Genomic DNA, 63,670 nt, shown 5'->3' with positions numbered 1-63,670 from the left:
AAAAATATGCCAAAAAAATCTATATTTATTATAAACTATAAATTTTACAATAATTATATACATCATATAAATATTATATTTCTCTTCATCATTTACTTTATTTTAAAATTAATTATTATAAATATTTATTAATTTCGTTAAATTATGTTTTTTGAAACACTATATTATCGTTTTTAGCAAATGAATAGAAGCTGCGGACCTTTCACCTTCTTGCTGCCAAATTTATATACTAATAAAATTGCATTTAATAATAAAAAAGTAAAAAAATTAAAATCATCCTATAAATTAATGTTTTAAAATAGTATTTTATAAAAAATAATATTTAGTGTTATATTTAACATGTAAAATTAGAAATATATATTAAATTAATCATAACTGTCCGATCACCATTAAAGCATATGGTCCACCATCGACCTTGAATATTGCCACTCCCACTTCAATAATTCGTCTAATCTTTATCAATGTAGATAATAATTTAAATTAAGGATCATGGATGGAACTTAATTACCAATGAGTTCCAAAAAAAAATTGAAATTTTAGTTTAGTTTAGGAGAATTAAAGTAAAAATAATTTCAGTGAAAAAAATTAAATCATCCTTAACTTGTTATGCAGAATCATTGTTTATTAATTTTCTTACTTTACTTATTAATTTATCAATTGAGTTGTAAATTACATTTATTTGTCAACAAGCAGTAATATTATTGTTAATTAATAACTTTACTTTTGATAATTTACTAACATCAATTATAAATTATAATACCTATAGAGTTACATTTACAACTGATGCAATAATTTACAACTAATATTAGTAAATTAATAAAAAAATTAGCAATTTAACAACTAATACTGTTATTCATGATTAAACAACTGATGTCAAGTCCTGTATAATCATTGATATGAAAGTTCATATAATTTACAACTCATATTAGTAAATTAAACAAGTAAATAAAAAATTAATAATTAATAATTCTATATAACAAGTAAAAGGTAGTTTTTAGTCTTTTCACCATTAAAATATATTTTCACTTTAAATTCCCTTAAATTGAATTGAAATTTTAATTTTTTTTGAAATACATTAATAATTAAGTCCCATCCATGTCCTTATTTGAAATCCTTATAAAGAATGGACAAAGAAAGAGTCAAATAAAGAAGCTTTGTTTTGTTGTTAGAGGAAGGTGGTCACCTAGGGTTCCAAACACATCGACATAGATTGTGGTCATATATGTGTATATATCACTTCACATTCTTAATGGTGGCCATACTTATCAATTATTCTATGTTTTATAACACATAGATGAAATGATATACTCCAAACTCATTTCACACACACTTCTTTTTTGACCCCTTGTTCCATACACTTTAATTAGCTTTGAGGGGGACAAACAAGGCTTGATACTTTTGACCACCATTATCCTCATATCTTAGATTTGACAATTTTTAGGACATATGTAATATTTAAATTTCAACTAGCTAGGATGTAATAGATCATTATATCAAAATAATCCAAATTTTATAAACATTGATAGATTAGGAGCTTGATTATTGTTTCTAATTTCCAGTACTTGTAATAACAGTGGCTCCATTTTTTTGGTAAATAAAAATGAATTTTTCGTACTTTGTTCAGATTATATGCTCAATTCAATTTTTATTTGTAATTTTTCAATTTATTAATTAACTTAAAACTATAATTAAAAACTTTATTCCGTATCACGCGAAAGAATGAAAGGCTTAATATGTTGATGCCAGATTTATAATTATCTTTTTAATTTGGTGAAGGTGTTGGCATTGAGGTTTGTACTCTAACTTTTAATATTTCGTGGATATGAACATTGTTATTGGTGGAGTATATTCCTAATATTTATAAAAAAAATTACTCTTGAGATATACACACAATATAATGGATAAATTATCAAAACTGTGATAAATTATATTATTATAAGCTTAATTAGTTTTCAAACATCACAATGGGACCACCCAAGTCCCAAGCTTCTGAAAAAGGGACCATACATGTGATGAATTACCCTAATTTAATTTGTCTTTTCAATGAGATGTTTGTTGATCCACAAATGACTCTTGGGTGATGAGATGATTACCTGGACATTTGTGCTAGATATGTAATATGTGGGACTACAGTGTTATTACTTTTGTCATATGCTCAAATCAAATTTTCAATGATTGGAGTATGATTAGATGCCCATTTATTTTGGTGCTCCACTTCAAACTGTCTCCTTATTACCATCCAGTCTTTAGTTTGCTTTTATATCATTATCCCAACCTCAACCTTTTCACTTCATGAGTTTAATTATTTAATTTTATATTTTTTTTACTAAACACAATTGTTATTAAATTATTATAATGAAATGATTAAAAAGAAGGGTTAAATAAAAAATTATCCTTTAAATTATTGGTTTAAGAGCACCTAAAACTCTAAACTCATTTTTAATATAATATTTCCCTTCAACTTTTCAAAATGGTGTAATATGACCTTTATAGTTAAAACTATTAATTTTGATTATTAATTGGCAAAACCTTACAGAAAAGGATCTAAACAACTATATAGAATGACAAAAAAATTCCTCTTGATCTTTTTTTTGATAATTTTTGGCCTTTTTATATAATTTTTGAAGTTCTTTTTTATAATTTTCTGATCAAAACCGATACCATTTCAAATTTGAATTATGTATTATGGGGAAAATGTGTCAGATCGATGATTTATAAATAATTATATATGGTGCCTATTACAATTTATAACTCATGCTATAAAATATTCCCTGTTTACTCCATATTTACATAATTGTCATTCAATATATTATTATCATAGTTTTTTATATATTGACGCAAAAATTATGTCATTAAAATTAATTAGTATTGTGTATTTATGTTCGCTAAAAAAACAATGCATTACAATTTCTCATTTAGTTTAAATTATATATATATATTGATCTATTTTTAAAATATTTCAAGATGATCTCTAATGCCAGTAGAAAAAATATATTCCTTTCATTCAAAAATATAAGATATTTTTAAAAAGTTAGATGTTAGAAAATATAAGACATTTTTAATCTTTTGAGGTATTTTTCTCTTTTTTTAAAAGTGTTCCTATTAATAAAAGACTTTATATTTATTATAGGGTGTTTAATAGAAGTAAATATAAAAAAATATAATTAGTTTAAAAGTATGTAATTACTTTATTAGAGAATGAACTTAGGTTAAAAATGTTTTATAATTTTTAATGGAGGGAGTAAGTCATTTTTTATTAAGTTGATAAATGTCATACAGATTTTAAAAGAGTAGGTTATACCGAAAAGTGAAAACTTTACATATCGCTCCTACTTCATAATTAAGATCAAATTGAAATTAATTTCATTTTTTTCACTAAATTCTTTCAATTTTCTTTGTTATATTAGTCACAGTGTTTGAGACGTGAGGATGATCCCAAATACTTAGTGACTCAGATTCTCACCAAATCCCCATTACAGTACCACGTGTATCCCACTTCTCTCTTCTTTTACATATTATCAATGTCATTCTTCAAAAAGTGCAAGTTTATATATATATTATATATATATATTCTAATAAGCATATGGATAATTAATTATGATCATATAATAAAAGAGAAATAATTAATGCGATAATAAACTTTATTTTTTTTCAACAGTGAATCCCGATCCCTAGCTATAATCAAGTTTTATAATAAAGCGCGTACGTAATTATTTTTTATTATGATCATATAACATAATTTTTGTGGCTAACAGTAACACCTTATCGACTCTTTAAATTTTCATTAGTGGAATACATATGTGTAGCATCTAATTAATTTATTATTGCTAATCTAAACTTCTCATCATTGCTACGATTAGCATAATTATTAGAATTAATGATTATAGAAAGAAGTGAAAATATATATATATAGTTTGAACTAATGGGAACAAGAGGGGTCATCATCAGGTTAATTAATTAATTGTAGATTTTAAAAATATTATGAAAACTAAACAAAGAGAAAGATATTAATCAAAGTACCAATCCAATTCAAGCTGTGTAAGAGGGAATTATTCTCTTAATTGTATGTGAAGTAAGAAGATACAATATTTTCGAATTGAAGTTCATAATCAGTTCTCTCAAAACGTTATTCTGCGGTATAAAAGAGGAGAAATATGAATCATTTGAAGACCAAAATTTGTGAAATTAAATATATTTTGAAGTAAAGAAAAGTGAATAAAAATAGAGAATATATATATATATATATATATATAAAAATAAGTCTCATACCCCTATGTGGTTAGTCACTACTTATGTATCAATCCAAATTCAATCATTGTTAGACTTAAGGTGATGATTTTCATAAATCTGTTTTTACTTATTATAAATGCCATTCACTATTTTTATTTCCAGTGACCATAAGTTATTGATGGAAGTTCAATTGATCTGCGTTGTTTTTTATCTTCTCATCTTAACTTAATTAATGTTAATTTCATTTCATTTTTGTTTTGGGGCAAGCATCAGTAAAATATTCATCCACACAACCACTATATATGCATATTTTCCTTTCCTTTCACTTTCTTTACTTTTGGGTTGAGTTTTGATACTCATCACAATTCATAGTAATAAGATTTGGGCTATTCACAATTAATTTAAAAATATAAATTTAAAATTTTTTAATGTGTAATTTTAGATATAATTTTTTAAATAACAATTTTAAATTCTATATCTATTAAAATAATAATTTTTTTAAAAAATATAAAAATGCAAATTTATCAATTAAGGATCATCCCTATTTGATTTGGATGGTTCAAATAGGAGCTGAAATGGAATCCCTCTTGATTTCCTATCTCAGCTATCATATTATAATTTGAATTATTCAAATTTAACAAGACATACTATACAGTATCAAGAGGTATTTAGTTCAATTGATTGTTGAAATTGAATAAATTAATCTTGAAGTCTTGTACTCAAATTCTAGGATATGTATTTGAGTTAAATAAACATGCCCAATGTATCCCTGAAGTATCTGTGAGGACATTGTTGATAATAATAGTCTTACATAATGGGAATTCAGATTAGTCTAGACAAGAGGTGATAATATCCTCAACAGTTGAATGATGAATTTTTTTTTTTAAAAAAAGATGCACTCACAGTATGCAAGTAGACCCTGCTACATCTAGTTGTGATTGATTTTGTTTGTTTGTGGGGTGTGAGAGAGAGAGAGAGAGAGAGAGAGAGAGAGAGAGAGAGAGAGAGAGAGAGAGAGAGAGAGGAGAGAGAGAGAGAGTGATTGAGAGGGCTTTAATGAAAATGAGAATGATAAAGTGGAGAGGAGGAGGCTGGTATAAATAAAGGAGGCATCCCAAGTATAGTTCTTAGGACGAAACACTAATACTTCTTCAAAGAGACAGTGTTCTTCCTCTTCAATTGTTATTTTCTCCATTAACAACTCTATCTATCTAACGTATATACCCCTCTCTCTCTCTCTCGCCAAACTCTATCCTTCATCACCATCTTCTTCTTCTCTGCTGTAAAAATGGCTTCTTCTGAGAAGCTTGGAAGCTGTGGGAAGTTCCTGGAGAGCTCAAAACCCTACTTCGCAATGATCTCTCTACAATTTGGGTACGCAGGAATGAATATTATCACAAAGGTGTCTCTGAACCAAGGCATGAGCCACTACGTCCTCGTCGTTTATCGCCATGCTTTTGCCACTGCTGTTATCGCTCCTTTTGCCTTCTTCTTTGAAAGGTCTATATATATATATATATATATATATTATATTCGAGCCTTTTTGTTTAGTTATAATCCATCACGTATGTTACTCATACTGTCCTTGTCGTCTGTAATTTTCCAGGAAAGCTCAACCCAGGATAACTTTCAGAGTTTTCATGCAAATCTTCATACTTGCTCTCCTTGGGTCAGTCCCTTCAATATCAATAATCAATAATTTCCTCAAAAGCTAAAAGTTCCTAAATATGTTACTTTCTTATCTGTTTTTCTTTTTTGTCAGTAAATAGATAATAACACAATGGCTAAATGTCGCATAATTGTACGTTTATCTTAAAAATTCCCCCACTTTAGTTTTGTCATTGTTATAATTAACTTAGTTTCTCTTTCTCTTTCATAATAGAAGTTATTCATTTTGAATTAATAAAATTTTGTCGTTGGGATTAATCATTTTCCTACCAAAAAATTTATAATTATACATGTATGCATATGCAAGAGCGAGCACACTAATATAATTGATCCATTAACAAGAATCTTAATGGGTTTTTAATGATGTGTTTTGAACAGGCCAGTGATTGATCAAAATTTCTACTATGCTGGGTTGAAATTTACATCCCCAACCTTCTCATGTGCTATGAGCAACATGCTTCCTGCAATGACTTTTGTGATGGCAGTATTATGCAGGTAAAACATTCTTATCTTTTTTTTTATCCTTTAATTTTACACAAAATTTATTTTTTATTTTAAATTTTATAAAATATTTTTTCAATTCTCTAATCCTAACACAATCCATTTTATTAATAAAAAATGTTGACATTGAACTTAATTTCAAATATTGATGAAACATTTTCATCAAGTGTTAACATATTAGGTTTAACTTTCTCTTAAAAAATAACAATGCATGATTAACACAAAGAATTATTATTTGAGACCAACAATATTAGACTTAAATTAAATGAATGAAAATATAGTTTATAAAATTAAGGGATCAAATTGAAATATTAGATGGCTGATTAATGTGCACTTTTGCTTTAAACAACATTAATTATATGTATATTTTTGTACTGATATATTGTTGGTAATATATATAAATATAGGATGGAAAAGATAAATGTGAAAAGGTGAGATGCCAAGCAAAGATAATGGGAACATTAGTGACAGTTGGGGGGCCATGTTGATGACACTATACAAAGGCCCTATTGTGGAAATGGTTTGGGCCAAACATCTTCACAATGATCTTTCCCATCACAAATCCAACTCTTCTTCTCCTTCTGCAAATTCTAACATTGCTGACAAAGAATGGTTCATTGGCTCCATCTTCCTCATCATTGCCACTCTCGCTTGGGCCTCCCTCTTCGTTCTTCAAGTAAGGCTTCTTCTGATCATTGGCTTATAAGAAATAAATAGAAAAGATTGATTTTATTGATTGATTGACAATATATATAGGTTTAAATGACAAATTGGATTTTAAACTATAAATTACGGTGGTTAAAACTCTAAATTCATCTTGGTGCAAAGTTTCCTTAGACCTTTCAAAACGGTGCAATATTACCTCGACCTTAACAAATATTAATTTTGATCATTAGTTGATCAAAAAATTTAAATATAATCTTTTAGGTCCTTGTGTATAGTGTTTGGTTTTTATTTATAAGTTTTAGATCCTTTTATTTAATTAACTTTTGTGAATGGTAAGGGCGACATTTCACTATTTCTAAAAGTTGAAGAAGAATAATATTGCACTAAAAATGAGTTAGGGTTACAAACATTTTGAGACCTATAATTTAAGGATGAAATTGCCATTTAATCCTTCCATGTGTGTGTGTGTGATTGTAATTAATTAACTAATTATTTGTGCAGGCCAAAGCCCTAGAGACATACAAGAACCATCAGCTAAGCCTCACATCATTGGTGTGCTTCATAGGCACACTTCAGGCCGTTGCTGTTACATTTGTCATGGAGCACGACCCTTCTGTGTGGAGAATTGGTTGGGACATGAACTTGCTTGCTGCTGCCTATGCTGTAAGCTAATGTTCCTTCAATTAATTACTTCCTCTCACTTTATGTGTGTGTGTGTGTGTGTGTGTGTGTGTGTGTGTGTAGCTCAATAGGATTTTGGTTTTAAATCATTTGAAATCTTTGTTTTGATTTCATGCAAGTGTCACTTCACTCTTTTTTGGGCATATATAACAGACAATGTGATCTTGGGCAGGACAAGATTGAAATTCTTGTGCGATTAATGCTATTTGGTATAGGTAGAAAAAAGAAATTATACAAAAAAAAATGAAAAATGCATCTATCTCATTTTTTAAAATATTTTATCCTTTTTTTTTAGGAAACACTTTTCATATGCCAAATATTGTCTTAGACTATATGGAATCTAGACTCCAATTACGCGGTTTTAGATCGACTCCATTTAATCTAAAGGGTTTAATTTAAATTTTCATGTCCTGCACAAGATTGAGAGAATTATATACAAGTTTTAAATAAAAAAATTAATTACCTAAGATCCTAACTACCTATAGATATATAAGTTTGACTTATAATTGAAACTGAGAAAAAAGTTATTTTTTTATTTGAGATCTGTTTGTAATTCTTTCTATAATTCATTTATTTCATATAAGTGTCGCATATATTTCTTTTTTTGCTTTTACGAGTATACATGACAAGCTAAAAACTACATAAGACTGAAACCCCTTGGATTAAATTACTTACATTTAATTGATTTCCAGCTTTACTTTTTTGCTTTTTTGGATATTGTGTGCCTTAAATTAATCAATGATTCTGATTATTAAATTTAATATTTTTTATGTCTATTAATTAGGGGATTGTGACATCAAGCATATCATACTATGTTCAAGGTTTGGTGATAAAGAAGAAAGGGCCTGTCTTTGCCACTGCCTTTAGCCCTTTGATGATGATTATTGTGGCCATCATGGGCTCCTTTATCCTGTCTGAACAAATCTATCTTGGAGGGTAATTCATTAATTTTCTTAATTATTTTATTTAATTATTATGCATAGATGTTGAAAATAAATTTAACAAGAAGTTTATAACCATGCTTAAATGCTCATTCATACACATAAAATGATTATCCCTTTTCATTTAGTACATTGATCCTTCACTACCTAGCATCACTAATCAATGTTCCCTAATCAAATCAAAACTAGATCAATTTTTTTTTTAATTTCATTGGAGTTACTGAATCTCGTTCTCTTGTTTCAAATTTTATAACCTTTCTTGTAATAATAAGGGATAATAAAAAAAATATATCCTTTAAGTTTATTTTAGTTATTGATTTGGTCTTAGGAGTTCAATTTTTATTAATCAAGTCCTAACAATTTCATAACCAAATATAATTAGTCTTTATGATTTGAAGGGGTAATAACATACACCATTGCAATTAACTATATGTATATTTAGATATAAAACTCTTGGAACTTGATTGATATATAAAGATTTCATTTTAAGGACGGAATTGACAACTGACAAACTTAGAGGATAAATTTTTTTATTACCCCTAATAATAGTAATATATATATTGCACAAACTTTCATTGAATTTTTTTATTCGCATAGACTTTCTCTTTATTTAAAAATTACACAAATCTTTCCAAAAGAATGATGGAGATGTTTGTAATTTCAGAAAATTAAAATTTTGAGGGAATTATTTCCATTTCAAAAATAAAAGGGAGGGATGTGAATATAATTTTTTAGCAAAATCATGTTGAGCTTCCCTAAGTTTCATTGCTTGGTTTTATTTTATATTCTAAATTGCTGGAATATTGTATGTTTTTTTAATTATAACAAAGTTTTATTATATATTTTGGCTAACAAAAGCAATATATATCCAATGCAGTGTGATTGGTTCAATCTTGATAGTGATAGGGCTATACTCAGTCCTATGGGGAAAGCACAAAGAAAGCATGGAGGCCAAAGTGATAGAGACTGATCAAGAAATTCCACCAATATTGCCTCTAAAGGCTCCGAATAATTATCATAGCAATAAAAATAACAATGCACATTTATCTGAAGATAATCAATTATTCAGCAGTACTGTTTCAAAAGCTGAGAACATTATTTCAGAAGCCACTCATAATAAAAATAATAATAATGATAATAAGTCTCTATCTTCTTTTGTTCTTAGCTTGCCTTTGACTGAAACCAAAGCTTGAGAATTTAATTTTCCATCCTGTTATATAGGATAATGCTCTTCTTTTCGTTTTCTTTCATTTGTTTTTGTTTTTGATTAGTTTTTAGTTTTTGATAATTAAGATATGTAGTGATCTTGTAAGAACTGTAATTCGAGAGCAATGAGAATAATATATTTTGAAGGTCATGTATGCTGCACAATTAGCGTTTGGCAAGTCTATTACTTGATGTTGATATCAGTTTTAGTATACTTATTAAGAATTTGATTCTTATCTCTATATGCTCCTTTATTCCAATTTAAAGTAAAAAATTTAGGCCTATTTTATTATGAAAAAATATATATTTTCATGCTCTGTTTGCTGGCATAGTTATGGAAATTTCTTTCACTTTTTCTTTTATATTATTCGAGGGAGAAAAGCTATAGTATGATTCAGAACTCACTTATTTTTACTTTTATAATCTACTCTCTTCGCTATTTTTTATGTTGGATGTTAAAAAATATTAAACATTTTTAATTTTTCAATTGTAATTTATGATTTTTTTTAAAAAATACCTTTAATAAATAAATCACTTAACCCTTTACCTTTAAATAAGACACCTTATTGAATAAAAGTAGGAATCAAAAAATAATGTTAGTTTGAAAATAATTAATTTATTTATTAAAAGATGTGATTTGATTAAAAATATATTATATTTTTTTAATGGAAGAAGCATACAGAGTAATTTAAAATTTTGAATACATACCATTGTTATTTGTTCACTCAAGGGCACAAACAAATATTTAAAGAATTAATCTACATTTCAAAGTTCCCTTAACACAAGGACTTGCATTTGCATTTCATTGACCATCATGTAGGTTTAATTAAAATGTACCATCGTGGAACCTTTATTTATTTTTATCCTCTATGATTTAATTTGTTTATACTTCTCAAGTATACATGCATTATTTCTTTCATTTAATTTTTCCTAGTTCATTGCGTGAGCTCATCATTCAATTCAACATGCTAGATGAGTTCACGCATTTATGGAAGAAATATTTAGCTAGGTAGGTAACTCAAATATGTTCTTCAATTTATGTGTGTGTATGCAAGTTGGCTAAGTCCACACATAATATACATTATTAATCACTCTTAATTTATTTTGTAGTAGAAATTGATTTATACCTTTTTTTTAACAACAAGTTTTAGTAAGTTGAGTCACGAAGACTCACTATGGGCATGTCATATTTAGGCTCAAAGAGTTTTTAGAGAGCTACTTACAAATTGGCTATCAATAAAATCCTCACATCAAAAATAAAATTTGAACATATGATAATCTTGTAAATTATGGGTTAAATTATTAGCAATGGAACTAACTTTTAGATATGAAAATATGAGTTAGGTTGTATAGATTCGTCTAAATAACCAGTCATATGGGTTAAGTTATAAGCTAAAAAAAATTGACCTAAATAAAAATAATTTTTTTTGCCTGAATTAAATAACTCATGAACCATATAGGCAAACTTTGATGGGTTAGAGTTTGCTTATTTAATCCATATTATTTCTTAAAAATAATAATAAAGAAGAACGTGAAGTGTGGTAGATTCATGACTTTTGATAAATTGATGGGCATAATTTAGTTGATTCAGTTCGTATATTTTATACAAACATTATAGGTTAACATTTTGTTATATTTAAAATGAATCATGACAATGCTTGAATCTAATCCAGTCAAATATAATGACAATATTTTGGTTCTTATAAATCCTATGGATTTTTTTTGGCTACTTTAAAATCATTACATTTTTAAATTCTGACAATGTAAATTATAATATTTTAAAACGTGTAATTTAAAGTTGTCAAACATTCATGACAATGATCATATTTTGTTTATAAAAAAGAGACTGAAATATATCAACTATGTTATATGAGTCAAATATAACATAAGGTCCTTGAGTTTTCCCTCTCTCAATTATTGATTTAATACTTGAACTTTAACTTAAAACAACTCTATTTCTATAATTTGTTAACTCAAACAACTCAATTTTTATAGTTTGTTGATTTGATATAACTTAGTTCTTATAAATTATAAATCATTCATGATCACAAATGAAAGTATTATGTTTATGGTGATATAAACCAATAACAAAATGGAAAATGCTGAAAATTACACAAGTTATTAAACGATCATGTTTATGATCAATATAAATTAAAATTAAACAAAAATAATAAAGACAAAAAAATCAATTAAAATGACAAAGTATGAATCCCACTACAAGCTGTCAAATATCTCAAATCACAAAATTGGAATATTATTTATATATTAGTCAAATGCATAAAATAACTCGCTACAAAATTTAATATATACAAATATATGGATTCTCCAACCCACAAATGTTCATCAATTAGCATCGTTATCAATAGCTGGCAACTCTAAAAAATTATTACTACTACCTACCAAAGATCCTATCCAACAAAAAGGTCAAATAAAGCGTCCAATGTGGAAATATGTGTTCAATCATTTGCTTCTCTTCTAAATAAATTACTGTTGTAAAAAAAATAAAAAAATAAAAACAGTTTTTAAAAAGTCCTTTTATCTTGTCCGATATTCATCAGCTATTGACCTTTTACAAAATTCAAATTGTTTATGTTTCAATATTTTAATTTATGTATGGAAAAGTGATCAGTCAATCTCCAAAGGGGGGCATTTAATAGTCAAAAGCAAATTGTTCACCACTTAATTGTCAAATTTAATTTAATTATATACATATATTTAAAATTTTTTGACCAGAGTATATATATATATATATATATTTAAAATTTGAGACAAGTCCTGCTATTTTCTATAAATGATTTATAATTATTGACAAAGCAATGCTTTCTGAGTTTTTATATCTGTATTAATTAATTTTACATTTATATTAATATATTGATAATTCAAAAGATGGATTTTCAAAAAGTGGTGCATAAAAGTTGATTCAGTCATGTATAACTCAAGTTTATCAGAAAGATGGCAATAGAGTCTCAGAAGATGGAATTAATGATAATTACATTTTCAATAAATTTTTTAAAAAATTGAGTTGCAAATATTGATTTGATCAATTACAAAAAAAATTTAAATTATAATCTAAGAGTTACATCCATTTAAAATGTCTCATTTAAAATTAAAACTCTTGATTTTATAATTATTTAAATAAATATTTGCAACTTACTCTTCACATGATCTTATTGAAAACATAATTCTCATTAATTTTTTAGGACTTAATGTCTCCTACTTTATCAGGTGGTTGAGGGAAAAAATGACAATATTATTTTTTATAAAATAATTTATAAATATTTTAAACATGAGAAAATTGAAATTAAGAACTTAGGCATATCACAAATAATCAATCATGACCACAAAAATTTGAAATTGAGTCTTAGAATTATGATCCTTTTTGTAGTTCTAAAAATAATAATTTGACCAAAATACTACTGTCTAGTGATTAAGTTTGCAAGTTTAAAGGTGTAAAAAAAAAACTCAAATAAAGTGTTTTGATAACCCATTTCAACTAAATTTTCAATTCAATTAAAGTAATTTTAGTATTTGCAAATTTTAAATCGGCCAATTACAAATGTAGTGATCAATTTTGTAAATCTGAAAGTTAAAAAAAATTTCAACTTAAGTAAAGTGATTTTATAATTCCTTTCAATTAAATTTTCAACCTAACTAAAATAATTTCAGGACTAGCAAAATTTAAATTTTTTAAAGTGTTATTTTTAAAAGAAAAAATTATTCTTTTAGTCCTTTAACTTTTAACTCACATGTAACTCAGTCCATCAATTATAACTCACTATAATTCAATCCCTCAATCATGATTCACTATAATTCAGTCCCTCAACTTTTGTCTCACTTATAACTTAATCCCTATTTTTTATTTTTTTAAAAAAATTTTCTTATCAAATAAAAAGAATAAAGGAAATGTTAATATTTTGCTCTAAAATGTTCTTCTCTTATTTTTTGATGTGGGATCTAAACTAATATAAAAATATAAAACTAATAAAACTTGAGGGATTGGATTAAAAATGAGTCAAAAGTTGAGGGATTGAATCATAAACGAGTTATAGTTGAAAGATTGAATTGTAGTGAGTCATAGTTGAGAGACTGAGTTATAAGTCAAATAAAGTGATTAAGTTTGCAAGTTTAAAGGTGTAAAAGAAAAAACTCAAATAAAGTGTTTTGATAACCCATTTCAACTAAATTTTCAATTCAATTAAAGTAATTTTAGTATTTGCAAATTTTAAATCGGCCAATTACAAATGTAGTGATCAATTTTGTAAAGCTGAAAGTTAAAAAAAAATTTCAACTTAAGTAAAGTGATTTTATAATTCCTTTCAATTAAATTTTCAACCTAACTAAAATAATTTCAGGACTAGCAAAATTTAAATTTTTTAAAGTGTTATTTTTAAAAGAAAAAATTACTCTTTTAATTCTTTAACTTTTAACTCACATTTAACTCAGTCCATCAATTATAACTCACTGTAATTCAGTTCCTCAATCATGATTCACTATAATTCAGTCCCTCAATTTTTGTCTCACTTATAACTTAGTCCCTATTTTTTATTTTTTTAAAAAAATTTTCTTATCAAATAAAAAGAATAAAGGAAATGTTAATATTTTGCTCTAAAATGTTCTTCTCTTATTCTTTGATGTGGGATCTAAACTAATATAAAAATATAAAACTAATAAAAGTTGAGGGATTGGATTAAAAAGGAGTCAAAAGTTGAGGGACTGAATCATAAGCGAGTTATAGTTGAAAGATTGAATTGTAGTGAGTTATAGTTGAGAGACTGAGTTATAAGTCAAATAAAGTGATTAAGTTTGCAAGTTTAAAGGTGTAAAAAAAAAAAAACTCAAATAAAGTGTTTTGATAACCCATTTCAACTAAATTTTCAATTCAATTAAAGTAATTTTAGTATTTGCAAATTTTAAATCGACCAATTACAAATGTAGTGATCAATTTTGTAAACCTGAAAGTTAAAAAAAATTTCAACTTAAGTAAAGTGATTTTATAATTCCTTTCAATTAAATTTTCAACCTAACTAAAATAATTTCAGGACTAGCAAAATTTAAATTTTTTAAAGTGTTATTTTTAAAAGAAAAAATTACTCTTTTAGTCCTTTAACTTTTAACTCACATGTAACTCAGTCCATCAATTATAACTCACTGTAATTCAGTCCCTCAATCATGATTCACTATAATTCAGTCCCTCAACTTTTGTCTCACTTATAACTTAGTCCCTATTTTTTAATTTTTTTTTAAAAATTTTCTTATCAAGTAAAAAGAATAAAGGAAATGTTAATATTTTGCTCTAAAATGTTCTTCTCTTATTCTTTGATGTGGGATCTAAACTAATATAAAAATATAAAACTAATAAAAGTTGAGGGATTGGATTAAAAATGAGTCAAAAGTTGAGGGATTGAATCATAAGCGAGTTATAATTGAAAGATTGAGTTGTAGTGAGTTATAGTTGATGGATTGAATTATAAGTAAAATAAAAATTGGGGGATTAAAAGATTAATTTTTTAAAAAATTTTAAAAAATAGTTTTAAAATTAATAATTTCATAATCTTGATTAGTTATTCACGATGCATTGAGATCTTTATTTGTGATATTTCCTTTAACCACTAGTCTATCGAGTTTCTAATTTTTTTTTTTATTTTCTCATAATATCCACTGCTCGTTACGAAATTCATGCAACACGTGGCAGATGCATCACCGCTTTCTTGCATCTACCAAACTAGCCGTCGCGGAATCACGGGAACTAAACGACAACTGAAGTCGCCGTCCTAACTCTTACCTGACAGCACAGCGTCCGTGAGCCACTCTCAGAACAAAAAAGTCAGAAGGAGGAGGAGGAGAAGCAGAAAGAAGCGAAGGTTTTAGAAGCGACTGTTACAATCTTCGAAGCCTCAATCAACCAATCTCTTCCAATTCGCCGATGTGAAGAAAATGAACTCACCGTGTGATTCTCACCCCTCCACTTTCTTGGGACTTCTTCTCCAATCTCTATCCTCTTCTTGCAATCGTGGCGGCGATGGCGGCTCTTCGCAGCTCCTCAGGGACTTGGTCACTCGAGAAGTCAATGCTTTTCTCTGGCTTGCTCTCATCGTCGTCACTGCCCTCTTGCTCAGGAAGGTCGTCAGGTTGTTCCGATTGTGGTTAAAAGCTAGGAAGATTCCTGGGATTCCCAGTCCCTCCTTTTACGGACACTGCAAGCTGATATCCCGGGAGAATTTCACTGGTCAGATTTCTCAATTTCAACGATTTGTTGAATTCTGTCGTTGTCTCCTTCGAGCAGTAGAATTAATATTTGTTTTCTGAATCTCTTTGCTGGTAGATTTCTGCTAATTGAATTTTAGATTTGATTAATTAGTGATTAGTTTATACGGCGGAGGCGGTGCATAGATACGGGTTTTGCATGATGCTTATCTACGGTCTACTTCTGTTGCTAATGTCAGTTTCATTTATTTGTTTACGTTTGGATTGAAGATTTGAGTATTTTAGATGTGCTTCTGGTCCCTGGATCACCTTTATTGGTTGTATGGTGCCTAACGCTGAGTAGTTTGAGATTGAAAACTGTACATGGCAAAACTCTCTTCAGCCATGAAGGGGGATTATTATTCAGGTTATTCAGGCTTGCAAGAACAGGAAAAGTGAAGGGATTCTGTCGAATTTATTACATGCATGCTTGTTAATGGAAATTATATGGTTCAATATTGGAATGGTTAAATTGTTGATAACCATGGAGTTCCATGGTAAAGCCTAAATGTATACTTTTGCTGTTTGACTTTCAGATCTGTTGTCAGAATCTCATAAGAGATATGGACCAGTTGTTAAGCTATGGTTAGGTCCTACTCAGCTTTTGGTGTCAGTTAAGGATCCAGTGCTAATTCAGGAGATGCTTGTGAAGGCTGTAGATAAGCTACCTTTCACGGGAAAAGCTTTTCGTCTGGCCTTTGGCCAATCAAGTCTCTTCGCTTCTTCCTTTGAAGAGGTGCTTAGCTGTCTAATTATTTGATATTTGATATCATCTTCCTTCCCCATTCTTATATATTATATACTGTGCTTATCTTGATGAAAGTTGAAGTTGTAACCTAATATTTTGTCCGCTCCTCCAATTTATCTGGGGAAATCTGAAATCATGGTGAGACTTATCTCTAATTAGTCTTCAGTACGTACTTCATCATTTTACCATAACAAAGCAATGCATTTTTTCCATTTTGATGCCAATCGCTCATAATATATGTTATTTCCTTATTGCATGATACTTATGCTATTAAAAGCACGTTATATGTGAATTTTGGTGTGACTGGAGTCACAAGGTGCAATAATAGACTATTGCCTCTGCAATATATTTGGGGCCTTTCAGATTTTAGATCTTATCAAACAAATTTTTTTGTTTGCACTTTATCATTATTTATATCTAATATTGCCTACAGAAATTAAAAATCTTGTATTTTTCAAGTATATACGGTTCTTATCCTGATTATAGCAACTTGGAATTTGATTTTCAATCACCAGGTGCGAAAGAGAAGGGAATTCTTGGCCACAGAACTGAATGAAAGATTGCTCAAGAATGCTGATCTGATTCCTTCAACAGTTATTGACTTCATCATGCATAAAATAGAAAACATCAGAGGAGATATTGATTGTAGATTGATTTCTCAGAATATGGCTTTCGGCATAATGGGAGCAATGTTCTTTGGTGATGGCTTCTTAGCATGGCCTAAGGCTGCAATTTATGAGGAACTCCTTATGAAGATTGCTAAAGATGCCTGCTTTTGGGCATCCTATAATGTGACTCCCTTTTGGAAACGTGGATTTTGGAGATATCAATGCTTATGTACGAAATTGAAATGCTTAACTCAAGATATCCTTGAACATTGTAGAAAAAATTGCAAGCTTTTTCATCGCATTGAGCATAATGTCCATAGTGAAAGATCTAACGCAGAAATGGGGACGACACATGCTTCAAAGAGCTATTCTGATGCTGGCTGCCCAGGTTTCTTAGGTGAGCATAGGGATCATAATACTGCAAAAGAAGAGCCTTATGGAAATATCATGGGTGTGATGTTTCATGGATGTCAGACTACAGCAGCATTAATCTCTAACGTATTGACTATGCTTGTCATGCATCCAGAAATACAGGATAAGGTAACTATTAGTCCGTTATATTATTGTTGTATTATGCATTTGATGATCAGAATTGATCATGGATCCTTTAATTCAAATTTACTCTCATATGGTTTAATCATAATTCACAAATTTGAAATTCCTGGGAAGGATTTATCGGATTTAAGATGATCCATGTAGTTTGCTTTTTAATCCAGAGTGTTGTCTAAGTTGCACTTGAACGTAGACTTCTTCTGATCCCCATCAATATGAATTCTCTTTGATTGCAACTAGAGTAGGTCTCATAAATTTACATGGTACTCAATATAAGCTACACTGTTCATGACTTGTAGACAGTGTGACTTTCTATACTATTTATATTTTATATTTGTTGATAAATTGATTATGTATTTTCTCCTTAGAGATTATATTTTATGTGATTGTTTCACTTGATGTTTACAAGACATTATTTCTGGGTTCAGTCATAAAAGGAAGGAAAAAATAGTTAAACTTGTGCATATGTTTATTCAGGTTTATTTGGAAATTGCCAATGTGGGGAAAAGTCCATCGAAGTATGAACAGGAAGATATTTACCGGATGCCTTTACTATTGGCTACAATTTATGAATCTGCACGTCTTCTGCCATCAGGACCTTTGTTGCAAAGGTGCTCTCTGAAACATGGTGAGATTTTGCTTACTGTTCTTGGAAGCAAGTATCAGCCATGTACACTATTTGCAATATATCTAGTGCTGGCATGTCTTTATTAGCTTTTTGATGGAAAAACCAACGGAATGAAATTTGTGCACGTTCCCTAATTAATTATGGGCAATGCATGCATATCCTTACCTATTTGCAGATTAGCTTTGCTACTTGATTATGGAATGACATTTTAGGGCGTCTAATTGATAATGGTTGAGAGTTCGTATCATGTATCTGAACATTTAGAGGTTATTAGCAGTTTTTTTGAGAGTTTGTCATAAGATTTGGTTGTCAGATGTCAGAGGTCTAATATTTCTTATAATATGCATCCGATGATGCTAAGAAGTGTATATATATGGAGTAAATGAAGCAGGTAGGGTGGTTGGTGAACAAATCAAAATTCATATCTTATCCAGTGGATTCAGAAGTTGGGGGTAGACTTGAATAAAAATATCAACTTTAGGAACAAAAATGATTAATTTCAAAGTTTTTGAGGACAAAACATGCAGATGATCCAAACTGGAGAAACTTTAGTAACTGTCTTCGACCTTAACTATGATACTTGTGGTTTTCGTGGAGGGTTTGCACAGTTCTTTGGTATTGCTGCCCTTTTTTATTTATGTTGCCTTGGCTAAGACTACTTTTATCCTATCTTGTCTTTATATTTCTTCTAATGAAATGATTTCCTTTATCTCCCAATAAAGTGGATTTTTTTAACAAAACATGATGATTGTATTCTCTGTTTTATTAGCTTGGTTGGGAATTGGAACAAAATTCTATACCCTTGTCATTTTTGTTGAGCTTTTATCTGTGTTACTCTGCTTACATGCCTACGTCAACAATGACTCTGGCTTTACGTCCTTTTGTTTTCTGTTGCAATGCATTTAGTTATCAAATATAGATTTTAAGGTTCAGCTCTTCTAAATTTGATGAAATAAGCATAGCATGGATATGAGAGAAGGTTTAATTCCATTTCAAAACGATATTGCTGTTGCACAAGCATGATTTGCATTTTTGTTATATTTACCATATAATATGTATTCTTCACATCTTGGGATCCCTATTGGCTTCCATTTCTCTGATGCTAATATTTTTTACCCTTATTGCTTATTAACTTCCATCTTCCTGTTGCAGACTTGAGCTTTGCAACTGGGGTAACCATACCTGCAGGTGCTGTACTAGTTGTGCCTATTCAGTTGGTACAGATGGATGACTCCAATTGGGGTAGTAATGCCAGTGATTTCAATCCTTACCGATTTTTGTCAAATGCTGGGAAGGGATCCAAGGTGGTTCTTGATGCTACAAACACAGGTTGCATGCTATCCCTATATGTGATGTTGACTACCCCCCCAGTCAAAGTTTAAGATAGTTGGCTATTCTGAACTTTAATCACATGGTGCTCTGGCCAATATATATGTGTGTGTGGGGCACTATCGTTTTAACCTATTGCTGTTTTCTAATTTTAATGGTGTCAATATAAAGTCTATTGGTGAGAATTTGAAGAGTTTGCAAGGGCTTTGTACTTCAAAGCTCAAACCCTAAGGTCATGTGCTAAAATAAAAGTACTTTTATGATTTGCTTCTCTGGGGACAGACTTAGGCTGAACTTATGTGACAGTTTTACCAATACTGATTTCATTTTTGCTTGATCTTATGTTAGAAGCATACTCTTTTATGTTTGGAGAAAGAAAAATCTGGGGGGATGCCTGTCAGGTTTATTATATGTTGAAGTGAATCTTTGCTTGGTGATTCTCTTTATTTTAAAAGTTTGATCTTCTCCAAATTACTTTAAATTAGGATTAGGATATCTGGGCTATTTTTTAATTCAGGTTTAAATTAGTACAAATAATTGTTATTATTTTATTATTTGTATTCAATGCTCTATAAATAGGCCTAGATTTTTCTAATTTGTTAGACATGATTGTTTATTGAATTCGATTAAGATTATTTTTCCATCACATTGTTTATCTCCTTCTCCTTCTCCCTTTCTCTCTTTTCTTACGTCAAAATCGGTATAATTTTGCTGGCAATTCAGATCCTGAATATGTCATTGTAATGAAGTTTGCATATAACTTAACATGGAAGCTGTGTAGCAAGTGTGGAAGTTCATGATTACCTCGTTGCTTGTCCTTCCATAATCTCTGTTATTGCTTTTCTGTCATTAATATCCGATTTTGATCATTCTTTCAGGTTCTGCTGATGAGCATACAAATCCTGGTCTTGACTCGTTGCTCTTGAATGATCCAAATGAAAATGCTGCATTTCTTCCTTTTGGGTCTGGTGCACGTGCCTGCGTTGGTCAGAAATTTGTCATTCAAGTAGTTGCAACATTGTTTGCTTTGATTCTGAAAAAATATGAGGTTTGTGTCATATACAGCTATTTCTTTTGTTCTTCAAGCTTCAGTTGTTATGTTCTTTTAGGTTTGTGTTATGAACAAGTATTTTATATTTGGCTGTTATGTTCTAGAAATGAAAACTGCATGAACATAACTATTTGATCTAAAATTGTGTAGATTGTAAAACATCCAAGGATGTTTGAATTGAATCAGAAAAATTACGTATAATTTTCAAGATAAAAAAATTGAATCAGAAAAAATTACGTATAATTTTCAAGATGTAAAAATTGTTCCTAGGGGGCTATCCTCAAGAGATGAGGCAATTTCTGAAGTTTTCAGTGTCATAATTGATGCATGCTTCCCTCTCATAAGTTACATGCTATAACAGTGGCAAAAATATATTCAACATGATGCAATGCGACAGATTTAATTTTTTCGTTGAAATTTTGTGGCAATTAGGCGAAGTGTAGTTTACCCTTGTGGTGCGGCTCAAAGTTAGTCTTCTTGGGGCAATAAAGCTTTTGAGGCCACATCCCTGAAGTTTGCTCATGAAATAGAAATAAACTCATGAATGCTGAGCTTGATAACAATGTTGAGTTTCATGACTGGAATTAATTTGAACCCTCGTGTCTTGGAACTATTCCGTAGATTCAGACATTTTCAAATTACTAGCTTAATATAGCAATCAAAAAAGGCCTTAAAGACTTGGAACATGTTCAAACTATTGGGGAAAGATATCTTCAACTATGAAACTATTCACTGTTATAAAACAAAGCACATTTCACATCAGATCACTGTTTGTTCCCTAGCAGCGATAGTGCTGGCTGAATGCTTGATTATGCAGGATGCATTCCAATGAACTAGAGAACTATATTGATTAACTAGTGTGAGTCTCGTGCGTTGAACAATGGGACTTGTTAAGGCTTTTTACATTATATATCTTTTGAGAACTTACACTCAAACCTTGTGTGCAGGTAAAGCTCCACCCTGGACCAGAAAGTGACCCAAGACTAACCTTGAAGAATCATCTTCTTCAGAAGCTCCCTAATTCGGCAATAGTATTCAAGAGAAGGGACAGCTGACAGAAATGAACTGAGAGAGTACTCTGTATGTAGATGCAGTAAGCTGTAACTATATGTCAATTCAGAAACACCTATCCTGTTTTTCCTTATAGCTTCCCTTCACACCATCTTTTTCCTCTTTCCCGAGATGAAACGGGATGCTCTCCCTCATGTTTGTGGCTCGTTGCCGTCAGCCGGGAGGATGCAACATGAGTTTCATGTGAAACTAAAGGTTTTTTCCCTTCCCAGTTTTATAAATAGCCCTTGTGCTGGCTTTTGGCCATGACACATCTATTTGCTAGTTTTTTAAGCATTTTGGGTCTATGGCTGCGTCAGGGCCTTATATTTTTTCCCTCTCCCTTTGGATTTAATGTGTTGTACTTCATGTTGCCAACTTTCTTTTTCACTCCTGAAGGAGTTTGTTGTTGTATCCCAAAAGTTATCATAATATGCTATAGACTTTCTTACATGTTTTAATCAATGACTATATGTTATCTGATTTTGTATGCTTGAGTGGTTTTGGATCGTTGGATGGCTGATACATCGTTGCCATAATATCAATATATATATATATATATATATATATGTCGCTTGGTTTTTCTTATAACCATTCAACAGGATGGCTGTTAATTAAATTTTATATATGGTAAAATATCCCAAATTATATTGAATTATTGATTATTGATATCGATGTTTTGTTGCATAAATAATTTGATGTTGATATATTTTAAGAAAAGTTAACTGTTTAATCCTTGTAATTTTAATTTGATCATAACTCTGTCTTTAACTCGAATTGTATTTCATTCAATCATCCAAGTTTTATCTGTTTAATTCATCCTATGTGGACTAAGAGTTAAAAGTTTCTCCCATGTCATCCAACCTGATAATGACAAGGATTCATATTCAGAATAGAGCCCTCAATCCCTATAGTTTTAGAATTGAGAATTGAGTCAAAATCTAGATGTGCTGTATTTGGTATTAATTATTGATGTAGTGTGTTTGGATATAGTTTAGAGTCTATTTTTTAAGTAAGAAACTTGATTCTTCACAAAATCATTCAAACTCACGTTTTTGGTTAATCGATTTTTGACCTAAGAATGAATTTTTTTTGCAAGCTGATAATTCGAGCATATGTAAAAAAGTTTGCCGTAAAGCTCTGGAAAAAATTATAAAAAAAGGTTTAAAAAAAATTATAAAAAAGCATATAATTTAATAAAAATAAAATTAAACTCTCTTCTCTCCTCTTTTTTTTAATAAAATTTAAATTTTGTATCCTTAAAAAATTAATATTTAATATTTTAGAATTAAATTATATAGTAATTTATATAGTTAAAATTAATTTTAAAAAATAAATATTTAAATAAAATTATATTATAATATAATTAATTATGATTAAAATTTATTATTTAATTAATTATTTTTATAATTTATTATATTCACCTAAAATATAATTGTGGTGTATAAATTCATACTAGACTAGTTAGCTACAATGGATACATCAATCTAACAAGAAAGTTGGTCTAATTATAGGTCAAACTAGGTGGGTTCAATTGAGATAATTCAAAATTTTTTTTAAAAGTATTAGATAGCTTTTATTATAGAAAGTGAACTATTTAATATCTTTTCATCAATTTTGATTAAATATTATTTATTTTTATACTTATGAGATAACGTTGAAATCTCTTTAATTTTTTTGTCTTTGTTTTCAGTTTCAACTCTTTGAATATTTTCTTTTTGAACTGAGATTGAAAATAAAGGTAAGAAAATTAAAGAGATTGACGCATTATGAATCTCATAAATATAAAAATAAATAGTATTTCATTAAAATTGATGAGAATATATTGGATGGCTTATTTTTTATAATCAATGTTATCCAATACTCTTTAAAAAATAATTTATAAGTAAATTTATATCATTATATGTCATTTGTGAACCTCGTATAAACATTTGTCAAGTAAAATTAATGATGAGTTATTAAATGTTTTATTTTTAAAAGTTAAAAATTTATTACATTACTTAATAATACATGTTATTTAATACTACTAAAAAAATAGTTGATGGTTGAAGGAGAGAGTGTGTGTTAATATTTTACACCATCTTGTCTGTGATGGGAGAGAGAGGGAGCGAAGGCTTGTTTGATAATTTATTTTAAAAATAATTTTTTTATTTTTTAAAATAAAAGAATAAAAAAAACTTATTTAATAATGTGTTTTTAAAATGTGTTTTAAAAAAAAAAAAATAAAATATTATTTTAAAAAATAAAAAAAACTTTCAAGCATTCTGAAATTATTATTTTAGAGAATTAGGAAAAATAAAAAAAATATTTTTATTAATTTTTTATTTTTAAAACATATTTTAAAAAATATTAATTTTTAAAATAATAAAATAAAAATAATTTTAAATTAATATTTTATATCATCTTTTCTGTGATCGCAGATTTTAAAAACTATCACTCTTTCCCATCAACTATCCCTCACTTTGAGTATCTGAGAACTGGCAATTCTTTTGCATTGGGAATAATGAAAACTATCAATGACTCTCTCCCCTTCACTCCATCAATCTCCATCAATCGCTGTTCTAAATTATTAATGCTTGCTTCTTGTTATTTACCTTTTCCAATTTAAAATATAAGTAATTTAAAAAAAATTATATATCAATAAATTTTTTATTTTTATAAAAATATATATAATTTTTTTATCACTAATCTCAACTGAATTTTTTAAAAAAATTATATTTTTTTAATTTTATCATCATTAAATATTTTATATAAATACTTTAATAATAAAAATTAAAATTACAATACATTATTTTTTTAAAAAAATAATAGATGAAATAAATATTTAGTTAAAAAAATAATTATAAAATTTATCTATTATCTTATTTTTTGAATTAAGTAAAACTTTTAAAAAAATCATATATTATAATTCAAAAGGATTATGCTCCCTTCATTTTTTATGTATAAGAAAAAAAATTATATCACACAGTTTAAAAAAATTAATTAATCATAATAATTATGTTTAAAAATAAAAAATAGATTAAAATGTCCTGTCTTAATTAGCATAAGTATATATTAATTATTTTTTATTAATGTAAATTATAAAGGGTAATTTAAAAAATATGTAATAAATGTTTATTAAAATATGTAATTTTGCTTATGTAAAAAAAAAAAAAGTGATAGTTTCTCCTATAAATAGATACAAAGGGAGTATGTATTTAAACAAGGATTTAAGTTACTAAATATAACGAATAAAATGAGAATTTTTTTAACATATACTAGATTATTTATATTTTAAACTAAAATTAGTGAGAAAAATGCTTATATTATAGATTGAAGAAAGTACTCCCTTCGATTCTATTTATAAGTCATTTCTATCAATCTCTTTAATACCAATACAATAAAAATACAAGAAATAAAAGTAAATAAAATTTTAAATATAACTCTCAAGTAAAAGATAAAAAATAAATAAATAATATAATATTATTTTTTTATCTTTCTCTTTCTTACATTTTAGAGGCAATTTAAAGATTTCAACTTAAAATAAAATAATCCCATCAACTAAAGACTTATAAAGTGAATCATGTTTTGTTTCTGGAATGTAATTAATATATAAGATCGGAGCGGTATATAGTATTTGAAATATTTTTCATATATTTTAAAAAATTAATTATATTACTTTATTTCTTAAAATTAACTTTTTAATTATATATTTATTAATTATAAATGTGAGTGTCACACGTTGACGTTTGTCCTTTTCCGCTCACGGTTGAATTTGACCCAGTCACATATAAAAAAAATTGGGAGTCATGTTACTATTTTTTTAAATATTAACACTTTATAAGTAGCATCACTTTACATTTAAAAAAAAAAAACACTGTAAATACGACCCTAATATAAGTAGCATGCAGCTTTTGTTTATCATTTAATATAAATTATGACTCATATTATGTTAGCCGGCCCCAATTCCCAAACGTGACCAGCCTTACGTCCTTTCTTCTTTGCTACTTCCTCTGGACGTCATGCCATGCCAGTGGCCTCATGGCTCTCACTCAACACAGTGAAAGCTTCAAAGGAGAAGAGTGAGAATCTTCATTCACATTTCCAACCAAGAGGTAGCTTCCCTCCTTCTATTTCATACAAATTTCATCTTCTATTTCTCAATCTTTTAAAATTTTACTTCACGATTCATTGTTCTTGTTGGTATCGTTTGGTTGTGGACGACATTTTCCTGGGGCTTACATGAATGATCTCTGATGTGTTTTCTGTCATGATTTCTGTTGCTGCGGGTTCTTTTGCAAAATTATTGGACGATTTTCACCTTTTTTTTTTGAGTATTTTTAGGGCTGTTTCATATTCTTTAGCAGACATTCTCTAAGGATTATGTTTTTGGAGATTCTTTGTGTGGATAGGCTCAAGACTTGTTTAAGGAAGTGTCTCTTTTTATATTTACAGAGGGATTAGGAAATTTGGCTGCACGTTAAATCAACGTTATTTCTTTCCCTTTAGTTGGCTGTGGTTCCAGTTCCTGACCTTTTCCTAGGGCTTGTTTTTGATAGCAAGGAAAAAAGTTTCAAGAGAGGGAGAAGGAGAAGGAGAGAGAAAATACCTCTTAACAACCCTTTCATTGGAAGGCCAACTTCCATCAAACATAGAAAGGAGCCTTCCATCCATAAAGATAGGTAAAAAAAAAAAAACTTGAAAACCATAACTTTAAGGACAAAAAATAAACCATGTTTATAATTTAAGTCTGCATATCTTTTTGGGATGGTGAAACTTTTGACCCTCGAGTTTGTTTCAGTGCTCTATTTGGTCCCTAAAAGTTTAATTTTTATCAATCAAGTTCCTAAAATTTCATAATCATACACAATAAATTCTTTATGGTTTGAAGATATGTAATTCTAGACACCCATGTGGTGTAACTTTTAAAACTCAAGGATGACAACCCCTTCAGGTACTGCAGGAAAAAATGATGGTCTGATGAGATTACAAGAGAATATAAAATTGTGTATGAAACTTTAGGGACTTGATCGATAAACATTAAACTTTGAGGACCAAATCAATAATTGAGGCAAACTTGAGAGACCAAGAGTTTTATTATCACTATTTTTTTAATAAAGGTTATTTGTGTGTCATTTACTTATTCTTTTCAATTTTTTATCTTCAAATGTTTTTATTTTTATTTTTTCCATTCATACCAAACGTGTAAATGATCTTTATGATAAGCCTATTACCCTTTTCTGTTCGAATTCTCACTCCTTTTACTTATTTTCTTTAAAAACGTTTCTATTGCACAAAACGTGAGTTTAGAAAAAACCTTTTTCATATTATCCAAAAAAAAAAAAAAACAGAGAGAGAAAACCTGTTTCATTGTCCTCGTTTAGACCTATTTATCAGGTCAGAATTTCTTTGGCTTTTCAATGTTACTCACCAGAACAAAATTGTCTTCATTGAAAAATATGATTTAACTTGGAAGGTGCTGGGTAAATAGGAGTTTAATATTCTAAATATTTATTTTATCATGACCTTCTAACTGATACCATCAGCTTATATGAGCTAAGATGGAAGATATAAATTACATTTATGATATTGTGTGCTGTAAACCCTTTAAATCAGTTGTATGCATGATATTTATTATACATTGCTCTCATTTAATGTCGGTTGTGAAGGTTCAATTGCTGGGTTGCTGAATGTGCAGATTACCGCCAATATTTATGATATTCTTTTTTATGTTAGTGTTAAGTATTTTTTGCCCTTTCAACAAGAGAATAAAGTACAATTGTTTCTGAAGGGAAAGGATTGTCGATTTAGTTTCACTAATGGGTTATTATATGGATAGGATATGTTTTGTTTTCTATGAGTTTATCTTTTATAATTATTATAATGCTGCAATTCTGAGTTATATTAATTTAATAGTAAATGCAGAGCAAATCAATTTAGAAGGAACAATGCTATGCGCTGTAGCATTTAGGAGCACATGTCAAGTGTCACTACAACTGCACTATCCATTATTTCTATTAACAACTGTTGTATCCATAAAATTACCATCTCATCTCCCTCTACATGGAAGGTGGTTTGCACTATTTGGGAAATATCCTTTGATGGTTTTGGTGAGAATTGGGTGTGCACTTTTGATTTGGTGTATTTAGCTGGAGCTGAATGCTTCTAACCGTTTGGTGTAGTTGGTGTATTTATTTGATTAATCTGAAGAGTTAGTATGGTCCAAAGACTCAGTTCTATGCTCATTGTTATTCTATTTTGATTTTCTTGTCTTTATTTTGACGTTGGTTGAGTTGGTCCTTGGCTTTGGCGGCCAGAGTTTTTCTTGAGAGCCGAGTAAAATGTGCTTGTTGGTTTCTCAATTTGAGGAACCACGTTCTTGTTTCAGTTCAAATTGAAATGGCAGACCAAAGTAGTGAACAAAATCAAGGCCATACCAAACCTGAACCAAGCCATATTCCTTGTCAAGACACCAGTGCTTCAGATGAAAGTGTTGACCAAACTCAAGGGCAATACCAACCTGAATCTAGCTCTAGTCCTTGTCAAGATGCCAATGGTGCAGGCAATGATGTTTCTTCAACCTCTGATGCTGCTACAGATTCAAGCATGGGTGAAAACATTTTAGAGCATCAACGAGCTTTAGCTAAATATGTCATATGTCATGAAATGCCTTTTTGGGTAGTGGAAGGGTCTGGATTTGAAGAGTTTTGGTATTGTCTAAAATCTGGATACAGAACAGTTCCAACAGGATTGACAATTGCTGGGGATTGTTTCAATCTCTTCCGAGAAGAATCCAAGAAACTTAAGGAATTTTTAGAAAAATCATGTTCGGGTGTATGCCTTACTGCAGAAACTTGGACATCAATTCATGATTTTAAATATGTGTCTCTTACAGCTCATTTCATTGATGAACATTGGAGACTTCAAAAGCGGATGCTTAACTTTAGTATGATTGAAGATCATGAAGGTGATACCATAGGAAGGACGATTAAAAAGTGTTTATTGAAATGGGGGATTAAAAAGCTGTTTACATTAACAGTAGATGATGCAAGATCCAATGTTATAACACACTTGAAGGAATATTTGAAAGATTGGAATGGGTTAACATGTGATGGAGATTATCTGCATGTGAGATGTTATGCTCATATTTTAAACAAGGTGGTAAATGATGGATTGATGGATTTGAGTGACTCTATTTCTGCTATTCGCAATGCTATTCAATATGTCAGATTTTCTTCTGAACGGCTTGAAACATTCAAAAGTTCTGTTAAAAAGGAAAAAATTGACTCAGAGAGTCTAGTGCGCTTGGATATTGCATCTAGGTGGAATTCTACTTACATGATGCTCGAACGCGCCATAAAATTTCAGAAGGTGTTTGAAAGAATGGAAAATGAAGACAAGGAGTACAAGACATACTTCAAGGAAGATATGGATGAAATTGGTCCTCCTAGTACTTCTGATTGGAGTAAGGTTTCTGCATTTGTTCAGGTTTTAAAGGTCTTCTATGATATTACTTTGAGACTCTCACGATCATTACATATGACACCAAATGAATGCTTTCATGACATCACTTTTGTTCGAGACATGTTACAACAGAACATTGCACATGAAGATCCTCTTATTAGGGATATGGCTAAGAATATCAAATGTAAGTATGATGAGCACTGGGGGAAACCAAACAACTTGAACCCCGTGTTCGCCATACAAGTAGTGTTGGATCCTAGGTATAAACTTGAGTATGTCAACTTGATTTTTGAAAATTTATATCTTGACACTGATCTTTGTGAAGCCATGAAGAGAAAGGTCAAAGACGCCTTGTATCGGTTGTATGAAGAATATTCTTTGTTGGTTGTTAATGATAATGGTGAATCGAGTAGAACTGATATCAGGGTATCAAATGGGCCAACTTTTGTTTATACGAATTTGAAGGAAAAAGTGTTGAAGAAAATGAGATTGGCTTGGGATTCAAAAACAGAGTTGGAGAGGTATCTCACAGCTGATTTAGTTGATGATCATCCTTCTTTTGATATCTTGATTTGGTGGAAACAAAATGCTGCAAAGTATAAAGTACTTTCTTTGATTGCGCGTGATGTATTAGCCGTGCCAGCATCTTCTTCTTGTGAGTATGCCTTTAGACCTGGCGAGCGAGTGCTTAAGGAATACCAGAGTAATTTACCGGCAAAGATGGTTGAAGCTCTTTTGTGCACCAAAAGTTGGCTGACTGCCAAAAGGGTGAAATTGAGGAATGGTGACTTTAACAAGCATGAGGAGCCAGAAGGTATGTCTTATTACTCCTTCTGAATTACAATATAGGGCATCTTCTAAAAATCTTGCTTAGTTTAAAATAGAACATTGAGTAATTTTTATAATTATTTTTTCAACTATACTTCTATTTTATTTATTATTCTTTTTAAAAAAAATGATGCATTAGAATTTTAATTATCATTATCAAAGCATTTATATAGGGTATTTAATGAAAGTATAATTTTTTAAAAAAAGTTTAAGGTTTCAAGTAATATTTTTTGAGAACCGTGAATTAGTTACCAATGCCTTATATTTTGGTATGGAGAAAGTATATCTTTTAAGCTTTATACTTGGTATAAATAGGCTATGATGCATATTTGTCTTTTGATTTATACTTACTAATGTTCTGTTGTTTAATTTTACAGAAGGTGATTCAGATTTCAACGATGATGAAGTTTACCTTTTCTTTGAGTAACTTGTTTTTATTGAGCTTCTAGAATTATAGTTTGTGTAAGCATTTTGTAACTTTTACTAGGATGTATCTGTATTGTCCACTCAATCAGAACTTATAAGATATATGTTTTAATCTTGAGAAAATATCACTCTAGGTCCTTGTACTTTAATAATGTTTTGTTTTTAATTCATGTAGTTTTATTTTTAGTGTTCCTTATCGCTTGTATTAGATCTACTTTAACATTAGCCTTTCTAGTTTGAAAAATTCCCATAGAGACAAGGAGCAATGAAAATAAATTACGGAGATTAAAAATAAAACACGATTAAAGTTAATGACTAGAGTGGTATTTTCCCTTTAATCTTTTAGGATGATGCTTGGCTTGTTGGAAAGGATTTTTAGGAGGAATGGGAATACAAAAAGCCTTGATGGAATTTTTGAATGTTGTAACTTGTAAGGACCTTTTGATGCTTTTCATTTTATAATTCCATAGTTCATATCATGTGTTATCAAACAACCCTTAAGATTGATTGCATTTTATGTTTATTTAGAACCGGAACAAGATTAACTATTCAAAGTTGAAATAAAACTTTATAACTATAATGGTAAAAATCATACTACGCTGGTTAAAAAATACGTTGTATCTTTAACTGAATTATATTTCTAATAAAAGTTAATTACATTTAAGCTCATTATTAATTTTTTGTTTGTTCTTATTTAACAGGTGTTTTATTTAAAGATAAATGGTTTAGTAATTTATTTATTAAGAATTTTTTGAAAAAAATTCATTAATTATATATTAAAAATGAAAAATGTCTTATATATTTTAATATACATTTTTTTAAAAAATGTTTTATAATTTTAAACAGAGAAAATAAATATAATAGAAGAATCAATCTAAACAAGTGAACAAAATAAGTTGTAATTTCTATTCTACTTGGGCCACACCTATACATCTATAAAATTCATAATAAGTTGTAAATAATATGTTTTTTTATTGTTGAAAACATCAATCTGGTGAGGGAAAAAAAATCTATTATGTATTATCGTGGTGGTTTGTGATTTCGAGCCACACTATCCCCAATCTAAATTTATTTAGTTTATCTGTTACTCTATTTTTTTCCATAATTCCCTGGCTGTGTATCCTAAGCAGTGTGAGCTTCATTATCAAATCATCCTGAAAAGTATAAATCTTAACTTTCTAAAAACTGTGAGCCTTTTATTTAAAAAAAAGTTAAGGTACAAATTGATTCTCCTAATTTTTACAAAAATACACCTACTATTCTTAAGTTCTTTTTAGTGCAATGTCATCTTAACATTTTTTTCGATTTGATACACTCTCATTCTAGCGTTAGGGTTTGACTGCATTGATAGTTATTTGACCGAAAGTGAGGTCTCTCCACTTTTTTTTCCTCCATTTTCCTCCATTTCCTCCATCCTCACCATTTATTAATTTTTTCATTTAAAAAAATTATTTAATAAAAAAATTTGAATGGTAAAGATGGAGGAAGTGGAGGGAAAGGGAGGAAAAGAAAGGCAGACACCCCTGATCCTATTTGACCATTATCTGCTTGTTAAAGTGCCACGTTGACATCCCAATTAGCTTCTCTCCTTTGCCATGTCAGATATTTTTTTTTTTTTGACTTTGTTTCTTTTTCTCATTCACATTACCACAAGCTAACCGATCTGCTTTCCTTCCTCATCTTCGTCCCTCATTGCTGGTGAGACATTTACAGATCAAAATTCTAGAACCACGTCCACAGTTCAAAATGTCTACTTGTTTTGAGGGGGAAAAAAATTAAAATACAGTTCCAAATATTTTGCAATATTCTTTAAATAAATTATTAGTGAATTTGCAATAACTTTATTTTAATTTAATGCTTAAAGTCCTTCGAGTGGACGAGGTTTCTATACCGAGTCTCGTTTGGAACTGGTAGTCATTATTTGCTTTCTTTTGAACATATCCAATGAAAGTTTACAAATTTTCATCACCTTGTTTTCGACTTTCAATTTTTCCCCCAAAAAAGAATAATAAAGCAGCCACACTTCGAAAATCGAAACTCACATCTCAGCTATGCATACATTTCCTAAGTCTCAATTTATAAGTTATTTTTTGAAATAATTTAATATTTTAAAATAAAAAATATTTTGATAAAAATAAAGTTCTATTAATGATAATTATTTCAATATTATCCCTTATTATTTCACTTCTTAAATGAATTTATTTTTCCCCTCTTATTAACGAATAGTATTTTTAAAAATTTATAAAAAAAATTAAAATTGTAAATTGTGTTTAACTAACTTCATTGGTATGTGTAATTTAAAAAAAAATGCCTTATAAATTAGGATATAACTAGTAAGCATTACTGTAGTTCTGTGCCAACAACTTTACCAACATGAATAACATAACTCTTGATAGAACCCGAATGATTTTCGTTTTAAAAGACACAAACTAATTTGAAATTAATATTTTTACAAGGAAGAATTCATAAAACAAACATCCATTGTAGACCCAGATGGTAGTTTCCTCTATTTTTATTGCCATGACTTGGACCAAGAACAAGTGAAAAATGAGTTGCGATGAATATAACCATAATAAGCCTATCCCTGGCGTGCATTATTTGCACAATTGTACAAAACATGCTGGGAAGGGTGATGGACGTTTGATTAGAACAATAATTTGGATTCATAATTCATTTTTGAGAGAACAGTAACATAAAGATCAATGTAAAGAGAACAAGAACATGTACCAGGGACAGTATTCTTAAACAAACGTGTGACGTGTTCATGATGTTTTATCAGTTCATTGAGATGCTTCAGCAGGAGTTCTGGTAGTCATCTGATCAACTGCATGAACTGTACTCTGAAGCTCCTCCCATATGGCTTTGTACACCATCCTTTGCCTGTTCACAGCTGATTGTCCCTCAAAGGCAGCTGACACAACCTCAATACTGCACAATCAATGACAATAGTTGTAACTTGTAAAGATCAAGATTTTATATGGGATTGACCAAGGGATCAAACGTATTGAATCAAGTCATCAGATTGGGGATAATATGATCCTGCCCCTGATAAAATCCATATATATCCTCCATCCAGTCTCAATTATAAGGCAAAGTTTTAAAGCTTTATTTGATCTTAAATATAGAACAATGATGTCTTTTTTTTTTTTTTTGGTTAATATTGCTCCTCCTAATTGAAGTAAGTTATAATTCCTAAACACACTTTACTGTGGTTATTAATTTCAGTAAAGGGCAAAATTGTAAAGTCAAATATTCTTTATAAGGTTAAGGATATTAATAACCCCTCAATAACCGTGAAGTTAGTTAATTTTGTCCTATAATTAGGGCTGGAGGAATATATATTGAAGAAAAAATGTAGGCCATAGAAGCTCATGAATAAGGATTTATAAAAATCTGATCAAATGTTAACAACCTGGAATTTTTTTAACAGAGAACTCTGTGTCTGTGGCAAATAGGAGTACATTAACAACCCCAAAATTCCTCAAAATGGGCTTTCAATGATATACAATGCAATTAAAAAGCATGAACTAGTTGTTTACCAAAAAAAAGAAAGAAGAAAGAAGAAGCATGAACTAGTGATAGCACGTTCTGGTCAAGAAGTATGTAAATTTGAAAGCCTATAAGCTGCACCTGAAGGCAACGAAGAACTAGAGTTGTTAAAATCCTGTTCAAGCTATACACAGCCAAGTGCCAATTGCAAATGATATTACAGAGTATGGCATCTTATCTAAGTTACTTGACAATTTCTCTGAAATTAACTTATACAAAATGCACACGTCCCACAGAAAGTTCCATACTTCTCTGTAGGGTAAAATACATTTTAAGCCTCCACATTCGGCAACAAGGGGGAAAAATGAAATTTATACCTAGAAAACTCCCCCTTTTTGTCTTCAAAAGATTTCACTTGGGAATTTTGGGCTTAATTAGATGAATCTTGATATATATTTTAACAATTAAGTCGGTGTAGTGTGTATCCATTAAATACATGAAGTACATGCTTGTATCAAACAATTATAGGGATTTCTTTTATAGAGTTCTTTAAATCTTCATCCCATCTGAAAATGTCAATGTCCAAGGCTATTGCCTCCTAATAGCCCATCTTCTGATATACTATCTTTTTTTATTTGGGGTTCAGTTCTAGAGTCCTCTGGCCACTTCTTGTGTACCTATTGTTTAGTGTCTATCCAATCACATTTTCTATTAAACCAGGAGTTTAAGAAACAAAAACATATGAAGCAGAAGGCAGTCAAAATGAATGCAAACTTAGTTTAAACAGTAAGAACATTAAACTTAGTTTAAACAGTAAGATAGAACATTATTGCTCACCTAACATGACGACCATCACCAGATGCATCTTTCACAGAGACTGATTCTGCATCGAGATGATCCTTGATCTGTTGAATCAAGTTACCAAACCAAAAAAAAAAAAAATCAATTAACTTGTCAGTTGTCACTCTGTGACACTAACATTCTCAGGAGCGACAAGTGCAATAAAGTTCTCATTCGAGTTAGGAAAAAAAAAACTCTCCAAACTTCAAATAGCTAATTTACTTACAAAGAAGAGTGCTAACAAAACCAAGCAACAGAAAGCACAAAGACTACTAGCAACCAATTGAGAGGTCTCTAATCGCACAGCTCACCATTTGTAATCACCTCCTTAACTGATTTAGGAAACCATACATCTACAAAATCATTCTCCCTCCTTTCCTATTACATTAATACGAACCACTGCATTTCGTTATCCCTACCACACAGGGTCAAATGTAGGTCGATAAAACTGATAATCTAACAGCTTACCAGCAAGAGAACTGTTTCCCAGATTAATTTCCCATCCATCATGCGCCAACAAAAAAACAATATTACCATGTGAATAACAGGAATTAAGATCTTTCACCATAATCTTTTTGTCAGCAAGCATGTAATGATGAAAAGGATAAAAAAAAATTACGATAAAAAAAAATAACACAAGAATAGTGAAAAAAGAAAAAAACAGAACCTTCTTTTGCATGGACTGCATGAGAGGCGAGTCGATAGAGCCGGCGTCGTTGACATCGGCGGCGCGCACAGAAAGATTGCGAGCAAAACGCGAGGTGAAGAAGGCGTTTTGAGAGAGAATCAGAGGATTGGATTTTCGGAGAAGAATAGGACGAGACGGAGAAAGAAGAACGGAGTTGCAGGGTCGGAACAGAGCGGGTAGATGAAGCAAGCAACGATTCGCTGCGAAGAGGTGCGGCCGCATTTTCAGTTGAACTCTGTCGCTTCGTTCTTCTTCTCCTTCGAATTCGAACCCCCAAGTTTTGGGAACCACTCGTACAAAACAGCCCCTTAATGGGAGATAAAATTGGGACAATTACAATAAAGTCTCAAAATTTAAAATTCATGACAGTTGAGCTCTGGTAAAATATTTTAAAAAATAAGTTATAAATAATGATTTAAATAATTGTAAACAGTAATTTTGAATTTGAGAATTATATTTAAAATTTAAATTTTTTATTTGCAATTAGAGACTGTCAGAATAAATATTTATAATTAAATTCTTAAAAATTTTTATTGAGAACCTAATTATTATAAATTATGAGTTTGGGAACTTCAATGTCATTCTTTCAAGAATTTTTTTTCCAAAAAATAAGGATAATAGAAATTTTAATTTGTAAATTTATCTCAATTATTAATTAAATATTTTTAAATTTAATTTTTATTGGTTCAGTTGATTATATCTCTTTAAAATTATCGTCTTAGTTCTTTGAGTTTTAAAGCACAAATAATCTCTCAAATTAATTTAATATATAAAGTATATTAATGACTAGGCATAACATGTATATGCAGATAAAAGATAATAAACTAGCATTCAAATTAGTTTAATTTTTATTAATATTATCTTTTATGCTGTATTTTGTTTTTTGATTTAATATGTAATTTAAACCTAAACTAAAGATTTGAGAGCAATTTAAACCCTAAATTCATAATTATTATATTTTAAACTTTAAATAATTAAATTCAGGGCAATCTTACCCTAATGTTAAATTGATACAAACGTGCTAATAGGTGGCATTTTTTTTAGCATGTTGTTGGTGATTATAATTTTGCATGAATACATTCCATCCGCACTACTCCATTTACTCATCCTCCTCCTTTAATTTGTCATTTCCTTACTTGTATTTGATAGTTCAGGTGAGCCACGACGGGTGAATCATAGTTAAATCATGTATGAATTTACTTAAAAGTATCTAAATTTATATCAATAAATGTTAACAAATTCCTAGAAAACTTATTTTGAATCATATTATATACATATGAAAGGTTCAAAAATAAAATTGGCTTTTGATATGGTCTAATTTTTTTCAGGTTTTAAAAATATTTTAGCCTTTTTTATATTAGTTTTAGATTTGTTTGATTTTTTAAAAATCATTCTAGTTCTAGCTCAACTCCATTTTATGACTTAACAGTGACTTAACTTTGGTTGAACCCCAACACAACCACAACAATAGTTTTTTAATCTAAACTAAACAATTAACAACTACAGTTGACAATATAATCGATCCACCTATTAGGTTTGGTTCCTAAAATAAAAATGGATTAAAATGTTGGAGTCTCTGTGTTTACATGTCAACAGAAGTTTAAAATTGCTCAAACTTGAAGAAGCCTTAGTATATATACTAAGATAAAAATTTGAAAAAGTAAATGGGCTAAATAAAAAGGTGGACTTACGCACACAATAACATGCTAATATAGTTGAGATCCAACTTTTTTCCTTTGCACAATTTAGATGCAGTGTTGGGCACTTTAATCATCGTTAATTGATTTTTTATTACAATGTTCAAAAATAGTTTTTTTTAATGGTCATCAAGCCGTATTTAATTATATTCAAGTCTATTGGTCTATATTAAATCACCCATAAATTTTGGCTTATATAAGCTTCTTCCCCCACACTTGTTCAAACACCACTCAAGCGTCTTCGAGCCCTTTTTTTTTTTTTGTCCTGAGTTTCTCCTATCTTGAATTATTTCTACTGTTTTGTTATCCTATTTATTTTATAGGAGGGTTCCATTTATTCTTGAGGAGCTTTGGTAATCATATCAAAATTGTTCTTAATGACAGTAATCTTGAACATGACTTGGAACATTGTTTTTTTATAGGATATGCCAACACAATGTTTGGTGTGTTTTTCTATCACATTATTTTTAAGATCTCTTTCTCACACACACATGGTTTGTGGTATGCTTAATATTTTAGTATGCATTGTTGATACTCTCCAATTTTTATGCTTTTTCCACATATATTAAAAAAGAATATTACAATGATTTATTTGTTCAAAAACATCTTAATATTTTAATTATTCCTTTTTTAATTAAGGGGAACTCATCATCTCTTGTTCAAGAAATTAAGATCAATTCTTAAAAAGCTAATAGCCACACTTCAAATGCTTGAAAATATTTGAGGATTGAAGCTCGACCTTGACTCTTAAGGTTAGTCTAGCCTTGTAGGCTTGTGACCTTTGTATTTTTTTATTGTTTAAATTTAAACACTTAAAATACATTTGTAAGTTTAAAAAGTTATTTCACACAAGATAAAATCATGAAAAGATAAAAAACTGTAAACAAAGTCAATCCACAGCTGCAGCAAATCAATAACAACTCTCAACAACACAAAGAATACGATAAAAATCAATCACTTTAGTGAAATGAGCAACTCATCGACATGATCATTATCATCATCATCATTCTTGACAATAATATAATTGAATTATTTTGTATTTTCATTTAATTTTTTAGAAAATAATATTAGGTTCTAAAAGGGCCATCTGTTTAAAGTCATGAATACCTTTTTTTTAACCCATAAATTACAAGCTTGACCTTAACAGGTTGGCATGATGGTTTGATTGGTTTTCCTAGCTATTGTTCAAGTTACAAGAAAGCTATTGAAATTACAGAGATAAAAATAAAATATTATTTAATATTTTTTATTATATATATGTATTTTTTTATTTGAGATAATCTTATTTGAGGCATGATCAAATGTTACTATAGACATTTTTATGGATAGAAATAGAGCCGGTAATTTAGACTAATCCAAACCTACCTGAAAAATTTAAGACCAAGCTCCAAAAAAATAATAATTTTTTAATATTCGGGCAGCCCGAATAGGCTTGAGAAAATTTGAGCTAAGCCCAATAGAGTCTGGGCTTAGCCCGAATACTGAAATAAAAAATAATTTTTTAAAAAAATATATAAAATATAATAAATATTAATTAATTTTATAAGTTTTCTGTTTTTTATACTAAAATACCATTTATTTGAGTGTATTACTATATTTATTTTTTAAAAAATTAAAAATATTCGTATTTTCCTATTTTTATTATTTTTAATTAATAAAATATCTCAAAATAATATTTAAAATATATTTTAATATTTATTTTTATATTTTAAGACCCAATCTTTTTAAAAAACATTTTGAGTCCTATACATAATTTTTTTATTCAAAAAATTATATTTTATATTTTTAATAAAATAATATAATTAATTTTAAAGTAAAAATAATTTTATAAAAAAATTCAGGCATGTATAAATTCGTAGCTCTATTACTAGATAAACATAATAAATAAAATAATATTTTTAAATAATTATTTGGTTATTGTCCATACCAAACTTAGTCAAAAATTAAGAATAAATTAAAGTAAACAGTCTTTGTATGTAGGGGTTAAACAACATAAAAATTAAAGAAAAAGCAATTCAAAAAATATTTTACTCATAATTAAATAATCTTATTATATGATATAATGATAGCTATTTTTCTTATATTTTTAAAAATAAAAAGTGTAGTTTATCTAATAGTTATTAAAAATTTTGAACCAATCAAGGTAATGATTTTAAATTAATAATTTAACCATGATTAAATTGAGATTAACTTAATTATAATTAAAATATATAAGTATTTTTATATGACCATGATAAGAGAAATATTTAAACAAATAAGACTTTAATTTACAATTAAAGAAAACACTCATGAATAAATTACACATAATATGATGAAATAGTAATAAAGCTATTTAACTATAGAATTGATAAGTTATTATTATTCTATTTTTTATTTTGAGGTTAAAATAATATTTTATACTTAATAAAATTATTTAAAAATTAAAATTAATTAAAAAATAAAGAAAAAATATTTTTAAAAAGTTTCAAGTGTTCGGGCCTGCCCGAATAAGCCTGAAACCTAAAAGTGTTAGAGTCGATATTGACTATATGAGCTTTTCAAAAAAGTTAGGATACTTTAAGTCTGATTTGAATAAGCCTGACTTGAATCGAGCCTTACTTGAATAAGTTCAGTCTGCCTGAATTACCGGCTTTAGATAAAAATTTGAACATTAATTTAACACGCTATAAGAGACTAATCCTCTTTTATTAGACTCAATCTTATTACTTTTTCTAAAGATGTGCAACAAGAGGTTATTAACTTTTTAAAAATATTATTTATTATTTTATGTAATATTCTAATAGAAAGAGAGATTGAGAATGACTAATCTCCTGATTAATCATGTATTATTTTTATTTTAAAGACTAACCACCTGACAGAAATTTTCGCCTGACTCGTCTCCCTAGTTATTGACTTATTGTTCATGTTGCAAGGAAGCCATTGAAAATACAGAGATAGAAATCAAATATCATTTAATATTTTTAATTCCACATGTGCTTTTTTTAATATAAAATAATCACGTTTGAGATATAATCTCTACTAACAAAAATTTAAACTATAATTTAATAAGCTGTGAGGGGCTTTTTTTTAATATTTTTTTTATTGAACCAAAATTTGAACCATGATTTAATAATTTTTTATTGGATACATGCCGTTTTTTTAATTGAAATCACTCTCCTTTGAGGCACAATCAGACACAAATGTAGGCATTTCTTTTCACAAAATTTTGAGCCACAATTTAATTAAGAGAAAATGATAATAAAATTTTTTTAAAATATATAAATAATAATTTAATCTTTCAAAATATTTTAATTTTTTTAAAAATTTTAAAACTTTTCTATCATTAATAAATTTATATAAATTATTAAATTGCTCTTATTAAAAATAAATAATTTATAAGTTTTGCTTAAATGTTCATAATTTTTTCTCTTATATTTATCATAATATAACAACAAATTACAATTTCACATATTAAATTTCTTATTTGTTATTATATTGTTATGATATAAGAGAAAAATTGTGAATATTTAAGTAAAACTTATGAATTATTTATTTTTAATAGAGATAATTTGATAATTTATATAAATTTATTAATAATAAAAAATTCTCTAAATATTTTAAAGAAATTATAATTTTTTAAGGAATTAAATTGTTATTTGTATATTTAAAAAGGATATTATTATTATTTTGGTTTAAGACGTGCAGCACGGGGCTACTAATTTTTTTGAAATATTATTTATTATTTTTATTTAATACCACTTACACCTAGAAAAAAGAGCTCAACGCGTACCCAAATCCAATGGCTTCGTGGATCTCGATGCGAAAGCGATAGCTATTAGGAAGGCCAAGAGCGAGAGATCCTCTGGGCGCACGCGTTAAACCGAAGCCTTCTTCGCTAAGTATAAGAAAGCGAATGAGAGCACTGAATTCCTTACTCCTTTCCTCCTCTTCTTCCTCTTCCTCTTCTTCGATTCCATCGTTCTCTTTTCTCTTCGTCGTCTTCTTCCTCTTTCTGGTTCGACCATCTCTCGCGGATTGCTCTGATTACGGTCGCCCTGAAGTGGCCATGCTTGGAGGCATTCACGATTCCCCAGGTGCTCAGAACAGCGCCGACATTGATGGCCTTGCGCGTTTCGCTGTTGAGGAGCACAACAAGAAAGAGGTTGCTTATCTTTTTACTTTAGATTCAGTGATGGTTTCACTTTGTTTAGATTCTTGATTGATGGTTTCTTTGGACACCATCCCTGATTTCTTTTAACTGAAGGAATGATGTTTCATTTTTCGTTCGTTTTGATGGGTTTGATTCTTGAATGGTTCAATTCATGTGTCTTGTACTTGAAGTATTCATTTTCTGATTGTATGTATTTATATGCTCGACGAGTATGAGAAATTAGTGAAATTGGTGTCTGTGAGGGAGGTATGGTATCATGCATTAAATATTTTCTTGAGTTCTCCAAGTATTTTGCGTTGCCTTAATTTACGTATTTTTTGAGTGGATTGCGGAGCTCTGTGACGTTCCCTTTTAATCGGTTTCTCACTTCCTCACTCTCCTCTTATGTTTACCCTACAAAACGCAAACTTTTTGTACGAATTGAGTAATGTTCTTTGATGGTGTTGATTGAAGAACGCACTGCTGGAGTTTGCGAGGGTAGTGAAGGCACAGGAACAAGTTGTTGCTGGTACACTGCATCATCTCACTATTGAGGCCGTTGACGCTGGCAAGAGAAAGCTATATGAAGCCAAGATCTGGGTTAAACCCTGGTTGAACTTTAAAGAACTTCAAGAGTTCAAACATGCTGGTGATGTTCCGGCTTTTACCAGTTCAGACCTTGGTGTTAAAACAGGTGTGCCATTTTCTAAATCAAGCAGATAAGATCTTGATAAAATTGAAATGACGATCTAAAAGTGGTCTTTGATATGTTCTTATTTGAAAAAGTTGATAGTGTAACCATAATTTTACACGGTGCTGCAAAGAGCAATATCATTTGGGCTAGAATTTTTGAACTTATATGAAATGCCATTTTCTAATATTGTTACATGTAGTAATTTCCACCCATCCCTTATATGTATGCTTTAGAAAGTAAGATATATTCAAGTACCAGACAGTAAAAAGTGATGTCCCTGAAATTCCAATTATGTGATGTGACGAAGATTCTTGTAGTTTCTCCAAGGAGAGTGGAGCTTTTTCTATTATTGTCTTGTATGGCTTAAAATTGGTCAGCGTTGGCATGCCTTTGTCGGCTTGACCCAAAATCTCAAATCCTCCTTCAAAGTATCAAGATTTTCTAATTATAATAAGGAGTTAGTGCCATTGGTTTTGATTAAATACGTTGACGACTAAAATTCCATGGCAAATGGAGAAATAGGCTTTAAGGACAAGGGCCCTTGATTGGTGCCATCAAATCGTCTTGCACAGTTGTGGTTTCTTTATGTTGGATTTTCAATTTTTAGTCATGTTAGTACATATAGACATTCCAAGATTTGAAAACTTATCATAATTTCCTTATTGTTGATACTATCTGAGGATTCTCTTATAGAGTAGTTGAACCTCAAGTTTAGTTGTTACCTTGAGTTGCTGACATATTTTGTCATCAGATGGCCATGGACCAGGATGGAAAACAGTGCCAGCGCATGATCCTCAAGTTCAGGATGCTGCAAATCATGCTGTCAGGACCCTCCAGCAGAGGTCTAACTCATTACTGCCTTATGAGCTTCATGAGGTTGTTGATGCAAAAGCAGAGGTCAGTGCCTTCATTTGTATCTTCGTAACTTCTTGCTAATTTTTTTATTTGCTCTACTGTTGTCACTTGGTTGGGTTTAAATGAACTGTTGGGCGTAATTTGATGTTTAGCATTCAAGGGTTATTCAGTTGCTGAGACTTTTCTGGATTTTCCCATTTCCATTATAGGAGAATTTGTCACTGTTCTTGCTTTCAAAAACTGCTTTTAAATTTTGTTTCATCTTCCTTGAGGTCTAAATACCTTACTTTCTTTGACCATATATGAGACATAATGCTGTCTGCTTGTTTGCCTGAAACCTTGCTGAAAATGATTCTGCCATTTCTTGATATGCTGTCTGCTTGAAGTTATTTATCTTTTCGCAAACACCTGAGACTAAACAGAGACTGCCGATAAGTTAGTTGTTTTAAACCCGAGGAATTTACCAATACATGGAATATATTTTTTCAGAAACAGTTATATCCGATATTACTACGTAAAAAATTTTCAGATCAATAAGAATATTTCTTTTGCTTTTTGATGGTATTTTATATGATATCTTTTGAAAGGTGATTATGCTCTTTCGTTTTGTCTGTGTCTATTTAGAGATCATGATTCCTGCGTGATGAATGGGATTGTATTTTTCATTATTGGTTAGAACACTGTCTTAGTTTTTCAGTAGAACAAATGATATAACTGCTGTGTAATTAATGCTGGATTACTGGCAAGAATGTTGCATTAAGCTTTTTTTTTTTTTTTTTTTTAATTCAGCTCTATTTGTACTTCAGTAAAAACGTTTAACGAGTTCTACATTCAAGGCAAGAGCCCCTTTAGAGAAGAAAACCGTCCGTGTTCCTGCTGTACTTCTTGCAAGCATTTTTTTATTACTGTCCAGGATAGCTTTGCAAGGTCAACAGCTAGCTGTCCTAGTGACAGTGCCACCTCCCTTACTTAGAAGAAGTCTCGGGTTTGAACTTGACGTTGGCATGTTTGTATGCATGTGTGGGTGTGTGAATTTCCTTTTCTTTTGGGAAAGAGCTAGGTTAGGGCTAAGTTAGGGGTAATTTTTTTTTTTTTTTAATGGATAGCTTTGCAAGCCACACTTATAACCTAATTCTAATGATTATTGAACCTTCTTTTTTGTGATAGCAGGGTGCTTCATTGCTTCAATAGCAAAACTTGGTATTTCATAGGTACTGATGGTTATATATTATAGCTGATGGATGTCCTGAACATATGTAAACAGGTCATTGATGATTCTGCCAAGTTCAACTTGCTGCTGAAGGTCAAGAGGGGAGGCAAGGAAGAGAAGTTCAAGGTTGAGGTACACCAGAACAATCAGGGTGGGTACCATCTGAATCAAATGGAGCAAGATCACTCCTGATCTGAATCTGAGTCTCCACAGTAGTGATGAGGAATGTTACAAAAGTTTCTGCTCTTTGGTTATTGTGTCTTATACTTCAGAAGAATCAAAACGTCCTTGGATATCACTCTCATGATCTGTGTAATAATAGTTATTATACCTATCCAAGTCGCTTTTGGCGTCTCTGGCAAAATAATTCTAGTTTTTGTTAAGTGTGTTTTAGTTCTTTGTACTGTATGTTTCAGCACCATGCTTTTTCATTTTACATACAAAATGTTCTTTTTGTGTGTGAAAAGTTATTGGCTGAATATTTGTACATGACAGTTGCCTTCGTTCCCCTGGAAGTATTTGGTGTTTATATGATGGTTTATTATATTAAAATTTGACGGTTCTTATTTAATGTTTTGTAAAAATATTATTTTTAAAAAGCTAAATTAACTAATTCATGTTAATATGTTTTTGTTACTTACATTAATGGTTGAAAGTTTAAATTTCATCCCTTGTTTATTTAGTAATTCGGTTGGTAATAATTTACCTTTGACTTCGCTATCAATGGAACGTATTCTTGATTCAACAACAAAAAACAATAAATAAATCTGAACAGTTAAATCTTTGATATGAATCTTTAACAAAATAATATATATATTAATCATGATTTTATTTGAAGAATTATTGTATGTGGAAGATGAGAAAGTGCAAACCAACGCATGCATAAACAAATCAGGGTAATGAAATAGAGATTTTCAATTACATCCAAATTTCTTGCTTTCAGATATTTGATTGCTTAGGAACATAAAGAATGGATGATCACCAACAAAAGGTTGATATAATTGATAAGGATTTGTCCTATAATTTATAAAATCATAGGATCAAATCTTCTTGTTGATGTGAGAACTTTGTTAATGGACAATATATAAATATTTGTATAAATATTCTTTAAGTTTGGAGGTATATTATGATCCTATTGAGCTTTGTGAACTGACTTGCCTAAATTTCCTTGAAAAGAAAAAATGGGGTTGATGATTCTTATAAATTAACAGATCTCGTATTAATTATATTTTTTAAATATTATTTCTATTCAAAGCTATTAATTACGCAATGTAAATTTGGAAGTTTTCTATTATTTTCTTTCAATGCATGGGTTTAAATATAAACAAAATTGAATTTTTTTATTTTTAGAAAAAAAACATTAACTCAACTAGAGCGGAAAATATGGGTTGGTTTATGTAGATTGGCCCAAATAACCGATCATAATAAAAGTTAGGTCAGGTTGGGAAAAAATTACCCAAATAAAAACTGTTTTTTTTTGGCTCGAACCATATAATTGATGAATCTTATGGGTTAGAGTTAGTCCGTTTAATCTATATTATTTTTTAAAAAATTTAAAAAAGGAGAAATTTTTGTCAATATAAATCATATTAGGCATGATTTACTTAGCTGAATCAATTTATACATTTTATAAAAACATTATAAATTAACATTTTAGTATATTTAAAATGAATCATGAAGAAATATTAAATTAAAACTCATTATTTGAATGTATTTTTCAAAGATTCATAAAAAAATAAATTTTCAAAAAAAATAAATGGATTAACAGGCATCTTTAACCCACCAACTCTTAAAAGTTGGGTTGAATTGAGATTTTTTTAACTCATATAAAAATGAGTTAAATTCAACTCAATCCAACTCATATTTCTCCCAACACATATAGTTCAAGTTGACCTATATTCTCATGTCTAAACTCAACTACCTCTTTTTAATTTTAATAAGATGACTAGAGGTGCCTAATAACTTTGCATACTTCTGCAAGGATGCCTTCAAGAACGGTGAAACGAATTTTCATGGATTTGTAAAAATATGTAAGGAGTTGATGTCGGATTTATTGAATCATGGAGGAATTTATAACGTAAGACGTTTCAAATCAAAAATATATTCTGTTCAAAAGTGTGTGGAGGAGAGCGTTGCACTCTTGGCTCTCTCTTTTCAAGCTTGTACTTGCACCCCACAATTTTGTTTCCTTTTCTTTTTCCCGTGCCCGTTAAGTCATCTCACTTTTGTTAAGAAAGGCTAAAAAAGAGAGAGTAACAATTTATGTTTCAAAAGATTCAGAGAGAATGGCAATGAGCGCACAGAGGAGAAAAAAATAGTAATGAAGGCAAGAAACAATTGAAAATTCCAATTCATCATCACACCTCATTGATTCACTTGTATATGAATAAACTTTTAGTTATTTTGAACTCTCACCGTTATTTTTTCTCCTTTGAGAGCTCTCAGTGTCATTCTCCCAAAGATCTAACCAAGACCCACTAATATTAGTTTTATCTTTAAAGTTGCTTTTTCCTTTATATAAAGTGCGTCGATTAAACTTTGCTAACTTCTTTTCATCACGCAACCAAAACCTCGTCATATTTTTTTTTTTCGAACTACTTCCACTAAACTAATAATTTTTCATTTAACATTTTTAACATAGAATTGAAGTTTTCCAGTGATCAAAAAATCATGAAGAAACGATAGTTACTGCTCATTTCAGGTACAGTTCATATTTGACATCAAGTTTTTCAATAAAAATACCAGACAAAGTATACTTCTTCAAGACTTCATCATTTCAAATAAATTAAAAAAAAAATCCCCGCTTCCCAGTTTTATTGAAAAACTTGACATCACACACTTAAACAGTGTATCCAAGATTTGTTATTAATACACAGCCGCTTCAAACCGTTGATGCTGATGATATTACATCCTAATATTGCTGAGTTGAGTTCTGAGTTTCCCTCAGCACACTAGCAAGGCTGCTTCATAACTACATTCATTCATGGCCTAAAAGTACACAAAACTAACATTTTGGTTAATAGGTAGCTACATTTGCTACAAACAACCCAGGAAAAAAATTACAAGGATTAGGATCTTTTTAGGACCTACAACTAGGGGCATGTTTGGCTATCTAATGGATAGTCATAATAGCATTGGTATGTAAATTTTATAAGATTATCCATTTAATCTAATCCCCCCACCCTCCAAAAGAGTTCAATATTCACCCTTCTTCATCATAATCTTCCTCATCCTCTTCTATCTGTCTACCAAGGTGTGCAAGCTGCATTGAGTCAATGACCATCTTGTCCACATCAGAAAGAGACCAACCAGGGATTTCTTCATGCTTTGTCTCGTGTTTTGGAGGATCAGGCAAAGGGGCGTCAGTTACAGCAGCGCTAGCACTTTTGTCTTCATTTTCATTCAAGTTGGCATTCAGATCAATGTTACGGACAGACTGAGCACCTTCATCAGGAGTTGCATTATTCTCTTTTGGTAACTCCTTTGGCTCTGAACCATTGTCGATGGCCACATTTGTATCAGGATTATGTTTGCTGCTGTCCAGAGCAGAAGTGCAAGTCTCAGTTTCAAGCTCTTGATGATGACTCTCTTTTTCCCGCTCAACATTTCGAGCCCCTCGACCACGACCTCTCCCTCTACCTCGGCCTCTTCCCCTACCACTACTGCCAGTATGGCCTAACTCATGCTGCAACAAAAGAAAAACATAAATAACCCCCAAGAAAATATTCACGTCTAGACATCTAGACATTGAGCAATTTACTTGCAAGACATCCTTCAATACTTTAGGTCTGTCTTGTGGTTCACAAAATGACTAACACCGGCTAAAACAACTATTATTAAGCAAAATAAAGAAATTGTCTTTCTGCATACAGGAATTAGTCACGATACAATTTGAAAGAATGAGTGATCATTAGTGAAATATTGCTTGTCCTAAGTGAAAGCTTGTGTGAAGAAAACATAGTTAAATTCTCATGGAAAGGAAATGTTCGGTAATAAAGGAACTTTCTTTTCCATAACAGAGTGGGATGGAACACGTTTATGTTAAGGAAGGCAGAAGTTGGTCATAAACATAAATGAAGAAGGTTTAGTTATGAGTCTGAGATAAGTTTCTATAATGAATTTAGATAATGTTACCTGAAATAAAGCATATAATGCACACGTGCAGGAGAACAAAAAAACTTTTAACACATTTAAGAAAGTAAATACATCATCAAGCATGTGGATGTAACTATCAGGAAAAGAGTAAATACCATCTTGCTTCTCTTAGAGTCGTCATCACTATCATGGTGATCATCATTTGCTGCTTTCCTGGTTCAGAATAGCATTATTAAGCTCACTAAACTTAAACACATGGACCAATCATAAGTTTAAGACGAAAAATGTGAGTGGATTCATACCTTCTCCTTGTAATGACACGATCATCAGCACCAGTCTCAGAATGGCTATGTCCATGACCATGCCCATGGCCATAGTCAGGAACCCTGCTGACGACATCTTTCAGAAAATCAAAGACATTATAGCTTTGTACACAATGTTTTCTGCAATTCAGATTTGCACAGGTTACAATGGATTTAGTAATATGTTAAAGTAAAACATGAGTTGGGGTGTTAGAAAGCAGAAGCATTATCATATCATAAGCACACGTTACATGTCCTAAATATTATATGCATCTTTTTGTGAAGGGAGACTTCCTTTAATGGGTATAATATTCGCATATATATATATATATATAGGATAGGACTCATTTCTCGTATACCATCAGTATGAAGAGTTTTACTAGGTCAATTAATCAAATAACACCTTGTTAGCAGACACTAGAAAACTCTACACATGAAAATGTGTCTGTATTAGTTCGATCTTTTTGGTGAGCATAGCATTCTTTCAACCATGAAAACAAAGTGCAAATCAGTATATTAAATAGAAATTGCACTTTCAATATTTAGTACTGTAAAAGAGCATAATGAAGAAAACAGACAGGAAAAGACGATTGTCAAAAGAACAGAAAGGGAAAAAACTATAGAATACTGCAACATCCAGACAGAAAAACAGAAGATTTTGGCAGGTCAAACAGGAAGGTTTCTTCTTTGGATTTACAATTGAGGAGCTGGCAGTCAAGTGCTACCTTTACTCCCTTTTGTGGAGATGTTTTGATGTGCAGGACTTAACTTTCCATTATAATTGCCATTAGAAATTAATCTAATCAATGCAGCAGAAATATGAAGGAGGACATTGGAGTCAAAAGGTTTCTATCTGAATAGGAGTAAAACAGAATATTTACATTGTAAATTTGATAAGAGACTAGTCGACAGTAATTTGAAAGTGAAATTGAGATATCAAATTATACCTCAAATGGAAAAGTTTAAATATTTAAGAGCCATTATTCAAAATGATGACGAAATCAGTAGGGATATTTCACATAGGATTCAAGTTGAGTGGTTTAATTGAAAACAAGCTAAAGGAGTTATTTGCGACCGTAAAATGCCTAATAAACTTAAAAGAAAGTTTTATCGTACTGCTATCGGACCAGCTATATTATATGGTAGTAAATGTTGTGCTCTAACAGGACAACAAAAGCATAAAGTTCGAGTAGCAAAGATAAAAATGTTACGATGAATGTGCAGACATACACGTAAAAATAAAATTCAAAATGAGTACATACGCGAAAAAGTGGGGGTAGCATTTATTAAGGGAAAAATAGTAGAAAATCATTATGGTTTAGGTATATACAAAGAAGACCACAGGAAGTCCTAGTGAAAAAAGTAAAACATATAACTTTGAGTCTTGTTAAGAGGGGTAAAGGAAGGCCTAAGAGAACACTCTTGGAAATTGTTGAACGCGATCTTTTAATTAATAATATTTTTAAAAGCTTGGTAAATGATAGAGCACAATGACATCTTACAATTCATGTAGCCAACCTCACCTAGTGGGATAAAGGCTTATTGTTGTTGTTGTTATAATGCAGCAGAAATATGTAAATATACATTTAATTTGATTACAAAGATCAAGATTGACATTAAGGTGTGATTTTAATTTGTATCAGGAACCTCCTCATTAGGCTTATTAATGCCCTCTTTGAGAGGTCCTTTTTTGTCATTTTCTTATTGCTTGTTTATTTCTTAGGTTGTACCCGTTTTAGTACTGTTGAATGAAGTTTCCCTGTTTTATTCAAAAAAAAAAAAAAGTTTAACAAACCATTATACACCCAAATAAGCAAAGGCATTGTGAAGCACAAACACTTCAACAATATTATAAAATATAACTCCAAAAAAACATTGGTCAATCATACAGGATTTGACTATATAAAGTACAATACAGCATCACATGTCTCTGCTTTGTTTTACCTTCCACTCATAAATCAGATATATAAGCAATAACTATAAGCAAAAACAAAAATTAAATTCAAATGTATGAAAATTAATAGAATAATATCAATAAAACTGCTATGTTATTAAGTTTGTTCTAGTTCTAATTCATTAGCAGGGTAAATAATTTAAAAAAAAACAACAAAGATCGTAATATTCCCAAACTTACAAATGCAATGCACTCATCGTCTTAGCTCCTCTCTGAAGAGTTATTTCATAGGTACGATCGCATAGGTCTTGCAAAAACAGCTCTAGAGCTTTAGCTGCAAAATATTAGAAGTTGTCATCAATATATAAGAGATAAACCCCAGAGAGAGAGAGAGAGAGAGAGAGAGAGAACATCAAATGGAAGCCTAAAGAAATTAGCCAGTATTCAAATTAACTCACAAACTAAAACAGGCACTGCAAGTGCTATCTTTCCAACATCTTCATCTGCTTGCATTATCTTTTTAATCCGAGCCTGCAAATTAATGTTTTCATAAATTCATCACATAAAGTATTGTTTTTCAATAACTCACATATAAAACTATATGACAAGTATTCCGCAGAGTTTAAATTCGATTTTAGCACTTTAGAGGAAGCGTTCATAGTTAGGCTTCAACTGAAATCATGGCTAGCATCTTACAGTACTGACCAACCTTTCCCCCTCTGGGAAATAAGGAAAAATCATTAAATAATCCTATTAGATCTCTAATAAAGTAAGCATACAAGAAGGCTATTAAACAAAGCAATAACAAGTATTTGATTCTTTCCGGACATTCTGTGCGCTGGGAAAGCATAATTGCTGTAACTGCTGCATACAAAATATCCATGATGTATCAGAAATGGAATGTGCCACAAAGCAATGGTGTTAACACATGATCTTCCTAGTATGAAATGAGGTAAGAGATGAAGGAAAATGTAATTTGATATGAATCACCCTGAAGTCACAGAAAGCTACCAAATCAACCAAGCCCTCAAGCTGAAACTGACAACAATAGCTCTTAATAATCTAATGTATAACAAAAAAATCACATGAGAAATGGGATTCCTACCTCTAATTCACATGTCAGAAAAATCTTGTACCCGAACCCTAATTTTCAGCGATACTTCTCAAGGAGAGGATAACTAACACAGGTTGGCTACTATGGCCAGGGAAGTCTCAATTGATGGACCCATCAACTAACTGCAACGGAAAATCTCACCCCAGAACTCAAACCTATCGAAAAATCTAAAAAATAGCATCACTTGGCTCTATGATACCCGACGATACACTCATCTACTTCAATTCTCAATTCCGATCGTGCTAAGCAGTGAAAACCTAGGAAATGCAGTGAATCCGAATTATACCAATACTTGCGACACAAACCCACGACAAAAAATGTTCGACTACATACTCGGCTCAAAATCGGAATCTTCTACAGACGTCGGCGAATTTCCATCCTCTTTCCGCGACTTCAGAAGCTACCAAGCAACATAACAACAACAAAAGATAAACAAAAATTATAAATCGAAGCAGAAATTACTCACAGCAGGGAAACGTGTATCCAACTTCTTCCTCATAGTATCGGATTTAGGGCACTAAATTGAACCAAAGGATGAGACAGAGCAAAACCAGAACTTCACAACAAAATCATTTCCACCATCATTCACAAGAAAAAATATATCAAACCCAACTCAGATCCGAACGTACTTCCATAGATGATAACAAGGAGCGTTTGATTCAGGAGAATATCCGTCCGTACGAGTTTGACGAAGATTATAAAAACCCGAAAATTTGAGAGAAAATTAAAATGAATTAAACTGATGAGTCGGTGACGAATTGTTCAAGACGGGCCAATAGGAAAAGAGTAGTTGCAAAATTAAAGACAAAGTTAAAAAAGAAAAGAGAAAGAAGGCTGACATGTAATGATATTATTGGCCTTCTCTATGATTGGGGCAAAGTCTACGGGAAGAAAGACACCAAGGTCGAAACCAACAATTAATTCAAGTTAAATTTTAAATATTAAATTTTAAAAATTTATATATTTATTTTTTAATTTTATAATTATATATAAAAATAAATTTATAACTTATTTTTTTTAATTTAAAATAATTGAAGAATAAAAAATTTATTTTTTATTAAAATTTAAAATATGAATTATAAATTTATTATAACAGAATTATAAAATTGAACAATTAAATTATAAATTCTTTAAATTTAATATTTAAAATTTAACTTAAACCATGTGAAAATGTTGTAGAAGGACCAATATTAAAAAATAAAAAAATTAATATCTTAAAATATAAAATAATTTAATTAAAAAATTCATTAAACACATTTTTCTAATACTTTCTGTCACCTTTTATCATTCGCTCCCTTTTTTTGGTGGGATATTAAACGTAGGTATCTTTATAAACAAGAATTCAAACCCAGTTCGTGAAGTTGTGAGAATTAGTAGATTTAATTACTGTTGATTATCATTCTCTCTCTTAATCATTTAAGATTATATTAAATAAAAATATATGTGAAAAAATTAATTTTTTAGTTCTTTAATTTTTAACTCACTTATAACTCAATTCTTTAAGTATGACTTGCTATAATTAAATCTTTCAATTTTTAACTTGTTTAAAACTCAATTCCTCAACTTTTGACTCGTCTGTGACTTAATTCCTCAATTTTTTTTAATTTTTTTATGCTAGCTTAGATCCTTCATCAAAGAGTAAGAGGAGGATATTTTAAAACAATATATGAACATTTTTTTATCCCTCTTATTTGATAAGGATAACTTTTAAAAAAATTAAAAAATAAAGATCAAGTTATAAGTGAATCAAAAATTAAGAAATTAATTCATAATAAATTATAGTTGAGAGATTGCTTGAGGGATTAGGTTACAAGCAAATTAAAAATTGAAGGATTAAAATATTAATTTTCTTAAAAATATTTTAAAAAAATTATATTTTTGTTTTTACAAAATAAAGTTATAAAATGTCTTTACTGATATACATAATTTTGTCTAAATTTATCTCACAAATTAAGACAGATAGACTGTAATACAAGTTATGAAACAAGCAATGCCATGACTTAGTTGTGATTGCAAACTTAATAGCAAATTTACAAAGCTCAATTATAAATTTTAAATTTTCAAAAGATGAGCTGCAAATAAGTAATAAATTAGATTTTTATACCCTTGCAATGCACGGGATATAAACTCTCAGTGACAATATAAAAATAAGCTCCAATTTGAGTGACATTAGAATAAAGATTTGTACATTATGGTTCTCAAAAGAATTAGTTGAGATCTCAATCTTTTGAAAAAAAAATACATTTTTACAATTATACCTTTATTAAATACTCTATATAAGTATCTTAATAATAACAATTGAAAGTTTAATAATCATTTTTTTCCAAAAAGTATAATAAATAAAGTAGGAATATAATTAAAAATTAATTATAAAAATTATTAAGGCCTTATATTTTAAATTAAGTAAGACTTCTAAAAGATATTTTATATTGAGATTTGGAAGGATTATTTTTTAGTATGAATTTAATATTCACTACTCATTTTTCACTCTCAAATAGAGGTGAAAATAGGTTAAGTCGAGTTAAACTTTCACTAAATATACCTAAAACTTGTATAAGGTTTTTTTAACAGCTCATGCATGAGCATACCTAAAGTCTAGCCTGTCTACTTAAAAATAAACTTTTTAAATATACTTACATTTTTTTTAAACGTCTCAAATATACTTTAAAATTATTATAATAACAATATATAACTTGATTTATCAATTATAATATATCATAATTAAAAGGACTTACTAACTATAATACAATATAACAATAAAGTAACAATAATAAGATTAATACATAAGTTGGATATGATTGAAAATATAACTAGAAATAAAAAAAATAGATAGATTAAAAATCAAATTATGAAACTAATGTGTTTGTGATATATTACATAATATATATATATATATATATATGCTGACCTGTTGGGTTTGTACGCTAGGCCTTAAAAAAATAGGTCTGACTTATTTAATTAAATAAACATAATTAAAAGTCTGTACTTGAGTTAAGCCTATTTAGTAAGTAGATTAAGTTGGGTCTAAAGTAAGTAAAGCTGTAATTATCTGTTAATGACCTAGTTTATTCCCACACCTACTCCCAAGCCATTTTTTATTATAAAATATTTATAATCTTTTTATTTTTTATTTACTATATAATAATCAAAAAATTACTATTAAAAAAAAGAGGTCCGATAGTCCGACGCTATTTACAGCAGAAGATAGATTATATAAATTTTGTAAAGCTTAAATTTTTGATAGTAGAATTGGAAATTGCTGTTGGCCAGAAAAAAAAATGAAAATTTCTAAAAATTAAGTCATAAAACCTAAAAGCTTAATTATAAAAACCTTTTACAATTTACGACATGTTATAACTAACTTCTAAATTTTATAACTAAGCTTTCAAAAATTTGTAATTAAATTTTCAAAATTTACAAAACTTTCATAATTTATAATCTATTTACAACTAGTCTTTTAAAATTTATAAATAGACTTTTGAATTTTGCAACTGGCAACTGGACTATGTTACAACTTTGTAAGGCATTCTGGTCAATTTACTTTTTAAATTTAGACCTTGCTTTATCCCTTTGTTATTTTACAAAATTAATTATCCATAATTGTAAATTTTGTCCTCCTTTGGTCCTTAAGCGTCACTCTCTAAACTTCTAATCTTCATCTTGTCTGAAGAATAAAGAGTAAAGATAAGACTGAATGAGGACTTCTCTACTTTATTCCTTTTCTTTTGGCTACTTTTTGCCTTTTTTTCCCCCTCTCTCTTTTCATTCCTTTTTCTTATTTTTTGTAAAGTGGCTATCCTTTATTTCTTGTTTTTTTTAATGAATAAAATTTAGGTGGGTTTGATTTTGAGTGGGGCGTGGATCAGGTTGACTTGAGCATCGCCCTTGCCCAATGCCTAGCTAAATGTATAGTTCTAACCAAATTAACATTTAAATAATAAGGCTAGGTTTAGCTTGATTCAAAGAGAATTTTTAAAAATATTTTTTAAAAATATAAAAACTTTATCCTAGAAAAATATAATTAGTATAACTTAAAATACATTCTTTATAAAATTGACATTATGAAAGAGATAATTATTTTTAAAATCATATATAACCAAAAATTGCAATTATTTCTACATAATATCAAGTTAAAAATAAATTTTAAATTTTGAAAGAGATTAAAAAAATTAAAATGATAAGATATGTAAAAAAAATCAAGAATTGACATAATGCATGATAACTCTTAACAAAAATAATATCATAAAATAACTATTTTTATAAAAAAAATAAAAAAGGTCATATATTCAGGCTAGGCTGGGCAAGGCTCGACCCCCTTCCCAATAAGGTTGAATGGCTTAGGCAGGGCAGACATACAACCATAGTCTCAAGGGTTCATAAAAATTAATGCATATTTCTAAATTCAAAGAACTCTTAGAAATACAACTTACAAATCACGCCTTTGACAAATTCCTTACATCAACAGTAGAATTGCAACTTATGATCTTATGAGTTATGAATCAAATCCTTAATTAAATTGTTATTTGTTGATTCTTTATTTTTTTGTGGCAATGATTATTTTTTGTTTTTTTATTCCTTGGTCCGACATCCTAGAAAATTTAAAGATATTATCACCTCTTATCCAAATTAATCTAAACTATATTATGCGATCCTTATTACTTGTGGCTGCCTCACCAGCATATGATAATGTTTTTGATATGTTTATTTAACACAATTGTATATTTCAAAATTCAAATTCAAAATTTTAAAATAAATTAATTTAACTCCCAAAAGTAATTGTACCAACCACTCGTGAGATCATTTGTTGCTCTGTTCATCAAAAAAGACATTACAATATAAGCACTTGCTCTTGGCCAAGCAATTGCTTATACAGTTATAATGGATGGAAGTTGTAAAATAATAATAGTTACACTTAAAGAATAATTTCACTAAGGTTATATTTTTTGCGATAACTAAAATTATCTTTTCTAGAGGTTAAAAAATTGAGTGGGTTAAGCTATATATGTAAACTAAAACTAAGGTAAGTAGTTCAAATAATGTGTATAGAAATTTTATTAGAAATGAAGTTACTGTCAATCATTATAAATTTGAATGTTATAGGCTTTGAATGAGGAAAAACGCTCATATATTTCTTGCATTCACAAAAATTGCGTATGAGATTTTGTTTTATGAGTTAAAGTGCAACAATATCTCGGAACTTCTTCACAAAAGGTGTCTGATATTTAAAATTTTTGTTTAAAATAATTTTATCTTAAAATTTTTAAAAAGAGAATAATTTTACTCCACCGTTAAATCTACAAAACATTAACAGTTAAAATAGGAATTTTAAAAGGGCCAAACATTTGTTAGAATGCATAGATTTTGAAAATTAATGTTTATACTAATTTTATAGAGGCCATATCACTCATTAATATTAGCTTGATCCAAAATTATTTTCTCTTAAAAATTATTAAAAGCATTAAAAATTTTATCATGAAAAGCTGAGAGGTCACTCTGAAATATGTCTATAGAGAAGTAAACCGCCATATTGATCTTTTAGCCTATAAAATATCTAACAAACATTTTGATACTCCTTTGTTTGATCATTTTAATAGATTGTAGAAGCATTTTAATTTTTTGATATAACCTAACGTTAATCCTATTGTACGGTAAAATACCGTGATCTTATATTAAAAATAAATAGCATTGTTGACCAAGAAAATCAAATGTGGCAATTGATAGCTGATGAGTAGACATGCACCTGGCCAATTTTCTCGTTGCGGAACCTTTCCCATTCCCTCTCTCTCTTCTTCGCATTTCTTCCCCTTCTCAGAGGTGAAACTTTCCCCTTCCCTCTCTGTGCACGAGCCCACTGTTCCAGAATCCTTTCCCTTCCCTCTCTCTTCTTCGTGCTTCTTCTTCTTCTCACTCAAGTATCTCTCCTTCGATAAACTAACCTTAGGGATGAACGCACCCTAGTGAACAGCGATGATTTTTTATGTGAATGAATCCCAGCGATGAACGAAGAAGACGATGGCAGTGAAAACTCGAAAGCTCCATCATTGACGGCGCTGATAATGCTACAATGGAAACTCAAAAGCTCTATTATTGTCAGCGTGAGAGGACGTTCTGAAAAGGAGAGCAACATAGGCCAAAGTAATCGCAATCATCAACAAGAGGATGAGCAAATTTGTGACCCAGGCCAAAGTAATCAACTGATATGTGGAAGAGAAGATGATTTCGACCAAAGATCTAGATTCAGGCAAAGTAAAGAGATATCGACTTATCATTTTCTATATGCAATGTTCTTGTTCTTCCCTTGTCATCCATTAAATTTTGTTCTAGTGTTGGGTTTGTTTGAGTTCTTATTATATTGAAATTAGAGAGAAATTTTGTTTTTAATATGGAAAATGGAAAAATTGTTGAGCTTTCATGGTATTTTCTAGATAAAAATCTGGAAATGTTCTTGCTTGTGATTGTTCTTGCCTTTTCCATTTTGAATCGGCAAATGAATCCTGCACAAATTGAGCAAGCGTGGGTCGAATGAGAACTCTGGGCTTTTTGCGCAAATGTTCTTGCTTGTTCTCTGAATGTTGTTTTGATAATGATGAGCTTTTTATAATTTTCTAAGTGCAAATAAATACTGCATAAATCGAGCAAGCTTTGACTTTTACCATTGCAGCTAGATATTCGATCAAGTTTCTGGGTTTTTTGGGTTTTTTTTGGTTTGATTGCAAGGGATTTTGATTTGACCATAAAACCGTTGAATTTGGTTAGCATATAAAGTCCCAGGCTTTTGAGTATTTTGAAGAATGGGAATTTTGTCTCACTCTTGATCTCAGCCTAGTTTTTCTTGTTCAGCTTATACCTCTGTAATTAATTCTTGAAGAAGAGTGAGATCGTCAATGAAGAAGAAGAGGTGGAAGAAAGAATGATTATTTTGATTTTTTTATTTTTTAAAATACACGTGGCTGCTCTGGCAAAAAAAGTCAAATATACAGTTAACAGTTAGTTCTAACGGTAGGATAAAATTGCCCTCTTTTATACAGTCAACTAATGGTTAGTTTTAACAGTAGGACAAAATTAATTTCTTATTAAAAGTTTTAAGGTAAAACTGTTTCAAATAAAAATTTAAGATATCAGCCATTTTTCATGATATAGTTTTAAAATATTTTTATCTTTTAACCATCGTTTTACTCATGAGTCATGATGATAACAATCATGATGGTAACAACTGAACGGAATTAAGAAATTTTGTAGCTAATCATGGGTCCAATTTGGACAACCACCACAACAACATAATATCTATATTTTAGGAAGAATGGTAACAAAATTTCAAAATTAAAAATATATGATATTTAAGTTCTCAAAAATTTTATAAAAAATAAATTGTAAATATTAATTCACACACTTACAAACACGAATTTCAATCATAAATTGAGAGTTCATTTACAATTTAAATTTAAATAATTTATTTATAATTAAAATTTTTAAATTTATAACTATTTGAATCAATATTTATAACTGATTTTTCAAAAATATTTGTCAAAAATTTAACTATCATAAATTTATTATTTTAGGACTTTATTATTATTTTTTTATTTTTAAAAAAATCACATTCAAGTCCCACAAAAGGAAGTTATTTACCAAAAAGTTATATAAATTTTACAAAATAGTCTCAAATTTCAAATCCTATGCATTGACAACAGAGCAACGGCCATTTACAACTTGTTATTATAAGTTATTATTTTTTCTTTATTATAAGTTGTCATTTTTCTTTACAAGTTATAAATGATTGTTGCCCAATTGTCAATACCTTTAGTTAAGTTGTTAATGTGTAGGATTTGAGATTTGAAAGCATTTTATAAAATTCATGAAACTTCTCGATAATAAATTGAGAGAATTACAGTTAGGTCTCACATAAAAAAAATTAATTATTACAATGTTCATTGACAATTGGATTAAACTGCATTAACAACTGGTTGTGTTGTTAATACAATTTAATTCAATTATCAATGAATTTTATAGTAATTAATTTCTTTATGTGAAACTTTAATGTAATTGTCCCTAATAAATTTCTTTCTATGGGAACTTAATGTAAGTTTCTCTTTTTAATATACCCATGGATAGAGTAAACTTTGATTGTTTATGGTTTACGAACAGTTTTTTGAACATCAATAACTCCATGAAGCTTTTTTTTTTTAATAGTTGGAATATTTCGTAAGAATGTGGGAAGATTATTAAAAGAATAGGTTTCTAACCAAAAAAATAATTAAAAAATAGGTATGTAATCCTTAGTTAAAATAACAACAACAACAAGTGTGAGCTTCAAAGGGAAAGTATAAAGAGTAAATGTTGGAGTAGTAATAAAAAGGATAGGCGTGGGATGTGTAACACTGTAACATCGACATTACAAATTTAATGTATACAAACTATGCAAAAAATATGTGTAGAACTTTTGTTACTTCAAATCTTAATTTGCATTGAATCACAAATTCTATATAAAATAATTTGTACTTGTATTTTTAAAATGCACAAGATAATAATTTGTAGAATAATAGAATTGTTGTTTATATATTTTTAGTATGCATAAGAGTGACAAGTTGTAAAAATAAAATAAGTTTCTTATGTTTTTTATACTCAAATGATAAAAATATTTTAAACTAGAACAAGTTTTTTCTTTATATTTTTCAATATATATGAAGTAACAAATTATAAAATACAACATGTTGTTATGTAGATTTTAATTTATATGGGGTAACATATTCTTAAATAAGACAAGATGTTCTTTATTTTTTAATTAATTTTTAAAGTAAGAGTGACAATCTCAAAATAAAACAAGGTGTTATTTATATGCATGGAATAATAAATTAAAACGCATTTAAATTTTAATTTACATGGGTCCCAATTTTGAAATAATAAATTGTTCATTTATATTTTAAATTTGTAAAAGACTTAAATAGGAAATTATTTATATTCTCAATGTTCTTAAGATACATAGGTAACGAATTCTAAAACATGTATTTTAGATAGGCATTTTAAAATTGTTATTTACATTCTTAAAATAAAACATGTATTTTAGATTTATAACTTACATAGGTACATCAATTTACACTCTAAAACTAAAAACATGAGCAATCATTCCACCTATATGTTTAAAATTGAACTTTCTCTCATCCTATTGATAGTATTTGAAGAAGATAGTTTTAGGAGTAGTCCCGTTGAATGGGTGTGAGAACTTCAGTTGAGTTAGAATTTATGTTAATTTTAGTGAATATGCTATTCTGGCAAAAGTTAAAGTCCTCTAGAATACTAGTAAGTTTTGTTGCACTTTGTGGTGATAATCAAGATATCTAGAAAAATCATTAATCTAATTTCCTTAATCACCTCAAGTAAAGCCTCCATAGGTGGCAAATTCAAGCTGCTAGTGTCAACAGAATCATCAATGTCCAATCTCATCCATCTAGAATCTAGTGGGCGCCATTTTGTGTGAACTCTATCATATTCTAAAGACTTGTTGAGTTTAATTAATTTGCATATCCAGATGTTATAGCATAGGTAAGTTTTTGCTATGGGAGTTTTCTAGTGCTTAGGCTTCTAGTGTCACTTTTTGTATTCCAAACAATCTAGTCCTGCTATGAAAGAGGGGAAAAAAAAGCTTTGATCCCTGTTTGGTTTTTAGAAAAGAATATAATGAAATTAATTAGAAAAATCAATACAAAAGTGAACTAAATCACCATTTCTTTCATAATAAGTATGATAAAACTTATTAATATATACTATAAATGTGAAAATGATTATACCCTTTAAAAATCTCATGAAACGTAATTTCCAACTTTATGAACTAAATTGCCCTTTTCTTTTATGAATGTGGTTTACCATATCTTTCGATCATCTTATATTTACTTTTATTTTTTCAATCTATTTCGTTCCATTCCTTTCTAATAAGCAAATGAGACCTTAAGTTTTTTAACTTATTTCAACCATGCTTCTCTAGATTTTGTATGGTCACACAAGATGTGGATCAAAGAGTCTAAAGAATTGCAATCGAATGGGTAAACTCTTCTGGAGGTGCTTACATTACCAAAGTTGATAGTAATTAGTGAGATATCCAAGTTTATATTAGATGGACCAAATTATGAGTCTTAAGCCTAAACTATGTGATCATGACTAGATTGGATCTCTAATCAATGAGTAACTAATCTAGCTCAATCCGTATCTTTTGGCTTTGTGTATCACTTTTTTTTTATTAGAGTTAATAATATGGATTGAACAACTAAACTTATTTAATCTAAAAGGATGGAATGGGTTCATTGTTTTAAGATTCGGATTAGTTAGATTGTCGACTGGAATCATTAACGACTTAATTTAGATCAAAATTTTTTTTCACGGTTGATAGAAATCAAAATAGTTTTTTAAAAATCAAATGAGTCCAAACATAATATTAAAAAGGCCAAAAATTTAAAAAAATCTAAGAAATTCAAAAGTTAAACGTGTTAATATATTATTTTACTAACAACTATATTATAAATTTATTATATGTATGTATGTATTTAATATTCAAATTGATTGAGTTATATTTTGCACTATTTAATTAAAAAAACAGGGTTTTTTTTAATTTTTAATTCCTTATACTTGACAAGTCTAGCCCTACACTCCTCAATTCCTAAATTAGTAACTCCTTCCTAACTCAAATTTGCTTTTCTTGCTTGAACTTCCTTCAACCTTTAGTCTTCACTCCTTCAACCTTCAGTTTTTGTAGTTTGGCTTTTGGCCTCCCTTTCAGTTCGAACTCACATGCCGACACTATCCCAACCCCTCGTCGTCAGTCATTGGCATTTCTCTTCATTTTGCATCAAGCACCTCTCTTCTTAGCTTCTCTCTCGAGCTGCTCCTCACCAATACCTCTAACTTTTTTTAGCTTTTGTTTTGTTTGTCTTTAACTTTTTCTAGATTTGAATCTTTGATATTTTGATTTAATTTGAGTCGATGATAGGGGATTTTTGTGGCACATATAAGAATTTGTACATTTTCATCTTAATATGCACTTTAAAGACAAATATATGACTAGGTAAGGGGTTCCATGGATCATAAGATCTATGTATCAATAATAGTTTTTATTGTTGAAATTGCCTCTAGGCTTTTGTTCAACGAACATGCAATAAAAAGACCAAATTGGCATCTTTGTTTTTCCTCATTGACAATTTCATGTGAAACTGCTCATTACATATGTTACATTGATTCTCATGATGCTCAAATTTGATTTCATAAAGTTGTATTCCACAGATCTTAGTTGAAAAAAAAAAAACTAAAGTTTGAGGTTTTGATTTGGCTTTGGACGTTCAAGTTCCTTTCTTTTCATGATTCGGTAAAAAATTTGGATTAAAGTGGAAAAGATTGTAATTAAGTTTTGCATTTAGTCGCAGATTAATATGGGTAATTTTATCATTGGAATTTGTAAATATGAACTATCCCCACTAAATTAAAATTGAGGTGGGTTTTAAATAAGACTTGAATAATTTTATTATTAATGTAAAAATTATATATTTTGTTCTGGATATTACAAGTGGTATTCTTAATGTGTAACAACTAATCTTTTATATTTATAACAATTGATATTTCATTTTTTAAATTTAATTTTATTTAAGTTAATATTAATTTTAATTTAATCTAAGACTGATTTAATATAATTTAATAAATATCAATATAAAATATAATTTTTTATATTTTATTTTTTTATAATTATTATGTTTGTGTATTTATGAAAGATGAATTGCTTTTGTTCACCAAAATTTACATTTTATTAATAGTAAATATTTCATATATTTATACATGATATAAAATTTTGTAAAATAATAATAATTTTATCATTTCATAATTTTTAT

At 29.3% G+C, this 63,670-nt stretch overlaps 6 protein-coding genes across 8 annotated transcripts; 4 read left to right on the top strand and 2 right to left on the bottom strand.

Annotated features, from left to right (window-relative positions):
• The first annotated feature begins 5,355 nt into the window (after nt 1-5,355).
• LOC129315924 (WAT1-related protein At5g07050-like) lies at nt 5,356-10,042 on the top strand. Its single transcript, XM_054960087.1, is given in 9 exon segments — nt 5,356-5,730; nt 5,837-5,899; nt 6,277-6,393; nt 6,807-6,823; nt 6,826-6,870; nt 6,873-7,075; nt 7,567-7,728; nt 8,531-8,682; nt 9,565-10,042. Coding segments are annotated over 9 exon segments (1,287 nt in total). The 5' UTR covers nt 5,356-5,518; the 3' UTR covers nt 9,881-10,042.
• Nucleotides 10,043-15,690: 5,648 nt separating this feature from the next.
• Nucleotides 15,691-22,592, top strand: LOC129315877 (3,9-dihydroxypterocarpan 6A-monooxygenase-like). The gene is made up of 7 exons (XM_054960009.1): nt 15,691-16,119; nt 16,673-16,872; nt 17,400-18,032; nt 18,522-18,672; nt 19,825-20,001; nt 20,880-21,049; nt 22,000-22,592. Exons 1-7 carry the CDS (start codon nt 15,828-15,830, stop codon nt 22,105-22,107), a joined length of 1,731 nt encoding a protein of 576 aa, XP_054815984.1. The 5' UTR covers nt 15,691-15,827; the 3' UTR covers nt 22,108-22,592.
• Nucleotides 22,593-26,064: 3,472 nt separating this feature from the next.
• Nucleotides 26,065-31,143, top strand: LOC129316869 (zinc finger BED domain-containing protein RICESLEEPER 2-like). Its single transcript, XM_054961237.1, has 3 exons — nt 26,065-26,196; nt 28,470-30,359; nt 30,751-31,143. Exons 1-3 carry the CDS (start codon nt 26,109-26,111, stop codon nt 30,798-30,800), a joined length of 2,028 nt encoding a protein of 675 aa, XP_054817212.1. The 5' UTR covers nt 26,065-26,108; the 3' UTR covers nt 30,801-31,143.
• A 2,137-nt stretch (nt 31,144-33,280) lies between these two features.
• LOC129315932 (protein BOLA4, chloroplastic/mitochondrial) lies at nt 33,281-36,114 on the bottom strand. Its single transcript, XM_054960105.1, has 3 exons — nt 35,796-36,114; nt 35,126-35,193; nt 33,281-33,727 (listed from the first exon to the last, which is right to left on the bottom strand). The coding sequence occupies exons 1-3, from the start codon at nt 36,036-36,038 to the stop codon at nt 33,580-33,582; spliced, it is 459 nt and encodes a 152-aa protein (XP_054816080.1). The 5' UTR covers nt 36,039-36,114; the 3' UTR covers nt 33,281-33,579.
• A 5,184-nt stretch (nt 36,115-41,298) lies between these two features.
• LOC129316844 (cysteine proteinase inhibitor 6) lies at nt 41,299-44,930 on the top strand. Its single transcript, XM_054961216.1, has 4 exons — nt 41,299-41,654; nt 42,117-42,336; nt 43,088-43,233; nt 44,456-44,930. Exons 1-4 carry the CDS (start codon nt 41,406-41,408, stop codon nt 44,591-44,593), a joined length of 753 nt encoding a protein of 250 aa, XP_054817191.1. The 5' UTR covers nt 41,299-41,405; the 3' UTR covers nt 44,594-44,930.
• Nucleotides 44,931-47,240: 2,310 nt separating this feature from the next.
• LOC129316423 (uncharacterized) lies at nt 47,241-52,489 on the bottom strand. Of its 3 annotated transcripts, XM_054960843.1 has the most exons (7): nt 52,436-52,450; nt 52,140-52,206; nt 51,151-51,223; nt 50,933-51,026; nt 48,799-48,939; nt 48,652-48,709; nt 47,241-48,086 (listed from the first exon to the last, which is right to left on the bottom strand). In XM_054960843.1, exons 3-7 carry the CDS (start codon nt 51,203-51,205, stop codon nt 47,604-47,606), a joined length of 831 nt encoding a protein of 276 aa, XP_054816818.1. In that variant the 5' UTR covers nt 51,206-51,223; nt 52,140-52,206; nt 52,436-52,450; the 3' UTR covers nt 47,241-47,603. The 3 variants fall into 3 exon arrangements, with proteins under 3 accessions (XP_054816818.1, XP_054816817.1, XP_054816819.1); XM_054960842.1 differs by lacking the exon at nt 52,140-52,206 and having other exon boundaries at nt 52,273-52,489; XM_054960844.1 differs by lacking the exon at nt 52,436-52,450 and having other exon boundaries at nt 52,140-52,278.
• Nucleotides 52,490-63,670: the final 11,181 nt, after the last annotated feature.

This window comes from Prosopis cineraria, unplaced genomic scaffold, assembly GCF_029017545.1.
Source record: "Prosopis cineraria cultivar Desert tree isolate PC_DT_omini unplaced genomic scaffold, ASM2901754v1 PC7, whole genome shotgun sequence".
Lineage (NCBI taxonomy): Eukaryota > Viridiplantae > Streptophyta > Magnoliopsida > Fabales > Fabaceae > Prosopis > Prosopis cineraria.
This window is presented reverse-complemented; position numbering and strand designations above follow the sequence as displayed.

What these genes read in the sequence shown, in the direction of transcription:
- LOC129315877 (XM_054960009.1), top strand. Translation starts at nt 15,828, where the DNA reads ATGAACTCACCGTGTGATTCTCACCCCTCCACTTTCTTGGGACTTCTT. An exon ending in ATCCCGGGAGAATTTCACTG is followed by an intron (nt 16,120 to 16,672) that starts GTCAGATTTCTC and finishes TTTGACTTTCAG; the next exon opens with ATCTGTTGTCAGAATCTCAT. An exon ending in TCGCTTCTTCCTTTGAAGAG is followed by an intron (nt 16,873 to 17,399) that starts GTGCTTAGCTGT and finishes TTCAATCACCAG; the next exon opens with GTGCGAAAGAGAAGGGAATT.
- LOC129315932 (XM_054960105.1), bottom strand. Translation starts at nt 36,038, where the DNA reads ATGCGGCCGCACCTCTTCGCAGCGAATCGTTGCTTGCTTCATCTACCC. An exon ending in TGCAGTCCATGCAAAAGAAG is followed by an intron (nt 35,194 to 35,795) that starts GTTCTGTTTTTT and finishes TTGATTCAACAG; the next exon opens with ATCAAGGATCATCTCGATGC. An exon ending in GGTGATGGTCGTCATGTTAG is followed by an intron (nt 33,728 to 35,125) that starts GTGAGCAATAAT and finishes TTGATTGTGCAG; the next exon opens with TATTGAGGTTGTGTCAGCTG.
- LOC129316869 (XM_054961237.1), top strand. Translation starts at nt 26,109, where the DNA reads ATGCCAGTGGCCTCATGGCTCTCACTCAACACAGTGAAAGCTTCAAAG. An exon ending in TTCACATTTCCAACCAAGAG is followed by an intron (nt 26,197 to 28,469) that starts GTAGCTTCCCTC and finishes TTCTTGTTTCAG; the next exon opens with TTCAAATTGAAATGGCAGAC. An exon ending in CAAGCATGAGGAGCCAGAAG is followed by an intron (nt 30,360 to 30,750) that starts GTATGTCTTATT and finishes TTAATTTTACAG; the next exon opens with AAGGTGATTCAGATTTCAAC.
- LOC129316844 (XM_054961216.1), top strand. Translation starts at nt 41,406, where the DNA reads ATGAGAGCACTGAATTCCTTACTCCTTTCCTCCTCTTCTTCCTCTTCC. An exon ending in AGACCTTGGTGTTAAAACAG is followed by an intron (nt 42,337 to 43,087) that starts GTGTGCCATTTT and finishes TTTTGTCATCAG; the next exon opens with ATGGCCATGGACCAGGATGG. An exon ending in TTGTTGATGCAAAAGCAGAG is followed by an intron (nt 43,234 to 44,455) that starts GTCAGTGCCTTC and finishes ATATGTAAACAG; the next exon opens with GTCATTGATGATTCTGCCAA.
- LOC129316423 (XM_054960842.1), bottom strand. Translation starts at nt 52,305, where the DNA reads ATGAGGAAGAAGTTGGATACACGTTTCCCTGCT. An exon ending in TGCAGTGCCTGTTTTAGTTT is followed by an intron (nt 51,027 to 51,150) that starts GTGAGTTAATTT and finishes AATATTTTGCAG; the next exon opens with CTAAAGCTCTAGAGCTGTTT. An exon ending in ACGATGAGTGCATTGCATTT is followed by an intron (nt 48,940 to 50,932) that starts GTAAGTTTGGGA and finishes TCTGAATTGCAG; the next exon opens with AAAACATTGTGTACAAAGCT.